Source organism: Apodemus sylvaticus, chromosome 7 (assembly GCF_947179515.1).
Source record: "Apodemus sylvaticus chromosome 7, mApoSyl1.1, whole genome shotgun sequence".
Classification (NCBI taxonomy): Eukaryota; Metazoa; Chordata; class Mammalia; order Rodentia; family Muridae; genus Apodemus; species Apodemus sylvaticus.
Genome location: NC_067478.1, coordinates 38,970,319 through 39,042,407, shown reverse-complemented (window position 1 = coordinate 39,042,407; position 72,089 = coordinate 38,970,319). Strand labels below are relative to the sequence as shown.

At 41.0% G+C, this 72,089-nt stretch overlaps 2 protein-coding genes and 1 non-coding gene across 3 annotated transcripts; 2 read left to right on the top strand and 1 right to left on the bottom strand.

Annotated features, from left to right (window-relative positions):
• Positions 1 to 26,768: 26,768 nt before the first annotated feature.
• LOC127690327 (small nucleolar RNA SNORD50) lies at positions 26,769 to 26,840 on the top strand. The gene has a single exon (XR_007979054.1). It is a non-coding gene; the product is annotated as a small nucleolar RNA SNORD50 (small nucleolar RNA).
• A 14,243-nt stretch (positions 26,841 to 41,083) lies between these two features.
• Positions 41,084 to 46,677, bottom strand: LOC127689555 (tripartite motif-containing protein 43C-like). Its single transcript, XM_052189250.1, has 6 exons — positions 46,263 to 46,677; positions 45,568 to 45,656; positions 44,614 to 44,847; positions 43,943 to 43,965; positions 43,246 to 43,337; positions 41,084 to 41,577 (listed from the first exon to the last, which is right to left on the bottom strand). The coding sequence occupies exons 1-6, from the start codon at positions 46,675 to 46,677 to the stop codon at positions 41,084 to 41,086; spliced, it is 1,347 nt and encodes a 448-aa protein (XP_052045210.1).
• An 8,645-nt stretch (positions 46,678 to 55,322) lies between these two features.
• LOC127689687 (tripartite motif-containing protein 43C-like) lies at positions 55,323 to 61,856 on the top strand. Its single transcript, XM_052189336.1, has 6 exons — positions 55,323 to 55,730; positions 56,314 to 56,409; positions 57,140 to 57,373; positions 59,204 to 59,226; positions 59,847 to 59,938; positions 61,369 to 61,856. The coding sequence occupies exons 1-6, from the start codon at positions 55,323 to 55,325 to the stop codon at positions 61,854 to 61,856; spliced, it is 1,341 nt and encodes a 446-aa protein (XP_052045296.1).
• The last annotated feature ends 10,233 nt before the right edge of the window (positions 61,857 to 72,089 follow it).

The following is a 72,089-nucleotide window of genomic DNA, read 5'->3' as shown; positions in this document are numbered from 1 at the left end:
AATGGTAACATCAGCTCCCGTATCTATTAATCCTTCAAAACTCTTTCCTTCAATAGTCAATTTAAGGTTAGGTCTTTTATTGGTGATAGATTGAACCCAAAACACTCCAGAGGAGCCAAAGCCCTCCTCTCCTCTTTTATCTTTAATGAATTTGGAAGGCAGTGGATGTAAAGGGACCAAAACGAGTTGAGCAATTCTTTGATTAGCGGGTATAGTTATGACACCATGAGGGGAAGCAGCCATAATTTTTATTTCTCCCTCATAGTCACTGTCTATGACCCCTGGATAAATCTGCAGTCCTTTTACAGTAGAACTGCTTCGTCCTAACAGCAATCCCCAAGTGCCTTCAGGTAATGGTCCAAAGACTCCTGTGGGCAAAACCTGAACTCCCATCTCTGGCGCTAGTACGGTATGGAATAAACAGCAGAGGTCCAATCCTGCACTTCCTGGTGTAGCTCTGGCGAGTTCAAAGATGGATTTCCTTGGCTCGGCAGCAGCTGTGTTGCCCCACAGACTGTTCGTCCTAGATGCATCGGGGCCTGGGGCTGGCCCCTCCCCCCGTTTCCCGACACGGGTCTGCCTTGGAAGGTAGTTTTGGACTTGCATCCCTTCACCCAATGATTTCCTTTTCTACGCTTATGGCATGTTCCTGGTGGACCACCTGATTGCCCATTTATAGTAGGCCTGTTATCAGGGCAATCACTTTTAAAATGACCCAGACTGCCACATTTAAAACACCTTCTATTTCCTCATCTCTGCAAAAGGATTCCCTGGATTGTGGTTCCCTGCAGTGCCGCAGCCATAGCTAATCCCTGATTGTAGGAGGGACCGATTTCAGAACAAAGACGAATGTAACCGGCTAGGTCCGTCTTTCCCCTATGGGGTCTAATCGCCTCCCGGCAGGCCGCATTAGCATTCTCATAGGCTAGTTGAGTAACCAGTGGATTCTCTGCCTGAGAATTTCCAAAAATTCTATTAGCCGTTTTTAGCAATCAATCTACGAAATCCTGAAAGAGTTCGTCGGGAGCCTGTTTCACAGCTGTTAGATTTCCACTAAGATCTCCCTTAGATGGTAAAAGATTCCATGCACGGCGGGCGACCACCACAATCTGTACATACACTGCGATGGGAAACCCCATCTGGTTAGTATTTCCTTCATATAGGCCTTCCCCCAGTAACATCTCAGCATTCCATTCTGGATGGCCTGCCTGAGTGTTAGTGGCGGCGGTTCTTTTGCTAGCCTCACGCCATTCAGAACTCAAAAGCAAGAAATCTCCCCCCAACAACGTGGCTTTGCACAGCGTTTTCCAATCCTGTGGAGTTAAATTCGACTCTATCACAGTATCCAATAACGCCTGTGTAAAGGGAGCTGTCGGGCCGTACTGGGCTACGGCTAGCTTTAATTCTTTTATCACTTTAAATTCTAAGGTCTGATATTGTCTAATCACATTGTCCTGGTCTTCTATCTCAAGGACTGGAAAAGCTAAGATTTCTGAAGTATCCTGCCCTTCCCCGCGGGCCTGGTTTATAACTCTTTCTAATGGCAACTGGCGGGTCTCCGAGTTATTGTTCTCTCTAGTATTAGAGACCCTTTTTAGCTCCTGTAACTCATTAGTCAATTTCTGCAACTTAATTTCAAACTCTAACTTTTGTAATTGCATGTCCTTCTGGATCTCGCCTTCTGCCATCAAGGTCATAGGCGGAGCAGATGGCGCTACAGGGGGCCATTCTTCTCCATGATATTCAGTCGCTCCTTTCTTGGGATGAGCTATTTTTTTTCCTAATAATAGACTCATCAGGGCTGTCTCTGTGTTTACGAGACTTAGGGTGTGGAGGATCTTCTCTTACAGGGATCCTCTCTATCAAGCTTTCTTCTTGAGAATACTCAATTTCTTGAATGACACCTAATTCTTCCAATCCTCCTTCATCTATGATGTCCTTAATAAGTGTCCAAAGGCAGAGGGTAATATTGTCTGCCTTGGCTGCCTTTAGTGAATTACCAATTCTTACCCAAGTTCTCTCATTTAACATTCGTTTTTCTTGGAACCAAGGACAACAAGAATATATCTGGTCCAAGAAATCCTCTAATCTTTCTTCTTCAAACCCTATCCCTTTCGCCTGAAGCAACTCTTGAATGTTGCGGGCACAGATTTCGCGCAAACTTTCCTGTCCCATTTTTCCCTATCTTTTCAACCCAAGAGGCCACTGTGCCAGGTCAACACAGTTTGCTTGAAAAACCCGTATCCCTTTGCACTCACAACAATAGAAAAATTTTTCCACTAGTGCTAGTTTTTGACCTCTATGTTGCTTACCGTGCGGATACCATTCCTTATCACCTTTTCTGCGAAGCTTCGCTCGATAGGGTTACCTCAGGAAATTCTCCTGTACCAGGTTGTCCCACGTTCTGGAGCCAATATGTAGTCTGCCAGCAGCTACATGTGAACCGGGTTACCTGCTAAGAGAATTTTGAGGTTACAGGGACAGAGGAGGCAGAAGAGACAGGAGTCAAGGCGGGAATTCTGGTCAAGACTGGTTTTAATATTTTTAAAGCGGGTTATATAGTATTTTGGGGGATCGACCACCCCTCCCAGAAGTCGGTCACTTCAAAGGCGGTCCTGTGAATTCTCCTGGCTCCAGGTCTCAGCGGGTCGCCTGCCTTCAGACTGGCGAGTCAGGTAAACACCGGCTTGGGGGCGGTGTCGGTAGTCGAGGTGCGGAGCCTATTGTTCACAGGAACAAAGGCTGGAGGTAGCCATCGGAAGAGTTGGGAGCTGCCAGCCAGCTTAGATGTGGGGGGAGGAGACACTGAATGAAAACTTTGTCACTCCTTACAAATAAGATAATAGGCTCTGACTTTGTTTTAGCTAAAGATGTTCCTGAGCACTACAAATTACGGTGGAGAAAGCTTATTTTCAGTACTTAGCATTAGCAAAGTAGTGTAGTCCAGGACATCTACCAGACTCTGAAAGAGCTGAGAAAAATAAAGAGTCACTGCTGGAGTTGCTGTTTATAGGTGGAGTATGAGCAACTTAAGCTTAACCCTGACTAGCTTACAAATAAATGAGACTCAGACTGTGATTATTTGGCTTTGACAATTACTGGGGCGGGGGTGGAGGTGTCACTGTCAATCTACTCTTCTAACTGCTAGCCTGGCTACCTCCCCAGAAGTGTACCCCAAATATTTGCTGTTTCTCCTGGCCATGTGCTCACCATTCCTCTCCCCTCATGGGGGCTTCCTCCTCCTCCCTTGTTCCTCCTCTTTTTCCCTCATCTCTCCCTGCTCCAACCAAGTCACTCCAAACTCACCTACCTCTAATCCCTCCAGTAATTGGCTGCAGCCAATTTTATTTAACGAATAGCTTTAAATCAAGAAACAAAGTTTGCACAAGGAAAGCTATAAACATAAGATGTCACTCCTAGGCCTAAACCTTCAAGTATAGAATTTGCATTATAGGGGAGCCTTCAGGTACCTGCTGTGGGATCTGAACAGCCTGGGCCGCAGCGCTCGGTCTCCAGGAGGTGCGGGGGATCTGGTGTGCGCCCAGAGGCAGTCTCGGAGCTCACAGCACAGCTCGTTCCAGCTTGGGCTTCTGTCCTGAGGCCTCTGGTGGTAGCCCTCCGACTTCTCCTCTTCTGGATCCAGATCGGCCTGAGCAGCAGTGCCACATCTCCAGGTCCTGAAGGAGGCAGGTGGTGCTTCCGGGCGGCCAGCGGGAGAGGTCAGTGTGCTCTGGTGAATCCAGCGGGCCCCAGCAGGAGCCTTCAGGCACTTGCTCTGGGATCTGAACAGCCTGGGCCTCAGCGCTCGGTCTCCAGGAGGTGCGGGGGGACCTGGTGTGCGCCCAGAGGCAGTCTGGGAGCTCACAGCACAGCTCGTTCCAGCTTGGGCTTCGGTCCTGAGGCCTCTGGCGGTAGCCCTCCGACCACTCCTCTTCCGGATCCAGATCGGCCTGAGGAGCAGTGCCACATCTCCAGGTCCTGAAGGAGGCAGGTGGTGCTTCCGGGCGGCCAGCGGGAGAGGTCAGTGTGCTCCGGTGAATCCAGCAGGCCCCAGCGGGAGCCTTCAGGCACCTGCTTTGGGATCTGAACAGCCTGGGCCGCAGCGCTCGGTCTCCAGGAGGTGCGGGGGACCAGGTGTGCGCCCAGAGGCATTCTGGGAGCTCACAGCACAGCTCGTTCCAGCTTGGGCTTGGGTCCTGAGGCCTCTGGCGATAGCTCTCCGACCACTCCTCTTCCGGATCCAGATCGGCCTGAGGAGCAGTGCCACATCTCCAGGTCCTGAAGGAGGCAGGTGGTGCTTCAGGGTGGCCAGCGGGAGAGAGCCTAGGTTTCAGTCCTGAGGCCTCTGGCAGTAGCCTCTACGCTTCTGGATCCAGATCAGCCTGAGCGGCAACACCACATCTCCTAAGTCCTGAAAGAGGCAGGTGGGGCTTCCAGGCGGCCAGCAGGGAGAAGTTGGTGTGTTCCAGTGAATCCAGCGGGCCCCAGCAGGAGCCTTCAGGTGTCTTCTTCGGGGTCTAAACAGCCTGGACAACAACACCCTGTCTCCAGGCAGTGCAGGAGGTAAGCTGTGCACCAGAGGCCACCTGGGAAGGGGCAGCTTGCACTGGTGAGTCCAGCATTGACAACACCAACTAACACCAGTAAGAACTAGATGGCAAAAGGCAGACGCAGGAACGTCACTAACAGAAATCAAGGCAATATGGCAACATCTGAACCCAATTCTCCCTTACGAGCATGTCCGGGATACCCCATCACACCAGTAAAACAAGATTTGGATTTAAAATCACTGGTCAGGATGCTGGTACAGGAACACATGAAGGACATACTTAAAGAAATTCAGGAGAAAATGGATCAAAAGTTAGAAGCCCTTGCAAGGGAAACACAAAAATCATTGAAAGAAATCCAGGAGAATACAAAAGCCAATAAGGAAGAAACACAAAAAACACTTAAAGAAATACAGGAGAACTTTGGTCAACAGGCTGCGGTCATGAAAGAGGAAACACAAAAATCTCTTAAAGAATTATAGGAAAGCACAACAAGCAAGTGAAGGAGCTAAGCAAAACAATCCAGGATCTAAAATCAGAAGTAGAAACAACTAAGAAAACTCAAAGGGAGACAACTTTGGAGATAGAAAGCCTTGGGAAGAAATCAGGGGACATAGATGCAAATATCAACAACAGAATACAAGAGATAGAAGAAAGAATCTCAGACGCTGAAGATACCATAGAAACCATGGACTCAACAGTTAAAGAAAATGCAAAAAGGAAAAAGCTTGTAACCCAAAATATCCAGGAAATCCAGGACACAATGAGAAGACCAAACCTAAGGATTATAGGCATAGATGAGAGTGAAGATTTACAGCTTAAAGGGCCAGCAAATATCTTCAATAAAATTATGGAAGAAAACTTCCCTAACCTAAAGAGAGAGATGCCCATGAATATACAAGAAGCCTACAGAACTCCAAACAGACTGGACCAGAACAGAAATACATCCCGTCACATAATAATCAAAACACCAAATGTACTAAACAAAGAAAGAATATTAAAGGCAGCAAGAGAAAAAGGCCAAGTAACATATAAAGGAAGACCTATCAGAATCACAGCAGACTTTTCACCTGAGACTATGAAGGCTAGAAGGTCCTGGGCAGATCTCATGCAGACTCTAAGAGAACACAAATGCCAACCAAAACTACTATATCCAGCAAAACTCTCAATCACCATAGATGGAGAAACTAAGATATTTCATGACAAAACCAAGTTTACCCAATATCTATCCACAAACCCAGCCCTAAAAAGGATAATAGGAGGACAACACCAATACAAGGAGGGAAACTTCACCCTGGAAAAGGCAAGATAGTAACCTTTCATCAAACCCAAAAGAAGTTAAGCAATCAAATTTAAAAAATAATGTCAAAAATGACAGGAAGTAACAATCATTATTCCTTAATATCTCTTAACATCAATGGACTCAATGCCCCAATAAAAAGACATAGACTAACTGACTGGATACGTAAACAGGACCCTACATTTTGCTGCTTACAGGAAACACACCTAAGGGTCAAAGACAAACACTACCTTAGAGTAAAAGGCTGGAAAACAATTTTACAAGCAAATGGTCTCAGGAAACAAGCTGGAGTAGCCATTTTAATATCAGATAAAATTGACTTTCAACCCAAAGTCATCAAAAGAGACCCGGAGGGACAATTCTTGCTGGTCAAAGGAAAAATACAACAAGAAGAACTCTCAATCCTGAACATCTATGCTCCAAATGCAAGGGCACCCTCATTCGTAAAAGAAACTTTATTAAAACTAAAAGCACACATTGCACCTAACACAATAATTGTGGGTGACTTCAACACTGCACTTTCCTCAATGGACCGATCAGGAAAACAGAAACTAAACAGGGACATAATGAAATTAATTGAAGCTTTGGACCAATTAGATTTAACAGATATATATAGAACATTCTATCCTAAAGCAAAAGAATATACCTTTTTCTCAGCACCTCATGGTACCTTCTCCAAAATCGACCATATAATTGGTCACAAGACAGACCTCAACAAATATAAGAAGATCGAACTAATCCCATGTTTCTTATCAGATCACTATGGAGTAAAAGTTGTCTTCAATAGCAACAAAAACAACAGAAAACCCATATACACGTGGAAACTGAATAATATTCTACTCAATGATACATTGGTCAAGGAAGAAATAAAGAAAGAAATTAAAGACTTTTTAGAACACAATGAAAATGAAGACACAACATACCCAAATCTATGGGACACAATGAAAGCAGTGCTAAGAGGAAAACTCATAGCCCTGAGTGCCTCCAAAAAGAAAATGGAGAGAGCTTACATTACCAACTTAATGACACACCTGAAATCCCTGGAACAAAAAGAAGCTACTTCACCCAGGAGGAGTAGAAGGCAGGAAATCATCAAACTCAGGGCTGAAATCAATCAAGTAGAAACAAAGAGAACCATACAATAATCAACAAAACCAGGAGCTGGTTCTTTGAGAAAATCAACAAGATAGATAAACCCTTAGCCAGACTGACCAAAGGGCACAGAGAAAGTATCCAAATTAACAAACGTAGAAATGAAAAGGGAGATATAACAACAGAAACTGAGGAAATCCAAAAAATCATCAGATCCTTCTACAAGAGCCTGTACTCAACACAACTGGAGAACCAGGAGGAAATGGACAATTTCCTTGACAGATACCAAATACCAAAATTAAATCAGGACCAGATAGATCATCTAAACAGTCCCATAATGCCTAAAGAAATTGAAGGAGTCATAGAAAGTCTTCCAACCAAAAAAAGCACAGGACCAGATGGTTTCAGTGCAGAATTCTATCAGACCTTCAAAGAAGAGTTAACACCAATACTCTTCAAATTATTCCACAAAATAGAAACAGAAGGAACACTACCCAATTCCTTCTACGAAGCCACAATTACTCTGATACCAAAACCACACAAAGATCCAACAAAGAAAGAGAACTTCAGACCAATTTCCCTTATGAACATCGATGCAAAAATACTCAATAAAATTCTTGCCAACCGAATCCAAGAACACATCAAAACGATCATCCACCATTATCAAGTAGGCTTTATCCCGGGAATGCAGGGTTGGTTCAATATACGGAAATCCATCAATGCAATCCACTACATAAACAAATTCAAAGAACAAAACCACATGGTCATTTCATTGGATGCTGAAAAAGCATTTGACAAAATTCAGCATCCTTTCATGCTTAAAGTCTTAGAGAGAACAGTAATTCAAAGCCCATACCTAAACATAGTAAAAGCAATATACAGCAAACCGGTAGCCAGCATCAAACTAAATGGAGAGAAACTTGAAGCAATCCCACTGAAATCGGGGACCAGACAAGGCTGCCCCCTTTCTCCTTATCTTTTCAATATTGTACTTGAGGTACTAGCTCGGGCAATTCGACAACATAAGGAGGTCAAAGGGATACAAATTGGAAAGGAAGAAGTCAAACTATCATTATTTGCAGACGACATGATAGTCTACCTAAGTGACCCAAAAAACTCCACTAGAGAGCTCCTACAGCTGATAAACAACTTCAGCAAAATGGCAGGTTATAAAATCAACTCAAGCAAATCAGTGGCCTTCCTATACTCAAAGGATAAGCAGGCTGAGAAAGAAATTAGGGAAATGACCCCCTTCACAATAGCCACAAATAGTATAAAGTATCTTGGGGTGACTCTTACCAAACATGTGAAAGATCTGTATGACAAGAACTTCAAGACTCTGAAGAAGGAAATGGAAGAAGACCTCAAAAATGGGAAAACCTCCCATGCTCATGGATCGGTAGAATCAATATAGTTAAAATGGCCATTTTGCCAAAAGTAATCTACAGATTCAATGCAACACCCATCAAAATCCCAACTCAATTCTTCACAGAGTTAGAAAGAGCAATTATCAAATTCATCTGGAATAACAAAAAACCCAGGATAGCTAAACCTATTCTCAGCAACAAAAGAAATTCTGGGGAAATCAGTATCCCTGACCTCAAGCAATAGTACAGAGCAGTAGTGTTAAAAACTGCATGGTATTGGTACAGTGACAGGCAGGAGGATCAATGGAACAGGATTGAAGATCCAGAAATGAACCCACACATCTATGGCCACTTGTTGCTCGACAAAGAGGCTGAAAACATCCAATGGAAAAAAGATAGCCTTTTCAACAAATGGTGCTGGTTCAACTGGAGGTCAGCATGCAGAAAAATGCGAATTGATCCATCCTTGTCTCCTTGTACTAAGCTCAAATCCAAATGGATCAAGGACCTCCACATAAAGCCAGACACTCTGAAGCTAATAGAAAAGAAACTGGGGAAGACCCTTGAGGACATTGGTACAGGGAGAAAGTTTCTGAACAGAACACCAATAGCGTATGCTCTAAGAGCAAGAATTGACAAATGGGACCTCATAAAATTACAAAGTTTCTGTAAGGCAAAGGACACCATCAAGAGGACAAATCGGCAACCAACAAATTGGGAAAAGATCTTCACCAATCCTACATCAGATAGAGGGCTAATATCCAATATATATAAAGAACTCAAGAAGTTAGATTCCAGAAAACCAAACAACCCTATTAAAAAATGGGGTACAGAGTTAAACAAAGAATTCTCACCTGAAGAACTTCGGATGGTGGAGAAGCATCTTAAAAAATGCTCAACATCATTAGTCATTAAGGAAATGCAAATCAAAACAACCCTGAGATTTCACCTTACACCGGTCAGAATGGCTAAGATTAAAAATACAGGAGATAGCAGGTGTTGGAGAGGGTGTGGAGAAAGAGGAACACTCCTCCACTGCTGGTGGGGTTGCAAATTGGTACAACCACTTTGGAAATCAGTCTGGCGGTTCCTCTGAAAACTGGCCACCTCACTTCCAGAAGATCCTGCCATACCACTCCTGGGCATATACACAGAGGATTCCCCACCATGTAATAAGGATACATGCTCTACTATGTTCATAGCAGCCCTATTTATAATTGCCAGGTGTTGGAAAGAACCCAGGTATCCCTCAACAGAAGAGTGGATGCAAAAAATGTGGTATATCTACACAATGGAGTACTATTCAGCCATTAGAAACAACGAATTCATGAAATTCTTAGGTAAATGGATGGTGCTAGAGAACATCATCCTAAGTGAGGTAACCCAGACTCAAAAGATGAATCATGGTATGCACTCACTAATAAGTGGATATTAACCTAGAAACCTAGATTACCCAAAACATAATCCACACATCAAATGAGGTACAAGAAGAAAGGAAGAGTGTCCCCTTGTTCTGGAAAGACTTAATGAAGCAGTATTCAGCAAAACCAGAACGCGGAAGTGGGAAGGGGTGGGTGGGAGGACAGGGGGAGAGAAGGGGGCTTGGGGGACTCTTTGGGAGTGGGGAAATCATTTCAAATGTAAATAAAAAATATATCAAATAAAAAAAGATTAAAAAAAATGAAAAAAAGAATTTGCATTATAATACTTAGCAATAGACCAAACCTCAACAATCAGATGGATGCCCATGGCCAGCTCAGGTTGCCAGGGCCCTGTGACCTGACAAGGAAGGTCACTGCAGGATTATGGAGTCTCATGGCCCAGGATTCAGATTACATCCTGGATACACCCGGGGACCCTGTCAGAAACCCAGACCTGGTGGGAAAGAGGAGAGGAGGAGTCCACAGAGAGGAGGAGTCAAGTATGTGTGTATTTTCACTTTTCAAAGCCTCATGTATGTGAGCAGCAAATTGTTAATTCCGAGCAACTTCACAGGGCCATGGAAAGGATTAAGCAACACCATGCCTGCAAAGTTTTATGCAGGACTGAGCCATGGAGACCAAGCCTGGTAAACAAAACACCCCCACTGTCACTCACAGACCGCTGACAGCATGAAAACCTAGAGGCTCTGGCATTTGATGGGATGTGAACCCTCTGTCTTCAGCACCCATGTCCCAGGAGCTGGGGCCAAAGCCAGAGTGTCCTACCTGAGTGAGACTCTATATGGCAGCCTAGTAGGTGCCTGGTCTACCCACCAGGCTTTAATCCACCATGGGTGAAGCATTTTAACAGAACTAGAGGCATCACCAGAACATCAACGATCTCTCTGACCACTGCAGATTTTAAGACCCAGCCAGGAACCATTAGGCTACTGAGGAAGAGTAAGTACAGTTTCATCAGCCACACCTGCTTGTAAAGTAAGGTGTGGCTGCTTGACAGAGGACGACAGAGATGTATCTTGGGTAGCCAAGGGATGCTGTCAAGTCTCACCCACTCCCTTCTGGACACCAGTCAGTGACCCCTAAGGATGTTTACTCTCCTGACTCCATTGAAAACCAACAACCAAACATTCTTCCAGCCAGGCCTTCCACACAGATCCTGGGGCTTGGCTGGTTCTCAGAAGTTGTCTAACTAACCCTAGTTTTTTAGTCAGCTTGACAGAAGCTAAAATCATCTGGGAATATTGACCTCAACTGAGAAAATGCTTCCCTTAGATTGCTCTCTCTCTCTCTCTCTCTCTCTCTCTCTCTCTCTCTCTCTCTCTCTCTCTCTCTCTCTCTCTCTCTCTCTCTCAATTTATTTTATTTATGAGTACATTGTGGTTCTCCTGGGACACACCAGAGGAAGGCATCCGATCCTATTACAGATGGCTGTGAGCCACCGTGTGGTTGCTGGAAATCGAATTTAGGACCTCTGGAAGAGCAGCCAGTGCTCTTAACCTCTGAGTCATGCCTTCAACCCCCCCCCCCAGTCTGCATTTTTCTATGCCCTCATGATTTTGTCCAGTTTTTGTGCATGGAGTATATTTTTACATCATACATTACATAGAACTGAGCAATCCTGAGCCCTTGCTAGCTCAGTGTATAAGTTCATTTTATGCTTCCTTTTCTATGGTCCTTTGTCCTGGGACTCCAACGAGGACAAATGGATACATTTTCAGTTTCCAAGCTGTTGCTACACTTTTCATTCCATAGTCTATTAGTCTTAATCATCAGCTGCATGATTAGCTCATATGTGAGACCCATATCTACAAATATTTACCAGACAGTTGCTATTGAAACTAGCCCATACACACACCGTTGTTATAGAACTTTTGGCCCATAGGACAGAATGCACAAGACTGGTTTCAGTCAGAAGTTGGTCATCCTTAGTGTTTCAGTTAGGGCTGGTGCTGCTGTGATGGAACACGATAGCAATCACAAGGTGGAGAGGGAAGGGTTTATCTGCCTTGTGTTTCCACATCACTGATGAAAGTCAAGGAAGGAACTTGGCAGGATCCTGAAGCAGAAGGTGATCCAGAGGCCACGGAAGATTGCTGCTTACTTACTTACTTAGTGAAAAATGCTTAGCTTGCTTTCTTATAGAACCCAGAATAATTAACACAGGGGTGGATACACCCACAATGGGCTGGAATATCCCTCATCAATCATCAATTAAGAAAATCCCCAACAATCTGGCCTACAGCCTAGTCTTGAGAATAATGCTTCTAAATCAAGGTTCCCTCATCCCAGATAGCTTCTATCAAGTTGCCATAAAACAAGCTAGCTCACTTAGGGAAGATAGAGCCTTAAACTCCATTACACTTGAGGTCTGAAGATCTGTCTGGAAATCAAGCCAAAACATCAGCTAAAATATCTTTGAATTGTGAGTTGCATGAAGTCAAGACAAATTAAAAAGAAAGAAGAAAGAAAGAAAAATAGAAAAAAAGAAAGAAAGAAAGAAAGAAAGAAAGAAAGAAAGAAAGAAAGAAAGAAAGAAAGAAGTGCCCCATGTAGGTTGTTAGCCCCCTTCATCAAGATAACTATTTGTTAATGAAATTGATAAACTTCTTAGGCCCTAGTCAGACTATATCTTGGAAGCAGAATTGTATGTAGTAGTGAAGATTTGCTAAGATTGTTTTATTAATACAATGAGTGAGTGCCCATATGCTAAGTGACAGCATTGGATTTAAGGTCATATGGATCTTTAAGCACAATGGTTTGGTGCTCTAGTTTTCAAAAACACCCAATAGCAGGCAGATTTTCCTTTGGTATATCTGGTATACCAAAAGATGGTATATCTCGTGGCCATCTCAGATCATTTATGTACTATTGTATTATGTACAGACATTGTGATGTATTCTCTTGCTATTAATTCAAATTCCTTTGAGTAAAAGTTTTGGTGGCTTTATAACTGAGAAAGTCAACTTAAAGAGAAGGAAAGATTTATTTGGGCTCATAGTTTCTGAGTCCAGAGTTTCTGATCCATGGTCTCTGGCTTAATTGTCTTGGGCCTAAACTGAACAGTACCCAGATAGTGTAACATGTGGTAAAAGAGACTGCTCACCTCGGGGCAGCTAGGAAACAGAGAGAAACAGAAACTGTGGGCACAGGATCTAGCCTGCAAAGGTTCACTGCTGGTGACTTCCTTCCTACTTAGATTCCACCTCTTGAAAGTCCATTCAGCTTTAAATGGGATAAGTCATCACTAAGGTTAAGATTTTCACCTCAATAGCACCAATAGCAGCGAGCCAGTACCTCAACACATGAACCTGTGTAGAGAGGTTCCATATTCAAACCCTGACAGACCTTCATCATGTGTAGCTAGCTAACCTTGAATTTGTAATCCTCTTTTGTTTGTTTTGTTTTGGGACAGGGTCTCTATGTAGTCCTGGCTCTCCTGGAACACCATATGTAGACCAGGCTGAGATCCTCCCATCTCAGCCTTCTGAGTGCTAGGATTAAAGCAGTGTGCTACCATGCTCAGCATTTGCAATCCTCTTGTCTCAGCCTTCCAAGTGCATCACACCTGGTGTCAATCTTAGTCTGACAGGCTCCATTAGCAGAGCCTGTGTTGTTCCATATTTTATGAACTTTGGTGCTTATAAAAATGGCCATGTTTGGGGCAATATTGACTAATGTGGCCAAAAGAACACCCACACAGAACACATTATCCACACTATCTAAACTGGCTTAGTAACCCGGGATCTTCTTTCTTAATTATTGATACTTCTAAGGACAAGAATTTTGTCCTTGGACAAGGAGGTACCACCCTGAAATTGGTAGACTGATAAGACTGTGTGTCTTCAATGCTTGGATAATTCTGGTTTTGTGCTAAACTGTTCATTGAGTAACACCAGGGGTAGCAGTCTCATTATGCAGTCCACTCTAAGAATTATAGATGTCAAGGTTACCAAGAAAGCAGTGGCACTCGTGGCTCACTGCTATCCCCACATAAAGAGATAAAGATGGGCTGGAGAGATGTCTGAGCGGTGTTAAGAGCCCTGACTATTCTTCCAAAGGTCCTGAGTTCAAATCCCAGCAACCACATGGTGGCTCACAGCCATCTGTAATGAGATCTGACGCCCTTTTCTGGTGTGTCTGAAGACAGCTACAAGTGAACTTACATATAATAATAAATATTTTTTTTAAAAGATGAGATCAGTTAAACAGTGAGTATTTTCCCTCGTGGCCAGCTTGTCTTGCCTTACAGTGGCCTCAGAGTTGTGGTCTACATGTGTCACTGTGAGGTTGTGGCCACGGGAGCTTTTTTCACTTGACTAGGGATGGAGGCAGTGGTGGGATTGTTCAGACACTAGAGGATGTACATTCTTTTGTCTTTATTCCTCTCTCATACATTACATCCCCATCCCTCCATTCCTTCTAGATGGCCCCCTCCATATTTCCTTCATAAAAGAGTAGGCCTTCCAGATATAACCAAATACAACATAACACCATAAATAAGGCTAGGCACAATCCCTCATATGAAGACTGGGCCAGGCAACCTCATAGGAGGAAAAGGGTCCCAAGAGAAGGCACAAGGGTCAGAGACACCTCCCCCAACTCCCACTGGTAGGAGCGCCACAAGAACACCAAGCTACCTAATATGTATGCAGAGGGCCTTGTGGAGACCTATGCAGGCTACCTGATGGCCACTCCAATTCCTGTGAGCTCCTAGGAGCCCTGCTTAGTTGATTCTGTGGACCATGTTGTCCTGATGTCCTCAACCCCTATAGCTTCTACAATCCTTCCTCTCCTTCTTCCTCAGGGACACCCTCCCAGCCCCCCACCTCCAATTGTTTGGCTGTGGGTCTCTAGAGGATGCACATTCTTGTAGCCAAATAGAGAAGTTCTCATAAACCCTGGAGGGGAAAAACAATTATTGCCAAAGACAGTGGTATTCCAAGCACAGGCTGTGCAGGAGTCGTGACTCCATGAAAAAAAGAAAATGGTCTAATCTACAACAAAGCACACTCTTTCATAGTCATGTGATGATGGTGGGCAGGCTGCATATGACTTCCTCTGTCAACATCTGCCTCCTCTCTGTTTTAGCAGATGACATGTTCTTATTCTGATCAAAGACTTCACTTCTATTCTGTGAAGGAGCTCTTGTCTTTTCAAAGATTTGGCTCCTGGAATCCTACCACTTTCCTGCATCCTAAGGCCACACAATGTCTATGTCTAATACCACCCACTTCTATCTGAAAACACTCCTTTCCTTACACTCCTCACTACCTGCTAATCGACATCTGCCTTCACATCTTCCAATGAACAGTCATTGCTGCTCTGCTACAATGGGATGCCAACAATGGCCAACCCCAATCGTTGCTTCCACTATCAAACTCAAAGTCTTAGAAGCATTCAGTCCAGTTGGCTGATTTCTCGCTGAAACACTTCAATTATGGGAAACCACATTCTCCAATTTTCCCCTCTAGGTGTTTCCTTGGTGAGCTTTTCATCCTCCACTGGAACTTTCCAGTCTCCAGTATTCCAGGGCCCCTGGGCTGCACCTTCTCCTGTTCTCTATATGATTTCCTGGTGATCTCACTCCTGTCATGCTTCAAGTTACTTTCTTATGCCAGTGGCACTCAAGCCCTAACCTCACTCCTGAGCTTCAGACTCATGGATCAATATCCACAAAGATAAGACTTTTCTTTTGAGTTCATAAATTTACTCTTTTTGTTTTTGTTTTTAATTCTCATAGGATTGGCAGCTGCATGCCTTTTTATGAAACCTCACTTTTACTAGGTAGTTCATTTCAGAGGGGGTGGGAAGTATGGGGTCACTCTAGTGACACAATAGTATTCTTGAATATTTAAGATTATTTTTCTGCTTTGAAATAAATGGATTGTGTGTATTATACTTAGCTTGGTGTATATATTTTCCTGTAGTTTTTTTGAAAGCTGCAATAGTGCCATTGATCTTACACATTTATTATGTAACCACTTCTTATAAGTACTATGTTTTCCAAGGCCAGCTACTACAAGACATCTGCACATACTGTGGCACTAATCCCAGGCCACTGTAATTGTAATAGCCCTTAAAGTCCTTAACCATCCAGTCCACTAGCCTTTCTATGGTCCAGACCTTTCTCTTGGAGTCCAGTTAACAATTCTGATCTCTTACTGGGCAGATGCAGCCAAATGTTGCATCTAAAATTTAACAAAAGGGAAGGTTGCTCAGCTGTTAAAAGCAACTAACTGGGCCTGGTGAGATAGCTCAGAAGTTACAAGCACTGACTGCTCTTCCCAAGGTATTGAGTTCAAATCGCAGCAACCACATGGTGGCTCACAACTGTCTATGATGAGATCTGACGCCCTCTCCTGGTGTGTCTGAAGACAGCTACAGTGTACTTACATATAACAATAAATAAATCTTTAAAAAAAAAACTTATTTAAAAAAAAGCAACTAGCTGCTCTTCTACAGGACTTGTATTCAGTTTCCATCCCCCACAGAGCAGCTCACAACTACCTGTTACTCCAGTCGCAGGGATTCTGACAGCCTCTTCTGGCCTCCGCAGGCACTGCACATGCATGGTACAAAAGAAAAACCACTTCATCCTCTTGGCTTGATCTCAAATTTCTGTGAGTCACTGGGCCTGACATTCTCTTCCATGCCAGGATTCACTTTGCCTCTTTACTGTTCCCACTGTTCACCATCAGTGTTTACCATGATATCACTAACAGCATGCTCTGATGACATGGTTATGAGGCTGGAGTCTCAGTAATTTTGAGATATTATGCCGGGCAGTGGTGGCATACACCTTTAATCCCAGCACTTGGGAGGCAGAGGCTGGTAGATTTCTGAGTTCGAGGCCAGACTGTCCTACAGAGTGAGTTCCAGGACAGCCAGGACTACACAGAGAAACCCTGACTCGAAAAACCAAAAATAAATTTTTTTTGAGATATTATTAGTTAACTCAGATCTCCATTCATTCTTTTCATTTTTAAAGCAAGATGCAGTAATTTGGATATTAAATGTCTTGCAAAACTCTATGTGTGAGAGGGTTGGTCTCCTGTTGGCAATACTGAAAGGTGGCTGTATTTTTCCATTTCTATGACAAAGTACCCAAGGGAAGCAACTTAAGGAAGCATTTATTTTGGCTCCTGCTTTGAGAATATAACTTACCAATTAGGAGAAAGGGTGATGGAAAAAATGGCTCCAGGACTGGCAGCAGGAGTGTGAAGCACTTTGTCACATGGCCTTCACAGTCAGGAATGAACACTGCTACCCAGTTAGCATTCCCTTTTTTCAGTTTTAAGTCTGAGTCCCCCTCTCCTCAGGGGTTGATGCCATCTATGTTCACCATGATCTTCTCTACCTGTTCAACTTCTCTGGAAACATCCGCACAGTTACACCTATATCTCTCACATATACCCATATCTATATCCCATATCTATATCATTCTATGTCCTACCAAGTTGAAAATGAACATTTGCCAGCCCATGGTAGAATCTTTAAGAAGCAGCTGACCAGGCCTTCAGGTCAGTGGAGGTGTACTCTTAGAGACTTCTGGGGCTCTGGTTTCTTTCTCTTCTATTTCATTTCCTAGCCCTGAGGTGAGTACTTTTACTCTGTTGCACATTTCTAACATAATCCCCAGCCTTACCATAGGCCCGGTAGAATGCAGCAACCAGTTATGCATTAGAGATTTCAAACCATGACCAAAAATGATTCTTTTCTCTTTACAAAGGTTGATTATCTAAATCAGTGGTTCTCACCCTTCCTAATTCTGCAGACTTTTAATACAGTTCTTCATGTTGTGGTGATCCTCCAACCATCAAATTATTTTCACTGCTAATTCATAATTTTGCTAGTTATAAGTCATAATGTAAATATTTTTGCAGATATAGGTTTGTCAGTGGGGTCTCAACTCACAAGTTGAAAACCACTGATCTAAGTTCTCTTGTTATTGTGATGAAAGCTAACACAGAATATTTAAACTACAGGGCTGGAGAGATGGCTCAGCAGGTAAGAGCACTGAATGCTTTTCCAGAGGTCCTGAATTCAATTTCCAGCAACCACAGAGTGGCTCACAACCCTCTGTAATGGCATCTAGTGTCCTATTCTGGTGTGTCTGAAGACCTCTACAGTTTACTTTATTGTTTATTTACTTACTTATTTATTTATGGTGAAATAAATAAACCCTAAAAAAAAGATTAAAAAGTGAGGCGTTGGTGGTGCATACCTGTAATTCCAGCACTCTGGAAGGCAGAGACAGGCAGATTTCTGAGTTCGAGGCCAGCCTGGTCTACAGAGTGAGTTCCAGAACAGTCAGGGCTATACAGAGAAACCCTGTCTCCAAAAAACCAAATCCAAAAAAATACCAAAAAAAAAAAAAAAAAAAAAAAAAGAAAGAAAGAAAGAAAGAAAGAAATTAAAAAGTTGTACAAAAATCATTTTGAAGATGACATTTATCTAGTAGCCTTAAAAACCTAATACTGTGGCTGTGGATATGGCTCAGTAAAGCATTTGCTTTGCAAGCCCAGGGACCTGAGGTGGATTCACTCCCAGAACCACCTAAAAAAGATGTTCGCTGTGGCACATGGTTATAGTTTCAGAGCTGGGCGCTGGAGACAGGAGGATCTCCTAGACTTGTGCTCAGCCAGTCTAGCCTCATTTGTGAGCTCCAGATCAGTAAGAGACTCTTTCTCAAAGGAAAAAAAAATGGTGTTCATGGGGACAACACTTAAGGCTGTCCTTCATCCTCCACATTCATGTGCATACATGAGCAGGGTGCTTGGTTTCACCTGCATAGTTCTGTTCTCCAAGGTCCCTTCAGAGGTTCCCCTGCCACCTGGGATAGAGTTAGGGTGGGGTCAAGGCCACTCCGAGCTGCCAACCATCTGTGCCAACCAACTAGGCTGGAAGTTGGAGGTGACCTCAACTCCAACTGCTGTTGTTCCTTTGAATTCTGGCACCACTCCGACTCTACATCAAACTGAGCGGGCCGCGGGACTCGGAATAGACAGGTAGTGTGGAACCTGCTGGAGTGCGCACAGAATTGAACAGGCACTTGGCAGGCGCTCACCACATCACAGAATGCCCTGGAGGAAAAGACCAGTGAGCACACATCCAGGCATTGCTCCAGGAAAGGCCACGCCTCATGTGTTCTTCTGTCCAATCGGTGCTAGAGGAAGGGGCAGCCTCAATTTCCCTCAACTGAAGGTATAATGGGAGCTGCAGGAGTCTCCTTGTCTGTGGAACAGAGTATCCATGGAAACTTCCTAGGGGAAATGTGCAGCAGCAAAAGAAATTTCAGGATTGGAGCCTAGACCCTGGGGAGACTGGGACTGGACAGCCTGGTTGAAGGCTGCTTGCTTTCTGGTTCCTTGGTCCCACCTTGGGTGGGTTCTTACACAGCAGGGTTTGCAGAAAAATATGCTATGCCTTTTGTGCTGTTCAGAAGGTACTGGTGACACCCAAGAGAAACCCAATTATATGCACATGGATCCTCTCACCTGAACAATGGCGACATCATTCCTCCCATGGTCAAAACAGTGGCAAAATGATGCCAAGGTAAGGGCGATATAGCTTAGTTTTCTAATTGAAGTATTAGAGCAATAGGAAGTGGTATGTGATGCTTAGAATTTGTTTCTTTTCATTAGATGGAGGGAAGCCCATAGCATCCAAGAGAATTCGTAACAGAAAGTAACTTGATCAAAACCCGAGTCTTTAAAAAGGTGTGTAAGAAGCCAAGATTTCTATTTTGTCAGCATACATTTTTACCGTTCTGAAATAGAATCAGCTTCCTTTAAATGTATTCTGAAATAGAGCTGGCAAACCAAAGCCAACCAACTACTCTTGCCTTTTTAATTTGGAATGACTGTAGTGAATGCATAGGGTGCAAATTAAAGTTGTGGGATGTACCTGGTCTGAACAGTGATGAACTATATCCAGAAGTTGATGACCTAAAAACAAATACAGCTTCTGAGAGAAGACCATTGTGCTTTAGTGAAGTGGTCTTGTTTACTCTTTCTTTTTTTTTTCCTTTTTTTTTATTCGATATAATTTATTTACATTTCAAATGATTTCCCCTCTTCTAGCCCCCCCACTCCCCGAAAGTCCCTTAAGCCCCCTTCTCTTCCCCTGTCCTCCCACCCACCCCTTCCCACTTCCCCGTTCTGGTTTTGCTGAATACTGTTTCACTGAGTCTTTCCAGAACCAGGGGCCACTCCTCCTTTCTTCTTGTACCTCATTTGATGTGTGGATTATGTTTTGGGTATTCCAGTTTTCTAGGTTAATATCCACTTATTAGTGAATGCATACCATGATTCACCTTTTGAGTCTGGGTTACCTCACTTAGTATGATATTCTCTAACTCCATCCATTTGCCTAAGAATTTCATGAATTCATTGTTTCTAATGGCTGAATAGTACTCCATTGTGTAGATATACCACATTTTTTGCATCCACTCTTCTGTTGAGGGATACCTGGGTTCTTTCCAGCATGTGGCAATTACAAATAGGGCTGCTATGAACATAGTAGAACATGTATCCTTATTACATGGTGGGGAGTCTTCTGGGTATATGCCCAGGAGTGGTATAGCAGGATCTTCTGGAAGTAAGGTGCCCAGTTTTCGGAGGAACCGCCAGACTGATTTCCAGAGTGGTTGTACCAATTTGCAACCCCACCAGCAGTGGAGGAGTGTTCCTCTTTCTCCACACCCTCTCCAACACCTGCTGTCTCCTGAATTTTTAATCTTAGCCATTCTGACTGGTGTAAGATGAAATCTTAGGGTTGTTTTGATTTGCATTTCCCTAATGACTAATGAAGTTGAGCATTTTTTAAGATGCTTCTCCGCCATCCGAAGTTCTTCAGGTGAGAATTCTTTGTTTAACTCTGTACCCCATTTTTTAATAGGGTTGTTTGGTTTTCTGGAGTCTAACTTCTTGAGTTCTTTATATATATTGGATATTAACCCTCTGTCTGATGCAGGATTGGTGAAGATCTTTTCCCAATTTGTTGGTTGCCGATTTGTCCTCTTGATGGTGTCCTTTGCCTTACAGAAACTTTGTAATTTTATGAGGTCCCATTTGTCAATTCTTGCTCTTAGAGCATACGCTATTGGTGTTCTGTTCAGAAACTTTCTCCCTGTACCAATGTCCTCAAGGGTCTTCCCCAGTTTTTTTTCTATTAGCTTCAGAGTGTCTGGCTTTATGTGGAGGTCCTTGATCCATTTGGATTTGAGCTTAGTACAAGGAGACAAGGATGAATCAATTCGCATTCTTCTGCATGCTGACCTCCAGTTGAACCAGCACCATTTGTTGAAAAGGCTATCTTTTTTCCATTGGATGTTTTCAGCCTCTTTGTCGAGGATCAAGTGGCCATAGGTGTGTGGGTTCATTTCTGGATCTTCAATCCTGTTCCATTGATCCTCCTGCCTGTCACTGTACCAATACCATGCAGTTTTTAGCACTATTGCTCTGTAGTATTGCTTGAGGTCAGGGATACTGATTCCCCCAGATTTCCTTTTGTTGCTGAGAATAGTTTTAGTTATCCTGGGTTTTTTGTTGTTCCAGATGAATTTGATAATTGCTCTTTCTAACTCTGTGAAGAATTGAGTTGGGATTTTGATGGGTATTGCATTGAATCTGTATAGTGCTTTAGGCAAAATGGCCATTTTAACTATATTGATTCTACCGATCCATGAGCATGGGAGGTTTTCCCATTTTTTGAGGTCTTCTTCCATTTCCTTCTTCAGAGTCTTGAAGTTCTTGTCATACAGATCTTTCACATGTTTGGTAACAGTCACCCCAAGATACTTTATACTGTTTGTGGCTATTGTGAAGGGGGTCATTTTCCTAATTTCTTTCTCAGCCTGCTTATCCTTTGAGTATAGAAAGGCCACTGATTTGCTTGAGTTGACTTTATAACCTGTCACTTTGCTGAAGTTGTTTATCAGCTGTACGAGCTCTCTAGTGGAGTTCTTTGGGTCACTTAGGTAGACGATCATGTCGTCTGCAAATAATGATAGTTTGACTTCTTCCTTTCCAATTTGTATCCCTTTGATCTCCTTATGTTGTCGAATTGCCCGAGCTAGTACCTCAAGTACAATATTGAAAAGATAAGGAGAAAGGGGGCAGCCTTGTCTGGTCCCTGATTTAAGTGGGATTGCTTCAAGTTTCTCTCCATTTAGTTTGATGCTGGCTACCGGTTTGCTGTATATTGCTTTTACTATGTTTAGGTATTGGCCTTGAATTCCTGTTCTCTCCAAGACTTTAAGCATGAAAGGATGCTGAATTTTGTCAAATGATTTTTCAGCATCCAATGAAATGACCATGTGGTTTTGTTCTTTGAGTTTGTTTATGTAGTGGATTGTATTGATGGATTTCCGTATATTGAACCAACCCTGCATTCCCGGGATAAAGCCTACTTGATCATGGTGGATGATCGTTTTGATGTGTTCTTTGATTCGGTTGGCAAGAATTTTATTGAGTATTTTTGCATCGATGTTCATAAGGGAAATTGGTCTGAAATTCTCTTTCTTTGTTGGATCTTTGTGTGGCTTTGGTATCAGCGTAATTGTGGCTTCGTAGAAGGAATTGGGTAGTGTTCCTTCTGTTTCTATTTTGTGGAATAGTTTGAAGAGTATTGGTGTTAACTCTTCTTTGAAGGTCTGGTAGAATTCTGCACTGAAGCCATCTGGTCCTGTGCTTTTTTTGGTTGGAAGACTTTCTATGACTCCTTCTATTTCTTTAGGCATTATAGGACTGTTTAGATGGTCAAGTTGGTCCTGATTTAATTTTGGTATTTGGTATCTGTCAAGGAAATTGTCCATTTCCTCCAGATTCTCCAGTTGTGTTGAGTATAGGCTCTTGTAGTAGGATCTGATGATTTTTTGGATTTCCTCAGTTTCCGTTATTATATCTCCCTTTTCATTTCTAAGTTTGTTAATTTGGATACTTTCTCTGTGCCCTTTGGTCATTCTGGCTAAGGGTTTATCTATCTTGTTGATTTTCTCAAAGAACCAGCTCCTGGTATTGTTGATTTTTTGTATGGTTCTCTTTGTTTCTACTTGATTGATTTCGGCCCTGAGTTTGATGATTTCCTGCCTTCTACTCCTCCTGGGCGAAATAGCTTCTTTTTGTTCCAGGGCTTTCAGGTGTGTCATTAAGCTGGTAATGTATGCTCTCTCCATTTTCTTTTTGGAGGCACTCAGGGCTATGAGTTTTCCTCTTAGCACTGCTTTCATTGTGTCCCATAGATTTGGGTATGTTGTGTTTTCATTTTCATTGTGTTCTAAAAAGTCTTTAATGTCTTTCTTTATTTCTTCCTTGACCAAGGTATCATTGAGTAGAGTATTGTTCAGTTTCCACGTGTATGTGGGCTTTCTATTGTTTCTGTTGCTATTGAAGACCACTTTTACTCCATAGTGATCAGATAGGAGGCATGGGATTAGTTTGATCTTCTTATATTTGTTGAGGTCTGTCTTGTGACCAATTATATGGTCGATTTTGGAGAAGGTACCATGAGGTGCTGAGAAAAACGTATATTCTTTTGTTTTAGGATAGAATGTTCTATATATATCTGTTAAATCTAATTGGTCCAAAGCTTCAATTAGTTTAATTGTGTCCCTGTTTGTTTCTGTTTTCCTGATCGGTCCATTGAGGAAAGTGCAGTGTTGAAGTCACCCACAATTATTGTGTTAGGTGCAATGTGTGCTTTTAGTTTTAATAAAGTTTCTTTTACGAAAGAGGGTGCCCTTGCATTTGGGGCATAGATGTTCAGGATTGACAGTTCTTCTTTTTGTATTTTTCCTTTGACCAGCAAGAAGTGTCCCTCAGGGTCTCTTTTGATGACTTTGGGTTGAAAGTCAATTTTATCTGATATTAAAATGGCTACTCCAGCTTGTTTCCTGAGACCATTTGCTTGTAAAATTGTCTTCCAGCCTTTTACTCTAAGGTAGTGTTTGTCTTTGACCCTGAGGTGTGTTTCCTGTAAGCAGCAAAATGTAGGGTCCTGTTTACGTATCCAGTCAGTTAGTCTGTGTCTTTTTATTGGGGCATTAAGTCCATTGATGTTAAGAGATATTAAGGAATAGTGATTGTTACTTCCTATCATTTTTGACGTTATTTTTTAAATTTGAATGCTTAACTTCTTTTGGGTTTCATGAAAGGTTACTATCTTGCTTTTTCCAGGGTGAAGTTTCCCTCCTTGTATTGGTGTTGTCCTCCTATTATCCTTTTTAGGGCTGGGTTTGTGGATAGATATTGGGTAAACTTGGTTTTGTCATGAAATATCTTAGTTTCTCCATCTATGGTGATTGAGAGTTTTGCTGGATATAGTAGTTTTGGTTGGCATTTGTGTTCTCTTAGAGTCTGCATGAGATCTGCCCAGGACCTTCTAGCCTTCAGAGTCTCAGGTGAAAAGTCTGCTGTGATTCTGATAGGTCTTCCTTTATATGTTACTTGGCCTTTTTCTCTTACTGCCTTTAGTATTCTTTCTTTGTTTAGAACATTTGGTGTTTTGATTATTATGTGACGGGAAGTATTTCTGTTCTGGTCCAGTCTGTTTGGAGTTCTGTAGGCTTCTTGTATATTCATGGGCATCTCTCTCTTTAGGTTAGGGAAGTTTTCTTCCATAATTTTATTGAAGATATTTGCTGGCCCTTTAAGTTGTAAATCTTCACTCTCATCTATGCCTATAATCCTTAGGTTTGGTCTTCTCATTGTGTCCTGGATTTCCTGGATATTTTGGGTTACAAGCTTTTTGCATTTTGCATTTTCTTTAACTGTTGAGTCCATGGTTTCTATGGAATCTTCAGCATTTGAGATTCTTTCTTCTATCTCTTGTATTCTGTTGTTGATATTTGTATCTCTGTCCCCTGATTTCTTCCCAAGGCTTTCTATCTCCAAAGTTGTCTCCCTTTGAGTTTTCTTAGTTGTTTCTACTTCTGATTTTAGATCCTGGATGGTTTTGCTTAGCTCCTTCACTTGCATGTTTGTGTTTTCCTGTAATTCTTTAAGAGATTTTTGTGTTTCCTCTTTCATGAGCTCAGCCTGTTGACCAAAGTTCTCCTGTATTTCTTTAAGAGATTTTTGTGTTTCATCTTTCATGACCTCAGCCTGTTGAGCAAAGTTCTCCTGTATTTCTTTAAGAGTTTTTTGCATTTCCTCCTTGTTGGCTTTTGTATTCTCCTGGATTTCTTTCAATGATTTTTGTGTTTCCCTTGCAAGGGCTTCTAACTTTTGATCCATTTTCTCCTGAATTTCTTTATGTATGACCTTCATGTGTTCCTGTACCAGCATCATGACCAGTGATTTTAAATCCAAATCTTGTTTTACTGGTGTGATGGGGTATCCAGGACATGTTGGTAGAGGAGAATTGGGTTCAGATGTTGCCATATTGCCTTGATTTCTGTTAGTGACGTTCCTGCGTTTGCCTTTTGCCATTTAGATCTCACTGGTGTTAGTTTATCTTGTCAGTGCTGGACTCACCAATGCAAGCTGCCCCTTCCCAGTTGGCCTCTGGTGCATAGCTTACCTCCTGCACTGCTTGTAGACAGTGTGCTGCTGCCCAGGCTGTTCCGATCCCAAAGCAGGCACCCAAAGGCTCCCGATGGGGCCCGCTGGATTCACTGGAGCACACTGACTTCTCCCAGCTGGCCGCCAGGAATCCCAGCTAGCCACTTGCAGGACTTGGAGATGTAATGCTGCCGCCCAGACTGATCTGGATCCAGAAGCGAAGAGAGTAGAGCTAAGGGCTTCTGCCTGAGGCCTTGCCCCAGATTGTGTCTGTGGAGCAGATGGAGCCCGTGTGCACTCCCAGGGAGTGCCGACGGTGTATGCTACTGTGACCTCCCCTGTGTTCCTCTCACTCCGCTGGGCAGCCGATCTGCCAACCGGGCTGTCGCACACAAGGTTAGCCTGGCCGCCCAGTCCCTGAGTCCAGGCAAAAGCCTGGGAGGCCAAGGTCCGAGCAAAGTTCCCCTAGGGCTATGACTGTTAATTGGGTTTGCCAGGTGACTAGGATGGCGGGCGTGCGCGCCCGCGCTCCCTGAAAGCGCTGGGAGAGTCTGCTTTGCTAACAATCACCTGGGCGGGTTGACTCACAGATTGCCCACCAAGCCGCCCAGTTCTTGGGGTCAGTCCTGTGCCTTTTGGGGCCTGGACCCCCGCTTTGTTAGCCTTAGGCTATGCCTGTTACAGGTCTGCCCGCCTGAGCTCTCTGTCGTCCTGCAGGCAAAATGGCGGTGGCGCGCTCGCAGGCCTGGGCAAAAAACCTCCTGGTTGGGTTGGCACCCCGATGGCCCCCCCGACCCGCCCAGGGCCTGGGTGCAGGCCAACGCCCGTCGGGCTCAGACCACTGCGTTGTTGGCCTCGGATTATGTTTGTGTACCTCAGTCTGTCCGATTCCTGGAGTACGGAACCAAGATGGATGCTCCTCTCCTGACTGGTGGGAGGCCGAGTTCTGAAGTGGCCTCCGTGCAGGAAAGGCGCTGCACAACTGCAGCTGCTTGCTGCCCGGCTGGTCAGCGAAGGTCAGTGGTCGTGGGCGCAGGGCCTAACTGGTCCCTGTGATGCCTTGGTTCCACTGCTGATGGCCCTTCAGCTGGAGCAGCCACTGCTGCCGCTGCCGCCGCCGCTGCCGCCGCTGATCTCTTGTTTACTCTTTCTATGCAGTTCATATTAATAGTGTATCATGGTACTTCTTTCTTTCTGCCAGCAGTGAATGCCGACCAATTGGGATGTCTGTGGCCTGTAAAGATCCTAGAGCATGAGTACATGTGAGTGCTGCTGTGTTTCGAGTTCTGCTGAACTTTTTTTGTTTTGTTTTAAAGACTTATTTATTTTTATGTGTAAGTACACTGAAGCTGTCTTCAGCCCCACCAGAAGAAGGCATCATCAGATCTGTGTAAGGATGGCTGTGAGTCACCATGTGCTTGCTGGTGTTTGAACTCAGGACCTTTGGAAGAACAGTTGGTTCTCTTCCCCTCTAAACCATCTTTCCAGCCCTGTGCTGAACTTAATGAAGTTGGTCTAGTCTATGATAATCCTATCGTGAACCTGAATTCCTTTTGAAAAACCACAACTATGGATCAGGCTTCTGAGATGGACCATTACAAAGGTCTGTTGTGTTCTGTTTTAATTTTGGCAGTAATGTAATGCCTGTGTTTTTTTTTTTTTTTTTTTTTTTTTTTTTTTTTTTTTTTTTATTTTTAGCTCCAGTGACACAAGATTTGAGAATGAAAATAGATGTGGTAAACATCCAGAAAAGACAGAAACAAGAAGAAAATGCACAATATTAGTATTGGATGTTTGAGATGGGGTCTCCATGGTCCTGGCTGTCCCTGTTAATCTGTCTAGTGATCAGGACAGCATCTGGTATGGCCTGCAGAGTTCATTCTTGTACATTTTTTGTGGGCTGTATGTAAATGGATTGCTTTGCCAATCCATTGAGGGTGCTCTTTTCTGTAAAGGTTGTGGTGAGCTGACACAGCTGTACAGACTGAGCAGAGTGAATGCAATCATGAACTTAAAGCAGCAGGTCACCATCTCAGTGACTGTAAACTTGATCGTGAGCTATTTCCTTAGGCATCCCACAGTGGATACTTGGGAGTGCTGCAATAAACATCCAGTTGTAAATATTTCTTCAATTCAGTTTGTGTCAGGAGATTAAACAGAGTGCCTTGGTACATGTTCCACTTCCATGGCTATTGAGTTTTCAGAGTTAGTGCATTAGGCGTACTAGTGTCAGTGTCCTAACTAGCACAATTGTGCACATGATGAGGTTTCCCTGTGACATTGTCAAACAGTGACTTGACCACATTTATCCAGCCCTCCCTACCCATTTCTTAATTTTGAGACAGGGTTTCTCTTTGACTGATTGGTCTTTATTCCACCTGTGTCTGCTTCCCAGGCGCTAAGACTAAATGGGCTTTAATTTCTAAATTCTTAACTGCTGCATACTTCCATTTTCCTTTGTGGTAATTGACAAGGGTTGAACTTGCTTTTTTTTATTGGCAACAGTATCTCAAAATTGTCCTAATACTTAATTATAGATATGGCCTCAGTTTAAAGAAAAAGCCACCATGCCTACCCTTAGAATACTATAAAATTGGTAGACTTCAATTGTTTGTTACCTATATAAAGTAGTGTCACTGGTTATGGATAAATTCTTCTAGTATGCTGTTGCTTTGTGATAATACTTTTCATGACAGTTCTCAGTATCCCTGGCTCTCTGAACTCTGAACTTGGCTGATCTTGAACTCAATCCTCCTGCTTCCCAAACTCTTGGATTAAAAGCATGTCAGCCGACACCTCTACCTAGTTTATCATTAAAGTCAAGGTCTTAAAATGATTTTTCACACTAAGCAGGAGGAATCTAGTATGGGTTGGGTTTTTTTTCCCTATACATGTTAAGTTTTCCTGATAGCATTGGTGAAAATGTGCTACATTTGAAAAATGAGTTGTCTGTGCATACAAAGTTCTTGTAGTCAGGTAGCTTATTTTTTAGGATGTCAGAATTCCATTTGATACTGTGCTTTTTTTTTATTTTTCCTTGTTCTTATGTTCTGTTTTGCTGTATCACATGTTATTAGTTGTGCCTCCTTTTTATTATATGAAGAAATATGAATTTCCTTTTTTTCCTCTTTATTTTGAATTTTTCGAGACAGGTTTTTTTGGTGTGGCCCTGGCTGTCCTGGAACTCACTCTGTAGACCAGGCTCAGGTATTGCATGTTGGGCAGTGGTGGCACATGCCTTTAATCCCAGCACTCTGAGAGTCAGAGTCAGGCTGATCTCTGAGTTCGAGGGAAGCCTGGTCTACAGAGTGAGATCCAGGACAGCCAGAGCACAGGGAAACCATGTCTTGAAAAAAACAAATCCAAAAAACCCATATATATATATATATATATATATATATATATATATATATATATATATATATATGTGTGTGTGTGTGTGTGTGTGTGTGTGTGTATGTGTGTGTATACAGGATGCTGAATAAAATGAAAAGCAACCTTATAGAAATAGAAAACACAAGTGAAGATTTTCTATGTTGGTTGATTACTTTGGAAGAGTGCCTCACTGTTTAGACCTGGAGCTCCCTCAGACCAAGCAGGTCTTAGGATTTTATGGCAATCCTGCCTCCCAACTGTAGATTACAGGTATGTGTCACCAAGCTAGCCAGAGAATCCTTCCTATTAAAGGATTAAACAAATGGAGGCCAAACCAGTTGAACTTTAGGAAACATACAGCTAGCCTTAAGGGACTGCATGAATAAAGCATGGTATGGTTTCAGATGTATTTGTGATACAATGGGATCTTGGTATTAATGGGATGGGAAGAAATGGAATGCAAGATAAGGCTGAATGCTAAGTACATTGTAGTTTCTGATCAGATGGGCTCAAATCGCAATGGTTTTCAGTGAGAAACTGTGATGATAATTTGATGTGTTTATTGCGCATTGAAAGAGGAACATGGTCAGTTTTTATAGGTTGGGGATTAGGAGTGTTAAGTTTATGTGTGCAATTGCCTTTTAGGCCACAAGGGGGTGGTGAATCTCATGCTAGAGTTCAGTTGCTGTGGGGGAGCCAGGTACTGAATTTGGGTCCAGAAATCAGTAAGCACATTTGACCACTGAGCCATCCTTATTATTGACCTGAACAAGAGACCAGGCCTCATTTTATTGGGAAGTAAAATTAGTTTCCATTAAATTTACTAACTCAAACCTTTTAATACACACTGGATAACATTTTTGACTAAACCTTTTAATTACAGATTCTGACTGACTAATTCTTTTTGTTAATAGAGGGCTTATACTAGTTATCATCCCTGACCTCTAGCTTGTTAAGGAACTTACCTCAGATCTCAATAGAGACTCAAGTCTTAAAAAAACTGCGGTGTGGGTCTGGGGCTGGAGACATGGCTGCAGTTCAAAGAACCTGGGCATTCACAGTGCACACCTTTAATCCAGGCACTCCTGGTTCCAGCATCGCACCGTCCCTCCCCCTAACACCACTCTCTGCCTCTTAGAGAGTGGAGATTCCCCCATCCCCAGAATCCCAGAGAAGACTCAACAGTTAACAGCACTGACAGTTCTGCAAAAAGTCATGTGATCAATTCCCAGCAACCACAAAGAGGCTCACAGCCATCTATAATGCAATCTGATGGCATGCAGGTGCACACTCTGATTGAGAAATATATTTAGTTAGTTTTCTTTTGTTTGAATCAGGGTCTCAATATGAAGCTCTCTCTGACTGTCCTGGAACTTAAGTTTGTAGGCCCGGCTGGCCTTGAACCACAGATTGCCCTGCCTCTGACTCCAGACTGCTGGTAATGAAGGTGAATGCCTCCTTTTTAATTAATGGCTTCTCGGCATCACTCCTCAGGAGGTGAGCCTGAGTAATATAAGGAAACATGCAGAGCTGGGTGCTGGTGGCAGGCAGTTCTCTGTGAGCTGAGGACAACCAGGGCTACACAGAGAAACCCTTTCTTAGGAAAGAGAAAACCTTTATATATTTATGTGCACACACATAAATATAAAAATGCAAAAGGAAAGACTCTTTGGGGACTATTTCTGTTATTACTAGAGGAAAGCAGACCCCTGCCTCTCAAGTTGAGTAGTAGAAACCCAAAAGGAATCAAAGACTTAAGTGTAAGACTTTCAAATATGAAGTCAATTTTCTGAACTAAAAGGTTACTACTTACTATTTGGCACAGGAGGAGAAAGTGTTCCTAAAAGCTTACCACAAACTGAAGGTCTGGGACTGGACAGATGACTCTGCTTTAGAGAGAGTATTACTGTTCTTGAGGACCTGTGTTCAAATCTCAACACCTATCTGTACTCTGGCTCCAACTTGAAGGGGGGGACCAACACCTCTGATTTCTATGGGCACCTGCACTCACACATTGCACAGGTGCACAGACATGCCTAAAAACAAAATCTTAAAAACAAACTGAAGCCCAGAATGGATAACTGCACTTGCTCCAATAAAGAAACATCAACTGGTAAAGGGCCTTCCTGTCAAACCTGACTGAGTGGAGTCCCACGAACCACACTGTAAAGGAGAAACCAACCTGTCCTCTTGCCTTCATGTTCATTACCTGGTACAGCTTGATAGACACACAAAACAAGTAAAAATAGTGATAGGGAAAAAAGAGGGTTTATTTAAAGAGATGGACAGATAGAAGAGAGACTCAGTGGGAGGGGAAGGCCCTAGATTCTCAGATTTGCCCCACAATAAGGGGATACCTTACTGTGAACCCCACCTGCTCAGAGGAGAAGTGGCAGGGGATGGAGAATTTGGGATGGGTTGACCAGGTGGGGAGTAGTGAGTGGGATATAAAGTGAATAATTTAAAAAAATAAATTTAAGAAAAACTGGAGAACAGACCCAAGCAGTATTCTCAACAGATGAATCTTAAATGGCTGAGAAGCACTTAAAAAATGTACATCCTTAGTTATCAGATAAGGATAAATCAACATGACTCAGATTTCATCTTTACACTCATCAAAATGACTGAGAAAAAATCTCAAGTTACAGTTCATCCTGGGAAAGATGTGGAGCAAAGGAAACACTCTTCCAGTGCTGGTGTGAGAGCAAACATGTACAGCCTTTTTGGAAATCAATTTGGTAGTATCACAGAAAACTGTAAATAGACCTATCTCAAGGCCCAGGTATACCACTCCTGGCTATACAACCATAAGATGCTCTATCATACCATAAGGACACATGCTCAACTAAGTCCTTAGTAACTTTATTCTTAATAATTAGAATTTGGAAACAACCGAGAAATGGATAAAGAAAACGTGGTACATTTACATAATGGAATATCACTCAAATATTAAAAACAATGACACTATTAAATTTGTAGGCAAATAGACTAATTTAGGAAATAGCATCCTGAGTGAGGTAACCCAGACCCAGAGAGACAAACATGGTATGTACTCAATTATAAGTGGATATAAGCCACTAAGTACAGGATAACTACTCTACAATCCACAGACAGAATGAAGCTAAGTATCAAGGAGGCCTGTGAAAAAGACTTATGGATTTAACATTGCTTGAGATTAATCATGAATGAGTCTGCCAACATCTGTCTTTGTTTTTAATTAAGATGTGTTATGGTCTACAAGTTCCTCTGCTTATGCATATGTCCTTGAGAGACTGTCCTATTCTGATGGAAACAGTCTTAGTCAAACATAGACATTGTGTACCATAAATTTGCCACATAAGGATTTATGGTCACTGTTTATCTTCCTGGAATTGGTTATGCTTTGTGTTGATTGCCTTTAAAAGACATTGAGAAAACACACTTGCTGCTGTCATGGTATTCACCAACAGCCCTCCCATACCTGTTTCTGGCATCTTCTTTCTGCCTTTCCTAAAATCATTCTCACTCCCCCAGTGGTGACTCACACACTGACTGACCTACTGGCTCTTATCAGGGCCTGAAGAGTGATGCTTGAATCTCACAGAGAAGGGGAATTAAAATAGACATAGAGGTAGTCGGAGGGAGTGACTGGGTTAGGGAGTGTTTGGGGAAGTTAACAGGAGAGACCAATTATGAGGACAACAGAACTGGGAGAGGGGACTGGAAACAGTTTTGGGGAGGCAGGAGCATCTCTGGGAAGAGGTAGAAACCAAGGACAGTGGAAACTCCAGGAATCTTTGAAGGTAACTGTACCGAAGACTCCTAGCAATTGAGGATATGGAGCCTGGAAAGGCCACCCCCTCTTACCAGAAAAGACTTACAGTGGATGATGAGAGCACCAAAACAGCCATACAACCTTCAACCCACAATTTGTCCTTCCTACAGGATGTTCAAGAGTACAAGATGCTCATTGTGGGAAGGGCCAACCAAAGACTGACTCAACTTGAGACTTATGCCATGAGAGAAAGCCCACCTTGACACTATTAATGATATTCTGCCATTCTTTCAGATAGGTGCCTAGCACAACTGGCATCTGGAAACAGATGCAGACACCTACAGTGAAACATTAGGTAGACCTTGAGGAATCCTGTGGAAGACATGGAGGAAGGATTGAAGGAACCAAGAAGTCAAGGACACCACAAGAAAACCTACAGAATCACTGAACAGAACCATCAAACAGAGAACAGGGATGTGCTGGACTCAGGTCCTCTGCACATATGTAACAGATATGGAGCTTAGTGTTCATGTGGGACCATGCAGGAGCATGGCATGTAAGTTAACTAGTTGCCTGTCCTGAGCTACCTGTCTCCTAATTGGGCTGTGTTGTCCAGCTTCAATAGAAGAAGATATGCCAAGCAGTGGCTGGTCCAGCTGAAGGGCCATCAGCAGTGGAACCAAGGCGACACAGGGTCCAGTTAGGCCCTGTGCCCACGACCACTGCCTTCGCTGACCAGCCGTGCGGCAAGCAGCTGCAGTCGTGCGGCGCCTTTCCTGCACGGAAGCCACTTCAGAACTCGGCCTCCCACCAGTCAGGAGAGGTGCATCCATCTTGGGTTCGGACTCCAGGGATCGGACAGACTGAGATCAGCCTGGGCGGCAGCACCACATCCCAAAGTCCTGCAAAAGGCTACCTGGGCTTCCGGGCGGCCAGCTGGGAGAAGTCAGTGTGCTCCAGTGAATCCAGCGGGCCCCAGCGGGAGCCTTCGGGTGCCTGCTTTGGGATCTGAACAGCCTGGGCAGCAGTACCCTGTCTACAAGCAGTGCAGGAGGTAAGCTGTGCACCAGAGACCAACTGGGAAGGGGCAGCTTGCACTGGTGAGTCCAGCAGTGACAAGACAAACTAACACCAGTGAGAACTAGATGGCAAAAGGCAAACGCAGGAACGTCACTAACAGAAATCAAGGCTATATGGCAACATCTGAACCCAATTCTCCTCTACCAACATGTCCTGGATACCCCATCACACCAGTAAAACAAGATTTGGATTTAAAATCACTGGTCATGATGCTGGTACAGGAACACATGAAGGACATACATAAAGAAATTCAGGAGAAAATGGATCAAAAGTTAGAAGCCCTTGCAAGGGAAACACAAAAATCATTGAAAGAAATCCAGGAGAATACAAAAGCCAACAAGGAGGAAATGCAAAAAACACTTAAAGAAATACAGGAGAACTTTGCTCAACAGGCTGAGGTCATGAAAGAGGAAACACAAAAATCTCTTAAAGAAATACAGGAGAACTTTGGTCAACAGGCTGAGGTCATGAAAGAGGAAACACAAAAATCTCTTAAAGAATTACAGGAAAGCACAAACAAGCAAGTGAAGGAGCTAAGCAAAACCATCCAGGATCTAAAATCAGAAGTAGAAACAACTAAGAAAACTCAAAGGGAGACAACTTTGGAGATAGGAAGCCTTGGGAAGAAATCAGGGGACAGAGATGCAAATATCAACAACAGAATACAAGAGATAGAAGAAAGAATCTCAGATGCTGAAGATTCCATAGAAACCATGGACTCAACAGTTAAAGAAAATGCAAAATGCAAAAAGCTTGTAACCCAAAATATCCAGGAAATCCAGGACACAATGAGAAGACCAAACCTAAGGATTATAGGCATAGATGAGAGTGAAGATTTACAACTTAAAGGGCCAGCAAATATCTTCAATAAAATTATGGAAGAAAACTTCCCTAATCTAAAGAGAGAGATGCCCATGAATATACAAGAAGCCTACAGAACTCCAAACAGACTGGACCAGAACAGAAATACTTCCCGTCACATAATAATCAAAACACCAAATGTTCTAAACAAAGAAAGAATACTAAAGGCAGTAAGAGAAAAAGGCCAAGTAACATATAAAGGAAGACCTATCAGAATCACAGCAGACTTTTCACCTGAGACTATGAAGGCTAGAAGGTCCTGGGCAGATCTCATGCAGACTCTAAGAGAACACAAATGCCAACCAAAACTACTATATCCAGCAAAACTCTCAATCACCATAGATGGAGAAACTAAGATATTTCATGACAAAACCAAGTTTACCCAATATCTATCCACAAACCCAGCCCTAAAAAGGATAATAGGAGGACAACACCAATACAAGGAGGGAAACTTCACCCTGGAAAAAGCAAGATAGTAACCTTTCATGAAACCCAAAAGAAGTTAAGCATTCAAATTTAAAAAATAACGTCAAAAATGATAGGAAGTAACAATCACTATTCCTTAATATCTCTTAACATCAATGGACTTAATGCCCCAATAAAAAGACACAGACTAACTGACTGGATACGTAAACAGGACCCTACATTTTGCTGCTTACAGGAAACACACCTCAGGGTCAAAGACAAACACTACCTTAGAGTAAAAGGCTGGAAGACAATTTTACAAGCAAATGGTCTCAGGAAGCAAGCTGGAGTAGCCATTTTAATATCAGATAAAATTGACTTTCAACCCAAAGTCATCAAAAGGGACCCTGAGGGACACTTCTTGCTGGTCAAAGGAAAAATACAAAAAGAAGAACTGTCAATCCTGAACATCTATGCCCCAAATGCAAGGGCACCCTCTTTCGTAAAAGAAACTTTATTAAAACTAAAAGCACACATTGCACCTAACACAATAATTGTGGGTGACTTCAACACTGCACTTTCCTCAATGGACCGATCAGGAAAACAGAAACTAAACAGGGACACAATGAAACTAATTGAAGCTTTGGACTAATTAGATTTAACAGATATATATAGAACATTCTATCCTAAAACAAAAGAATATACCTTTTTCTCAGCACCTCATGGCACCTTCTCCAAAATCGACCATATAATTGGTCACAAGACAGACCTCAACAAATATAAGAAGATCGAACTAATCCCATGCCTCCTATCTGATCACTATGGAGTAAAAGTGGTCTTCAATAGCAACAGAAAGAACAGAAAACCCACATACACGTGGAAACTGAACAATACTCTACTCAATGATACCTTGGTCAAGGAAGAAATAAAGAAAGAAATTAAAGACTTTTTAGAACACAATGAAAATGAAAACACAACATACCCAAATCTATGAGACACAATGAAAGCCGTGCTAAGAGGAAAACTCATAGCCCTGAGTGCCTCCAAAAAGAAAATGGAGAGAGCATACATTACCAGCTTAATGACACACCTGAAAGCCCTAGAACCAAAAGAAGCTATTTCGCCCAGGAGGAGTAGAAGGCAGGAAATAATCAAACTCAGGGCCGATCTCAATCAAGCAGAAACAAAGAGAACCATACAAAAAAATCAACAAAACCAGGAGCTGGTTCTTTGAGAAAATCAACAAGATAGATAAACCCTTAGCCAGACTGACCAAAGGGCACAGAGAAAGTATCCAAATTAACAAACTTAGAAATGAAAAGGGAGATATAACAACGGAAACTGAGGAAATCCAAAAAATCATCAGATCCTACTACAAGAGCCTGTACTCAACACAACTGGAGAATCTGGAGGAAATGGACAATTTCCTTGACAGATACCAAATACCAAAATTAAATCAGGACCAACTAGACAATCTAAACAGTCCCATAATGCCTAAAGAAATAGAAGGAGTCATAGAATGTCTTCCAACCAAAAAAAGCACAGGACTTCAGTGCAGAATTCTACCAGACCTTCAAAGAAGAGTTAACACCAATACTCTTCAAACTATTCCACAAAATAGAAACAGAAGGAACACTACCCAATTCCTTCTACGAAGCCACAATTTCGCTGATACCAAAGCCACAAAAAGATCCAACAAAGAAAGAGAACTTCAGACCAATTTCCCTTATGAACATCGATGCAAAAATACTCAATAAAATTCTTGCCAACCGAATCCAAGAGCACATCAAAACAATCATCCATCATGATCAAGTAGGCTTTATCCCGGGAATGCAGGGTTGGTTCAATATACGGAAATCCATCAATACAATCCACTACATAAACAAACTCAAAGAACAAAACCACATGGTCATTTCATTGGATGCTGAAAAATCATTTGACAAAATTCAGCATCCTTTCATGCTTAAAGTCTTGGAGAGAACAGGAATTCAAGGCCCATACCTAAACATAGTAAAAGCAATATACAGCAAACCGGTAGCCAGCATCAAACTAAATGGAGAGAAACTTGAAGCAATCCCACTGAAATCAGGGACCAGACAAGGCTGCCCCCTTTCTTCTTATCTTTTCAATATTGTACTTGAGGTACTAGCTCGGGCAATTCGACAACATAAGGAGGTCAAAGGGATACAAATTGGAAAGGAAGAAGTCAAACTATCATTATTTGCTGATGACATGATCGTCTACCTAAGTGACCCAAAGAACTCCACTAGAGAGCTCCTACAGCTGATAAACAACTTCAGCAAAGTGGCAGGTTATAAAATCAACTCAAGCAAATCAGTGGCCTTCCTATACTCAAAGGATAAGCAGGCTGAGAAAGAAATTAGGGAAATGACCCCCTTCACAATAGCCACAGACAGTATAAAGTATCTTGGGGTGACTCTTACCAAACATGTGAAAGATCTGTATGACAAGAACTACAAGACTCTGAAGAAGGTAATGGAAGAAGACCTCAAAAAATGGGAAAACCTCCCATGCTCATGGATCGGTAGAATCAATATAGTTGAAATGGCCATTTTGCCTAAAGCACTATACAGATTCAGTGCAATACCCATCAAAATCCCAACTCAATTCTTCACAGAGTTAGAAAGAGGAATTATCAAATTCATCTGGAACAACAAAAAACCCAGGATAGCTAAAACTATTCTCAGCAACAAAAGAAAATCTGGGGGAATCAGTATCCTTGACCTCAAGCAATACTACAGAGCAATAGTGTTAAAAACTGCATGGTATTGGTACAGTGACAGGCAGGAGGATCAATGGAACAGGATTGAAGATCCAGAAATGAACCCACACACCTATGGCCACTTGATCCTCGACAAAGAGGCTGAAAACATTCAATGGAAAAAAGATAGCCTTTTCAACAAATGGTGCTGGTTCAACTGGAGGTCAGCATGCAGAAGAATGCGAATTGATCCATCCTTGTCTCCTTGTACTAAGCTTAAATCCAAATGGATCAAGGACCTCCACATAAAGCCAGACACTCTGAAGCTAATAGAAAAGAAACTGGGGAAGACCCTTGAGGACATCGGTACAGGGAGAAAGTTTCTGAACAGAACACCAATAGCGTATGCTCTAAGAGCAAGAATTGACAAATGGGACCTCATAAAATTACAAAGTTTTTGTAAGGCAAAGGACACCATCAAGAGGACAAATCAGCAACCAACAAATTGGGAAAAGATCTTCACCAATCCTACATCAGATAGAGGGCTAATATCCAATATATATAAAGAACTCAAGAAGTTAGACTCCAGAAAACCAAACAACCCTATTAAAAAATGGGGTACAGAGTTAAACAGAGAATTCTCACCTGAAGAACTTTGGATGGCGGAGAACCATCTTAAAAAATGCTCAACTTCATTAGTCATTAGGGAAATGCAAATCAAAACAACCCTAAGATTTCATCTTACACCAGTCAGAATTGCTAAGATTAAAAATTCAGGAGACAGCAGGTGTTGGAGAGGGTGTGGAGAAAGAGGAACACTCCTCCACTGCTGGTGGGGTTGCAAATTGGTACAACCACTCTGGAAAACAGTCTGGCGGTTCCTCCGAAAACTGGGCACCTCACTTCCAGAAGATCCTGCTATACCACTCCTGGCCATATACACAGAGGATTCCCCACCATGTAATAAGGATACACTATGTTCATAGCAGCCCTATTTATAATTGCCAGATGCTGGAAAGAACCCAGGTATCCCTCAACAGAAGAGTGGATGCAAAAAATGTGGTATATCTACACAATGGAGTACTATTCAGCCATTAGAAACAATGAATTCATGAAATTCTTAGGCAAATGGATGGAGCTAGAGAATATCATACTAAGTGAGGTAACCCAGACTCAAAAGGTGAATCATGGTATGCACTCACTAATAAATGGATATTAACCTTGAATCCTGGAATACCCAAAAACATAATCCACACATCAAATGAGGTACAAGAAGAAAGGAGGAGTGGCCCCTGGTTCTGGAAAGACTCAGTGAAACAGTATTCGGCAAAACCAGAACGGGGAAGTGGGGAGGGGTGGGTGGGAGGACAGGGGAAGAGAAGGGGGCTTACGGGACTTTCGGGGAGTGGGGGGGCTAGAAAAGGGAAATCATTTGAAATGTAAATAAATTATATCGAATAAAAAAAAAAAAGAAGAAGATATGCCTATTCTTACTGCAACTTGATATGCCAATGAGGTTTGGTATCCATGGAAAGCTTCGTTTCTGACAAGGGGATGAGGGATAGTAGGAGGGTAAAAGAGGAGACACTCTGAATATAAGAGGGAGCGGGAAGCTGCAAGTGGGATGTAAAGTTAATAAATTAATGGGAAAAACACTCATGTTATTGAAATAAAAACAGATTGTTCGATGGAATCAAATCAAAGACACAGTAATAAATCCAAACACACGTGGACACCTAATTTTTGAAAAAGAAACCAGAAATTCATAATGGCGAAAAGCAAACACCTTCAACAAATAGTGCTTATGTATTTGGATCTCAAGCTGTAGAGGAATGCAAATTGATCCATATCCATTACCCTATGTAAAATTCAAGACCAAGTGGATTGAAGAACTCAACATAAAAAAAAGATATACTACAACTGATAGAAGGGAAAGTGAGGAAAATGCTTGAACTCATTGGCATAGAAGACAACTTCTTGAACACCAGTAGAGCAGGTACTAAAAACAGTGATTAGCCAGGTGGTGGTGGCACAGGCCTTTAATCCCAGCACTTTGGACACAGAGACAGTCGGATTTCTGCGTTCAAGGCCAGCCTGGTCTACAGAGTGAGTTCCAGAACAGCCAGGGCTACACAGAGAAACCTTGTCTCAAAAAACAAACAAACAAACAAACAAACAAACAAACAAACAAAAGAATTCAGTACATGACTTAAATGCAACCCCAACATTTTCTTTCTCTTTTTCTAATAGAAATGGATGCATTAGAAACATAAAATACCTCATCGTCCCCTTTGAACTTAGTTTCTATGTGTTGAGATCTTATTGAACTGCATTATTGTTGATTACTCTTCTGATACCTGGTGCAGGCCAAGGAGTCATCACTTTTGAATGTCAGAAAACAATTGTGTGTTCTCAGACTGGAAGAATACTCAATATTTAAAGCTGTTTTATGTTGGGGACAATGAACATCTTTCAAGTGTGTCCCCAACATAAACAGCTATAAAATAATGGAAAGGAAAGAAGAGGCAGAAATGCACTTTTGTTTCTTTATAGAAAAAAAATCCCTTCTATCTGAAAGATGAGAGTATGGTTCATTCACAGATGGCAAATAATTATATTTGTTTATACCAAATAGGGATTCAAGCATTTATTCATCAACAAATCTGCCTACACTACATCTCTGTACTTCTGCCTGATACCAATAAGTTAGAATCACATAGATACATAATATTTCAATAGTCCTGGAATCCCACTTTGTATACTGAGCACACTTAAAAGTTCTAATTCTAAGCCATGTGGTGGTGGCACAGCCTGTAATCCCAGCACTCTGGGTGGGCAGGTGGATATTTAAGTTCAAGGCCAACCTGGTCTACATAGTGAACTCTAGGAATGCCACGGCTATACAGAGAAAACCTGTCTGGAAAAAAAACCAACTCCAAAAACCAAAAAAAAAAAAAAAAAAAAAAAAAAAAAAAAAAAAAAAGTAAAAGTTCAAATTCTACCGTAGATTCTAGATGCTAATTAGCAATTCTTACAAATATGTAAAAACAAATGAAAAGCACTAAACATTGTGAAAATAACTGTTCTGGGAGGAACATATGGATCACAAATACAAAGCAAACAGTCACCCATCTTTTGCATTTATTATCATTGTTAATATTTGTCTTAGTTAGGGTTTTACTGCTGTCAACAGACCCCATAAACAAGGCAAGTCTTAAAAAGGACAATATTTAAATGGGGCTGGCTTACAGGTTCAGAGGTTTAATCCATTATCATCAAAGTGGGAGCATGGCAACACCTAGGCAGGCCTGGTGCAGGCAGAACTGTGGATTATTTTGTTGTTGTTGTTGGTTTATCAAGACAGAGTTTTTCTGTGTAGCCCTGGCTGTCCTGGGAGAGCTGAGGATTCTACATCTTCATCTGAAGGCTGCTAGTGGAAGACTGGCTTCCAGTCAGCTAGGATGAGGGTCTTAAAGCCCATAACCACAGTGACACACATATTCCAACATGGCCACACCTTCTAATAATGCCACTCCCTGGGCCAAACATATACAAACCATCACAATATTTAATCACAATAAAGAGAACACATTACCATAGAAAAGCACTAGCATACTGGATATAGCTTCCTATGATCATGTGTAGGCAGTACAGTAGTAAGGCCTGACAGTGCAATGGAAAGTTCCAGGGCAGTAGCTGTATATGAGGGAACTCTGGGTTACATCCAGGAAACTCACACATCCACCCTCACAATCAAGGAACACTCCAACCCGGCCAGTTGGTTTCTCTATGTGGTGATGAAATGTTGGGCAGGTGGTGAGGAGGCTGTAATGATCAGTGTCCTTCAAACACACAAGAAGAAATGCTCCTTCAGATCCAATCTCAAAGTTTCTCTTCTTTAACCAGACATTGTCACAGACTCCTACAGCCCATTCCTTATAGTTCTTCAAATCCAGCTCCCAGTAATGTTTTCCAGTGGTAAAGCTCTCTGCTCCCCAGGAAGCACGATAGGATCCAGGCACAGCCAGAACTGGACGTTCACTTCTAGGACTAGAGGTGAATCTTCTGACATCAAAAACTAAGCTTGGGTGGCAGTTGTATATGACTAAATTTTGAAAGAAAATTTTCACTGTAGGAAGAGACAGAATTTTAGTTAAACCAGGCAGTGGTGGCACATTCCTTTATTCCTAGCACTTGGGAGGCAGAAGCAGTGGATTTCTCAGTTCGAGGCCAGCCTGGTCCACACAATGAGTTCCAGGACAGCCAGGACCACACAGAGAGAAACCCTGTCTCAAAAAACCCCAGAAAGACAAACAAACAAACAAAAAACAAAACCAACATCAAAAAAGAAAGAAATTTTAGTTAAAACAAATATTTACATTTGTCAGATGAGAGAGAGAAGCCCCTAGAGATTTCCTTGGTTTTAAAAATAGAGAGTCTAACACTGAAAGGGTAGCTATAGCCCAGGTAAATCAAAGTCAAGAAGGTCCCCAAAGAAACAGAATGAGCACACAATGAAAACTGCTTTGAAAATCTGGAGAAGCTGCAGAGGTGGAAGCCACAGCACAGAACAGCACAGTTCTTTCAGGGGCTTTAGTTACACCAGGCAAACAAGCTGTAGGCAATGCAATGAGGACCCCTGAAGGCTGTGTACCTGAGTCTCCATGAAAAGTTATTGCTACCTCCTAGGTCATGATTGCTTTCATCTTTTTTTTTCATCCCACTATGCAGGTTTGTAAGATAAAGCTAAGTATGCAGTAGAAGTTGTTCCCTAGTAGCAATTGTCTGCATTTAATTAAACCCTGGTTGCTCGGATATTCTTTCCCTGTGATGTTACAATCCATATTTCGTTCTCCAAGTGTGATTCAGACTACCCCATGTCTTATCAACTTGTTTTATTTTTATTGCCTGTGATATATGACTTTGTCTGTTTGGGTTTTGTGTGTGTGTGTGTGCACGTGTGATCATTTCTGTAGATTCTTTGAGATAGGATTTCCTGATATATACACTTGATTGGCATGGAACTCACTATATCAATCTATCTGGCCTCAAACTCTTGGGAAATCCTCCTGATGCCATGTTTTTAATACTGGGATTACAAGTTGTTGCCAGTATAACTTGTGAATTTTTAATCAATGGTGTATAATACACTTTAAAAATTCAACTGATAGCTGAGCATGGTTTCACATGTCTTTAATTAAAGCATTCCGGAGCCAGAGGAAGGTGGATCTCTGTGAGTCTCAGCCCAGCCTGGTTTACAGAGCTAGTCCCAGAATGACCAGGGATACAAAGACAAATAATGTCTCTAAAATAAAAAAAAATCAATTGCTAAATATTTAATAGAAAACATACAAATATTTTAATGGCTTTATATATATTAAACTGTCTTGAATTAATCATTCTGTGTGTCTCAAGGAACAAATGATACTATATTTTCAGCCTGAATCATGTACATCATTAAATTGGTATTCATTAATCTTTGTTTGTGAAAAAACCATCTGCCTAAATATGATTACAATGTGGCTTAACTAGACATATATTTTTAGAGAATTGAAATATTTATTGGAGCTGGATAGTGGTGGCACACACCTGTAATCCCAGCACTCTGGCAGGCAGAGGCAGGCGGATTTCTGAGTTCGACGCCAGCCTGGTCTACAGAGTGAGTTCCAGGACAGCCAAGGCTATACAGAGAAACCCCGTCTCCAAAAAAAAAAAACAACAACAAAATATTCATTGTACAAAGGTCATCTTACTATTGAAGTGCACCTCTGGTCATTATATCAGTGCTGACACTCACCTTGGAAGTACTTGAACCTTGCAGTCAGCCCAGTATTGGGATGGGCACTGAGTTTTGGTTTCATTCCCTGTGTCAGCTGTACTAACTCACTCCTGCAAGGAGAAGACATTGATAGGCATGTGCTACAGATATCACCTCAGGGATGAGGGGGAAATCTTTACTGGGAGCTAAGTATTAAAACCCTTGTCACATAACCTGACAACTGAAGCTCAATCTCAGGAACCCGTGGTGTAAGGAGAGGACAGACTCCTGAGAGTGGTCCTGTGTCCTGCACACATGTGCACCCACACAGAACATTTTCTTATATTAAAGAAACTCCATGATCAGGAGACAGGGTGGCTTCCTCTTAGATGCTCTCTCTCAAGCCCTTCCTGTTACCACCCTCTTTCCCATGCTTCCAGCCCCTTTCTTCTACTACCAGGAAAGTACAGCCCATGGGCCTCAATGATTAGGGTTTGAAAACAACAAATTTTAGCTCAAGCCCATTACATACACTGCTTCACTCATAGGGAGAAAGAAAAGACACTGTCTGGCAATGCCAAACAGGCATCATATCCATGAACACAATCCCAAACCCATCATCCATAAACAACTAAGTATTTTCTATATAAAATGTATCTGTACATTGCTAAGAGAGCATTTTCAGCTTTGTACCATAATTCAGGGTATCCTGACTTACAGTGAGGATTAAACTCACCTACTCAACAAGTCATCCAAATCCTGCAAACAAACAAGAGAAGCTTAGATATCTGAAGGAACACCCTACTATGTGGTTCTATATATACAAAAAGATTTTTTTTAGAGATTTATTTATTCTATTTATGTATATGAATACACTCTTGCTCCCTTCAGAGCCACCAGATGAGGGCATCAGATCCCATTACAGATGGTTGTGAGCCACCATGTGGCTGCTGGGAGTTGCACTCAGGAGTGCTGGAAGAACAGTCAGGGCTCTTAACCACTGAGCCATCTCTACAGTCCATAAAGTTTTATATATAAAGGTAATTTCCAGTCATCACTACACTGATTCATCCTGCAAATGTATTTTCATGTCCCAGGGTAAGGCCAATGACATGGAATGATTTCTTAATGAAATCAGGCTGTGAGAATATTTGAGAAGCATATGGGTAGGAGTTATACACTCCTTTGTAACATACAGCTGTCTGCAAAGAGGACTTTCTTTGATCTTGTTCACAAAGCATATGAAACTTTCTTTAAGGGTACTTCAAAACTGAGGCCTAAGCCCTACATGGTGCCTCATATCTTTAACTCTAGAAATTTGGGTTTAGGTCTCAGGAATCCAGATGTAACAGTCATAGGTGTGGGCCTCAGATAATAAAGCTGTTTCAAGCCCTCTTCCATGCTTACCTGCAGCAGCACCACCTCATATGGCTTCTGGGACATCGCCTTCAGCTCCTGATACAATTCTATTAGTTGACTCCTATTGTGGACCATCATGGCTTCACTTTTCTTGAACTCCTCTAAAATAGTGTTGCTTTGATTTTTCATACACGCCATATATTGATTCTCTTCTTCTTCGAGGGGTGGATGCAGTTTGCTATACTCTGTCCTGATCATTTCCTCCCGTAGGGTCACAAAGTCCTGAATGAAAAGGGACACCCTAGATCACATCTGGAGAGTATTTTATCCTCTCCACTGAGTTCTTCTATGTTTAAATTACCTACAGGATCCCATCATGGTGCTGCACACACTGATTTACTGTCCCACTTTTCAGAAAATGTAAATCATTTGATTTTATACATTTCTTCATTATTATTAGAGGAAGCAAACAAATCCATCCTTTTTTCTCTTACCATTTTCATCTATTAATTGAGATTCTGAGATATCTGGGAAACAAATTTTTGATAGTTACAATATTCACTCAAAAATGCAACAGAGGCAAAAGTAGACAGATTTGTGAGTTTGAGGGCAGCCTAGTTTACAGAGTAAGTTCCAGGACTGCCAGGGATAAACAGAAAAACCCTGTCTCAAAAACCAAAAAAGAAAAAAATTCAACGTTGTACACGCATTGTAACCGAAATTCCAAGTGGAGTCATAGAGTCTAATATACTCTGCTAAACACTCAGAAAATCGCATATTAATATCAAAATTTTCCCTTTTTAAAAAAGATTTAATATCAAACTTCTCTGCCACAAGGCAAGGCCTTTCTGTGTTCAAAATTGGATTTTGCCTTTAAGAATTTAAGGTTAACATAAAAGAATTTCCTAGCATCACTTCGCATGTATGATCCTCAAATTATGAATGACCAACTTTGAAAGATATTTGCATCTGGTTGACTTTACACATCACTCTGATACCCACCAACCACTGAAAGATTGCTCTCCTCTCTGCATTTAGAGTCTCCTGCTGTTCTTGGATCTTCTTCAATAAAGATGCCATTTTCTTTTCAAGTTTCACATGTAATAAATAAATAAAAGTAAATAAGCATATAAGTAAATAAATATCATCCTTACATATATAATGAGAATAATGAGTTACCTGATGACAAACTCTAGCACTGAACAAAATTACTTTAGAGAGGGTAGAAGAAGAATCACATTGCTGTTTCTGTTTTATTTTAATAACTATGGAACTTTAGATTTCAGACTATAGAATTACAGAACACAACCACCCTGTGCTCAAGTAAAGTGATGGACTGTAATTGATGATTGTCTGGATAATTAGCATCTGACTGGTTCCCCAGATGCTTCTAACCACCTCATTCCAATGTACTTTTGGATTTTAGTCTCATGTCAGTTTTTAAATCAGTTTATAAAGATGTAAATTTATGATGATTATACTTTTCAATGACATGAACATAATGAATCATGAAACTAGAAATGCTATTTTATTTCTGCACCTGTCATGGAATGTTTATATTTTATAGTCTTTCCTCATTCTTTGTTTAAAAACTGGCAAGATTTAGAGCACAGTGGATTCCTCAGAATCAGGACAAGTCTCTCCATATGGTCTGCTAAGCCTCTCTCTCTCAAGCTCTCATTTTTTTCCTGAAATATCACTTACCATTTGTGTACAAACATGCAGTCCAATGATGCAGTGTCTCTGACCTCTGTGATTCTGGGAGATAGAACACAATAGACAGAGGAGGAACCTGCTCTCACCAGAGAATGGTGTCTTTCTCTCCTTGTGGATCATGCATTTTTGATCCTGAGAATGCAAATACTTCATGAGCCTGTTTTTTCTCACAGCAGATACCAGGTAACAAATAGTGATGTTATTTCTGAATGTCCCATTGGAGGGTTGCCCACATATAGGGCAGAGGTCAGGGATTCCAACATCTTCTGAAGAAAGGATGAGACAGGCCTTGCAGAAGGTATGGCCACACCTTAAGGAGACTGGAACCATAAAGATGCCCTGGCAAATGAAGCAGGTGATTGTTTCCTGGAGGGTTTGCAAAATGTCTGACTCCATTTTTCTGAGGGGGGAAAAGTAGAATTATTATTATTGGACCAGAGAGGAGCAAGAGACTAGACAAAATGTGATTCAAATTGTGGTAAAATTCTGATTATGGCAACAAATACAGACTTATTTTGTTTGCCCAAGAACTTTTCCCTACATATTGCCTGATGTGACACCATTCTAGATCTACCATCTACATTTGTCCTGAAGACTTCAGCCCACATTGGTAGTTTTCAAAGGCCAGAGTCATTCATCTCCATTGTTATAGAGAAAAAACCACATGGAGGAGTGATCCAAGTCCATCTGTTCCACAGGCCAGCCTTTCACTGCAGGCATGTGAGTAAACAGCTCCTTCGTTTGTTGTCTATCCAAGAAAATACACACTACTTCATGCCTTCTCTACTAAATATTTTTGTTTGGTATCTGACATTTACTTTCTTATTATTCAGATTCCACTGCCCCAACCCTTGAATCTTCACAGGAAATATCACTCACTTCTCTTCATTCTGCTACAAAATGCCTAAAAGAATTAGTATGCTGTCTTCTACTTCAAGGATATCATGGTGAGGAAGAAATGGTTGAAGGAGCTCAAGGCAGTTGCTCTCCTGACTTCCAAAATCAGGAAGCAAAGAGCAAAGGAAAGCTTGCTCCTCTCCTCCCCCTTCCCCCTTTTTCTTCATTGGAGCCCTCAACCCATGGGCTGGAGGAATGATCTCACCAACATTTAGTGTGGTTCTTCCCAACTGAATGAATCTAATCCAATAGATTTTCACAAATATATCAGGTCATTTCTTTCTTTCTTTCCCTGCCCCCCAAGACAGGGTTTCTCTGTGTAGCCTTGGCTGTCCTGGAACTCACTCTGTAGACCAGTCTGGCCTTAAACTCAGAAATCTGCCTGCCTCTGCCTCTCAAGTCCTGGGATTACAGGCGTGTGCCACCAAGCCCTGCTTATCAGCTCATTTCTAAAGCAATCCTGATCCCCTCAAGTTGAACACAAGGGGAATTCATTTTTTTAAGATTTATTTATTTTTTTATATGTTAGTGTACTGTCACTGTCTTCAGACACACCAAAAGAGGGCATTGGATCCCCATTAGAGATGGTTGTGGTTGCTGGGAATTGAACTTAGGACTTCTGGAAGACATTTGTTTACTTCCCCAAAACACAACTGCTGCCTAGAGTTTGTGGGAAGAAGTCTTAAGGTATAAATGAAGCACTCATGTCTATGGGAGACTTGGTTATCTAACCAACAGGTATGCATTTCCCATCTCTTTTAACATTTACACGTAGAAATAATCTCAGCCCAGCAGTGGTGGTGCATGCCTTAAATCCCTGGAAGCACTTTCCAGGCAAAGGAAGGCAGATTTCTGAATTCAAGGTCAGCCTGGTATACAGATTCAGTTCCAGGACAGCCAAGGATATACAGAGAAACCCTGTCTCGAGAAACCCAAAAAGAAAAAAAGAATAGAAAAGAAAGAAAAGAGAGAAGAAAACAAAAGAAAAGGAAAGAAGGAAGGAAGGAAGGAAGGAAAGAAAGAAAGAAAGAAAGAAAGAAAGAAAGAAAGAAAGAAAGAAAGAAAGAAAGAAAGAAAGAAAGAAAGAAAGAAGAAAGAAAGAAAGAAAGAAAGAAAGAAAGAAAGAAAGAAAGAAAGAAAGAATGAAAGAAAGGAAAAAATCTCAGTTTGATGCAAGCTTTTCAAAATAATTAAGCTTCTACAGCTGGACACAGATGGAATCAAATGGCTTTAACTGGTGGTTCTTGTTTTACAAATTCCAATACTAATATTGTCAACAATTAGAGTAGCAAAAACATTGGGACTTTAATGCTGCCTTCCTTAATTTAGGTAATGGTCATGTTTTCCTTTCGTTTTTTGTTGTTGTTGTTTTTTGTTTTTTGTACATAAGACATTTCACTACAAAACAAGAACACAGAGATAGCCCAGATCAAACACAAAAAAAAAAAAAAATCAGATTTTAACCAGAATGTACTCTTATGAATAAGAGTGGTTAGTTTTCCATACTTTAACTACATGTAACCTTCCAATCTAACATTCCCAACTCTAGCAGGAATAGCCAATTCCATCATGATGGTAAACTTAAGTACCCATTTATATTGTGAGATTTTCCCTCCTATAATTTACAAGAGAAGAAATATTAAAATTCTTTTGCTGAAAATTGAATTTTTGCTTCTATACTTTTCTATATATATTTAAATTCCTATGTCTTTAAACCATTCAGAGCTTTTGTTAAACACAGAATGCTCTTGAAATATTTTAGAGGCAGTTGTGGAGGCACACGCCTGTAATTACAGCACTTGGGAGGCAGAGGCGGGTGGATTCCTGAGTTTGAGGCCTACCTGGATTACAGAGTGAGTTCCAGGACAGACAGGACTACACAGACAAACCCTGTTTCGAAAAACAAAACAAAACAAAACAAAATAAAAAAAGGAAAAGAAACATTTTAGAATTTAGACAACACAAAAAATTGAAAAGTATAATGAAACTATCTCTCAATACAAAATTGAAAGGTATCATGAAACTATCTCTCAATACATCAGATCAATTAAAATGTGCATAATGATAAATTTAAAATTATCTATAACCTGAATCCACATTATATCCCAAGAAAGAAATCCAAATGCAAATTGAGTCAAGTTTTGCTAAGTGACAAAATATAACTTCTAAGCAAACACCTGTTTGTATTTAGCTAAAAATAGGGACTATGAAGGAATTTTCTCTTGTAAATTGTGCACTTACCCAAGCAATTATCCCTGAGCTCAACAATGCTTGGTAGCAAGACAATACTAGCTCAGTTCTGAGATCAAATCCTCAGAGCACAGGGGTCTAGCAGTGTCTAGACATGAAGGTTGAAAACACACTGTATCTGATCTGAAGTAGAATGAACCTGGTGGGCCTTGGACTGTGTTTAGAGTCTCTAAGGACCACGCCCAATTCCTCCCATGGTGGCTTTTACTAGTGCTTCCAATGGGTGAGCTTCTCTAAGTGGGATTATCTAAATGGATGGAAGGTTGAACTAACACATTGGCCAATCTCTACAAGCAAGTCTCTCCCAAGAAATTTCCTGAGTTACTGTTTAGCTGGGTGTGGTAGCTCACACCTTTACCCAGAGTCCAAGGAATCAGAATGCTGAATCAGGAAGATTTTTAGTTCAAGGCCTGCCTAAAATATGCAGTGAGAAATTTTCTAAGAAAAAATAGTAATTTTACAACACTGTTTTACTGTAACTACATATTGTGCTATGCGTTCCTACTTTGCTTTTCATAGCTTTACAGGTGGTGGTGGTGCCATTAATCTCTGATTCTAGCAAATATCAACATGAATATATTTTCAGTTCTTTGGGGATGTGTTACAATTTCTTTTGCCCATATTAATCTCAGCTGCTACTTCTTCTAAGTCTACCCCATTTACTAAAGAGGGGGGAAAATGCACGAATCTCCCTCTATTTACTTTTGACTGTGTATAGTGTCATTAGACTTCAAAGATACCTAGCTCCCCATCTGTTGAGTTCACATTAACCAGACACTTGCGTGTTAATGTTGTAGATGTGAAATAATTAGGAACCTTCCACATCTCAGTCACGTTTTTGCTTGCTTTACACATGGAAGGTTTATTTTTTAATATGTTCTTAGTTAAAATAAAATGCCATAATTTTCCCTCTCCCTTCCTTTCTTACAGGTCCTTCATAGAAGTGGCTACCAGATCTTTGGTTAGGATTTTAGGTAGATTCTCAAAGCTCGAAGTATCAGGGTTTGGGTAGTTTTTTTCCTCCTCAAATGATTCAGTCAAGAGGGGAAAAAATCCTCACAAGAAAAATTCCAGCCACTTGAGTTATTCTTAATTCCAGGTGTAGTCAATTTACTTCCAAGAACAGTCATCACCAGGGCTGACCACTTTGTATTGGGTGATCAGTTAGAAAGCTTATCCCTGATACAAGCTGATTCTTTGTCTAGGTGTCAGAGCTAAGGTCTTCACCTCAGCAGCCAAAGAGCAGAGAAGCAGAATGCCTGCCCTTACTCACTGTGCCTAATCTATTGGATGGATGCTCACAGGATGGCTCTTCCCTCTTGTTCTCTGAAAGGCCCTCATAGACATACCCAAGGGAATACCTTGTTGATTACCAAGGCACTTCTTTTTTATCATTGAAAATAAATTTTTCAGCTGGGCGGTGGTGGCCTATACCTGTAATCCCAGCACTCTGGGAGGCAGAGGCAAGCAGATTTCTGAGTTCTAGGCCAGCCTGGTCTACAGAGTGAGTTCCAGGACAGCCAGGACTATACAGAGAAACCCTGTAAAAAAACAAACAAACAAACAATTTTTTTTTTTCATGAAGTGGGGCTTCCCAGTCACAGCTGCCTATTATTGGGTTAGATGCACTGCAGACAACAAATTCCTTTATTTTTATTTTTTTTATTCGATATATTTTTTATTTACATTTCAAATGATTTCCCCTTTTCTTGCCCCCCACTCCCTGAAAGTCCCATGAGCCCCCCTTTCTCCCCCTGTCCTCCCACCCACCCCTTCCCACTTCCCCGTTCTGGTTTTACCCTATACTTCTTCACTGAGTCTTTCTAGAACAAGGGGCCACTCCTCCTTTCTTCTTGTACCTCATTTGATGTGTGGATTATGTTTGGGGTATTCCAGTTTTCTAGGTTAATATCCACTTATTAGTGAGTACATACCATGAGTCACCTTTTGAGTCTGGGTTACCTCATTTAGTATGATGTTTTCTAGCTCCATCCATTTGCCTAAGAATTTCATGAATTCATTGTTTCTAATGGCTGAATAGTACTCCATTGTGTAGATATACCACATTTTTTGCATCCACTCTTCTGTTGAGGGATACCTGGGTTCTTTCCAGCATCTGGCAATTATAAATATGGCTGTTATGAACATAGTAGAGCATGTATCCTTATTACATGGTGGGGAATCCTCTGTGTATATGGCCAGGAGTGGTATAGCAGGATCTTCTGGAAGTGAGGTGCCCAGTTTTTGGAGGAACCGCCAGACTGATTTCCAGAGTGGTTGTACCAATTTGCAACCCCACCAGCAGTGGAGGAGTGTTCCTCTTTCTCCACACCCTCGCCAACACCTGCTGTCTCCTGAATTTTTAATCTTAGCCATTCTGACTGGTGTAAGGTGAAATCTCAGGGTTGTTTTGATTTGCATTTCCCTAATGGCTAATGAAGTTGAGCATTTTTTAAGATGCTTCTCCGCCATCCGAAGTTCTTCAGGTGAGAATTCCCTGTTTAACTCTGTACCCCATTTTTTTAATAGGGTTGTTTGGTTTTCTGGAGTCTAACTTCTTAAGTTCTTTATATATATTGGATATTAGCCCTCTATCTGATGTAGGATTGGTGAAGATCTTTTCCCAATTTGTTGGTTGCCGATTTGTCCTTTTGATGGTGTCCTTTGCCGTACAGAAACTTTGTAATTTTATGAGGTCCCATTTGTCAATTCTTGCTCTTAGAGCATACGCTATTGGTGTTCTGTTCAGAAATTTTCTCCCTGTCCCGATGTCCTCAAGGGTCTTCCCCAGTTTCTTTTCTATTAGCTTCAGAGTGCCTGGCTTTATGTGGAGGTCCTTGATCCATTTGGATTTGAGCTTAGTACAAGGCGATAAAGATGGATCAATTCCCATTCTTCTGCATGCTGACCTCCAGTTGAACCAGCACCATTTGTTGAAAAGGCTATCTTTTTTCCATTGGATGTTTTCAGCCCCTTTGTCGAGGATCAAGTGGCCATAGGTGTGTGGGTTCATTTCTGGATCTTCAATCCTGTTCCATTTAATATATAGAGACATTCCATAATTTCTCTAACTCTCGAGAATCCTGACTGATACAGAAGTTGGTACTGGGGACTAGGGTATTACTGTGATAGGCTTTTTCATGTTTTTGGAGGAACAATCATTTGGTGACTTTGGATGTGGAAAACAGTGAAGTGCTTTAAGTTCGGTTTAGTGAAACATTCTAGTAGGAATATGAAGACATTGGTGCTGAGGGTGATTTGAACTGTGGGAGAAAGATCTCAGTATGAATGGTAGAGGCTACTCATGTGATGTTTAGTGAAAAAAAATGTGCCTACCTTTTGCCCTAGGGCTTTTCTGTTGCTTTGTTTTGCTTTTGTTTTTTGAGTTTTTTTTTTTTTTTTTTTTTTTTTTTTTTTTTTTTTTTTTTTTTTTTTTGCCCTAGTTTTAAGAGTTTGCCTGAGGGTAGGTTGAAGAGACTCAGATTAATTGCATTGACAAAGGAATGCTCACAGGGCAGTGGTGCCACAGGCCTTTAATCCCAGCACTTGGGAGGGCGAGGCAGGAGGATTTGTGTGTTCTCAGCCAGCCTGGTCTATAGAGTAAGTACCAAGTACAGCCAGGACTATACAGAGAAATCCTGTATAAACAAACAATCCCCCCAGGGGCATCTGGGTTCTTTCCAGCTTCTGGCTATTATAAATAAGGCTGCTATGAAAATAATGGAGCATGTGTCTTTATTGCATGCCAGGGAATCCTTTCGGTAAATGCCCTGGAGAGGTATAGCAGGGTCCTCCAGAAGTGTCATGTCCAGTTTTCTGAGGAACCGCCAGACTGATTTCCAAAGTGGTTGTAACATCTTACAGCCCCACCAGCAGTGGAGGAGTGTTCCTCTTTCTCCACATCCTCGCCAACACCTGCTGTCTCCTGAGTTTTTGACCTTAGCCATTCTGACTGGTGTAAGGTGAAATCTCAGGGTTGTTTTTATTTGCATTTCCCTAATGACTAATGATGTTGAGCACTTCTTAAGGTGCCTCTCAGCCATCCGAATTTCTTCAGGTGAAAATTCTTTGTTTAGATCTGTACCCCATTTTTTAATAGGGTTATTTGGTCCCTGGGGTCTAACTTCTTGAGTTCTTTGTATATATTGGATTTTAGCCCTCTGTCAGATGTAGGGTTGGTGAATATCCTTTCCCAATTTGATGGTTGCCATTTTGTCCTTTTAACAGTGTCCTTTGCCTTACAGAAACTTTGTAATTTTATGAGGTCCTATTTGTCAATTCTTGATCTTAGAGCATAAGTTATTGGTGATCTGTTCAGGAACTTTTCCCCTGTGCCCATGTCCTCAAGGGTCTTCCCCAGTTTCATTTCTATTAGTTTCAGTGTCTTTGGGTTTACGTGGAGGTCCTTGATCCACTTGGAGTGAAGTTTAGTACATGGAGATAAGAATGGATCAATTCGCATTCTTCTGCATGCCGACCTCCAATTGAACCCCCACCATTTGTTGAAAAGGCTATTTTTTTCCAGTGGATGTTTTTGGCTCCTTTGTTGAAGATCAAGTGACCATAGGTGTGTGGATTCATTTTTGGATCTTCAATTCTATTCCATTGGTCCACTTGTCTGTCACTGTGCCAATACCATGCAGTTTTTTACACTATTGCTCTGCAGTATTGCTTGAAGTCAGGGATACTGATTCCCCCAGAATTTCTTTTGTTGGTGAGAATAGTTTTAGCTATCCTGGGTTTTTTGTTATTCCAGATGAATTTGAGAATTGCTTTGTCTAACTCTGTGAAGAACTGAGTTGGGATTTTGATGGGGATTGCATTGAATCTGTAGATCGTTTTTGGCAAGATGGCCATTTTAACTATATTAATTCTGCTGATCCATGAGCATGGAAGATTTTTCAATTTTCTGAGGTCTTCTTCGATTTCCTTCTTTAGAGACCTGAAGTTATTGTCATATAGACCTTTCACTTGTTTGGTTAGAGTCATACCATGATACTTGACTATATCTGGAATGAAATACAGTCTAGAATTGGAAGGCTCACCTATGATCCTAATTTGGAGGCTCAGAGATATAAGTTTCTCACCTGGACCTCGGTATGGAGATCTTGAAGCATAGTTGCTAAAACAAGGAGATCTCTGAGTTCGAGGTCATTTGGGATTAAAGGCATGGAGTACACACCTTTAATCTGGGCCACACCCTCTGATGGAGAACTACAGCCTTTAATCTGGGCCACACCCACTGGACTATACACTGCCTGGAGATATATAAGGACTTTGGAAGAAGGAAGATTTACTCACTCTTCCTTGCCTGCTTGTCTCATGGGACTGAGAAACTGCTAGATCCTTGAAATTCATCCACAGTTGCTGCTGACAATTGTGGGGGAGTTGGACTATAGACTGTAAGTCATTGACAAATTCCCTAACTATATAAAGACTATCCATATGTTCTGTGACTCTAGAGAACCCAAACTAATACAGATACCAAACAAAAGTATTTAGTAGAGAAGGCATGAAGTAGTGTGTATTTTATTGAATAGACAACAAATGAAGGAGCTGTTTACTCACATGCCTGCAGTGAAAGGCTGGCCTATGGAGCAGAAGGACTTGGATCACTCCTCAGTATGGTATTTCTTTCTCTATAACAATGAAGAGGAATGTCTCTTTCCTTTAAAAATATACCAATTTGGCTGAAGTCTTCAGTAGGAATGTAGATGGTAGATCGAGAATGGTGTCAGGCAATATGTAGGGAAAAGTTCTTGGGCAAAGATAAAAAATAAAAAGGTTTTTATTGCCATAATAAGAATTTAATCACAAGTTGAATCAAATATTGTCTAGTCTCTTACTCCTCTCTGGTCCAATAATAATAATTCTACTTTTTTCCCCTCAGAAAAATGGAGTCAGACATTTTGCAAACCTCCCAGGAAGCACTCACCTGCTTGATTTGCCGAGGCATCTTTATGGATCCAGTCTTGTTAAGGTGTGACCATAATTTCTGCAAGGCCTGTCTCATCCTTTCTTCAGAAGATATCAGAATCCCAGACCTCTGCCCTGAATGTAGGGAACCATCCCCGCAGATGTTCATAAATTATATCACTATGAAGACTCTGGAATCTACTGCGAGAGAACACAGGATCATGAAGTATTTGAGTTCTGAGGATCACAAGTGTGTGATCCACAAGGAGAGAAAGACAAAATTCTGTGGTGAGAGCAGTGCCCTCCTCTGTCAATTGTGTTCTGACTCCCAGGATCACAGAGGTCACAGACACTGCACCATTGAACTGCGTGTTACAAAGCAAATGGTAAGCGATGCTTCTAGGAAAAAAAAAAAGATGAGAGCTTGAGAGAGGGAGGCTTAACACACCACAGGGAGAGGCTTGTCCTGGTTCTTAGGAATCCATTGTACTCCAAATCTTGGCACTTTTTAAAGAGGGAATGAGGGATGACTATAAAATGTAAACATTCCTTGAGAGGTGCATAAGTATAAATTTCATTTTTAGTTTCATGATTAATTATATTCATGTCACTGAAAAGTATAATCGTTATAAATTTACATCTTTAAAAAGTCCTTGTGACATGAGACTAAAATCCCAAAAGTACATTAGAATGAGCTTGTTAGAAGGATGTGGGGATCCCAATCAAATGCTAATTATCCAGACAGTCCATGACTTTACTTGAGCCCAGGGTGGTTGTGTTTTGTTATTTTATGTTCTGAAAACTAAAGTCCAATATTTACTAAAAATAAAAAGAAACAGCACTGTGATCCTTCTTCTACCATCTCTATAGTAATTGTGTTCAGTGCTAGAGTTTCTCTGTCAGATAACTCATTATTTATCTATGGATGATATTTATTTACTAATTAATGAATTAATTTATATATTACAGCTGAAACTTGAAAAGCAAATGGCATCTTTATTGCAGAAGATCCAAGCTCAGCAGAAGAATGTAAATGCAGAGAGGAGAACAATTCGTGGATGGTTGGTAGGTATGAGCCTGATGTGTAAAGTCAACCAGACGCAGATAGCTTGCAAACTTGGTCATTCAAAATTGGAGGATCAGACATGGGAGATGACGCTAGGAAATCTTTTTTTGTTAACCCTACATTCTTAAAGGCAAAATCCAATTTTGAACACACAGAGAAAGGCTTGGCCAAGTGGCAGAAAAGTTTGATATTAATGGGTGATTTTCTGAGTGTTTAGCAGAGTACATCAGACTCAATGACTCCACTTAGAATTCCAGTTACTATGTATGTGCAAAGGTGCATTTTTTCCTTTCTTTTTTTTTTCTTTTTTGTTTTTTTGAGACAGGGTTTCTCTGTGTATCCTTGGCAGTCCTGAAATTTAGCCTGTAGTCCAGGCTGGCCTCAAAGTCAGAAATCTACCTGCTGGGATTGAAGATGTGTACTACCCCTGCCCGGCCCAAAGTTGCGTTTTTGACTGAACATATTATGAATCAAAACCTTTTTTCCTAGATATCTCAGAAACTCATTTAATAGAAGAAAATGGTAAGGTTAAAGGATGGATTGTTTGCTCCTGCTATTAATAACAAATGTATAATATCATATAATTGACATTTTCTGAAAAGTGGGGACAGTAAATCAGTGTGTGCAGCACCCTGACAGGATCCTGTAGGTGAATTTAAACATAGAAGAACTCAGTGGAGAGGACCAAATACTCTCCAGATGTGATCTAGGATGTTCTTTTTCCTTCAGGACTTTTTGACCCTACGGGAGGAAATGATCAGGTCAGAGTATAGCAAACTATATCCACCCAACGATGAAGAAGAGAATCAACAAATGGAGTTTATGAAAAATCAAAGCAATACTATTTTAGATGAGCTCAAGAAAAGTGAAGCCATGATGGTCCACAAGAGGAGTCAACTAATAGAATTGTATCAGGAGCTGAAGGCGATGTCCCAGAAGCCATATGAGGTGTTGCTGCTGCAGGTAAGCATGGAAGAATGCTTGAAACAGATTGATTATTTGAGGCCCACACCTATGACTTTTACATTTGAGATCCCTTTCTATATCCCCTGTACTTATTATCAGGTTATAAGAAAAATCTGGAGAGATAATATCTGTAATAACCTAAAAGAGCAAGTTTGTTGACATTGTGTCAGCAGATTCCATATGGAATATCTCATTTATTTATGTTTGTAGCTTGTGTCTTTGAAACACCAAATTAAGTGATTCTTGGTACCAAACACTCCATTTTACCTCTACTTGGATGTTAGTGCAGTTTTAAGGTAGTCTACTATAAGTTTGTTCTGTTTGAAAGCTGTGTTTTTGAGCTTTCTTTGGGAGGTGGGGATTTGATATATGTTCTTCTTTTGTGGTGCACAATGGCCTGGGATTCACAGGATTCCTGAGACCTAAACCCAAAATTCTAAAATTACAGAAATGAGGCCCCATGTAGGGGTTAGGCCTCAGTTTTGTAGTACCCTTAATGAAAGTTTCCTATGCTCTGTGTACCAGATCAACGAAAGTCCTATTTGCAGAGAGCTGCTTGTTACAAAGCAGTGTATAACTCCTACCCATATGCTTCTCAAATATTCTCACAGCCTGATTTCATTAAAAATTCATCCCAGTGTGCTAATCCACTTCATTGGCATTATCCTGGGACTTGAAAATACATTTGCAGGGTGAATCAGTGTAGTGATGACTGAATTTTCTTTATATATGGTTCTTCTTGTTAAGCATCAATTTCCCTGTGTGCAAAATGTAGAAGACAATGATTCAGAATTGCCAGTTAAATTAACTTCAGTAAATATTACTTACTGGATAAGTAATTAAGAAAGGGTGAACAAGGCCAGTGGTTAACTTTAAAGGACTATGGTTAAATGGTGAAGACAACACACAATGAATTAAAATTACTATGGTCCAAATAATATGAAGGTCATATATATATATATATATATATATATATATATATATATATATATATATGATTGTGAAAAGACATGAATGGGGACTTTCCAGCTCTAAAATTATGACAATAACAGTACCTGAGGAATTCTAAACTCTAAGTAAACAACCTGCATTTCATTAAGATATTTAAAACAATGTACACAGAATACCATTAAGCCCCTGAATTAAATTCCATTTTCTTTATTTCCAAAGCCTATATTATTATGTCTTCATTTTTTTTACAATAAAAAATGGTATTGCTTGTTGACAATAAGTCAGTTATTGTTGATGTCAAGAGGGGTGTGTAAGACTCCAGAATAAAACCCTCAAGACCTCATTTCATGCTTTAAGCATTGTGTTATCTGTATCGTACTAATAAGCTTGGTCCTGAGATTGTCCAGTTCTTGCCAAATAAGGAAGTGGGACGTTTTCTAAAGACAAAATAAACTCTTATATTGTTCTTATTCTGTCTCCATTGCTCCACTGCTGACTGCAGTAACTAACAATATAAACCAGTAGGTGTTTGTTGAATTTATTTTAATTTTTATGTGGAATGTTGAAGGGAACAAATAAATTTATAAACAGAGAAAGAAAAGAAAGAAAAAAAAACTTTATGGGCTGGGGAGATGACTCAGCAGTTAAGAGCACTGACTGCTCTTCCAGCAGTCCTGAGTTCAATTCCCAGCAACCACATGGTAGCTCACAACTGTCTGTAATGGGATCTAATGCCCTCTTCTGGTGGGTCTGAAGGGAGCAAGCTTAAACTCGTACATAAAATGAATAAATAAGTCTCTAAAATAAATCTTTATGTATATATAGAAATACATTGTAGGCTGTTTCTTCAGATATCTTCCCTTGTTTTGTTTGCAGGATTTGGACGACTTGTTCAGAAGGTGAGTTTAATCCTTAGTGTAAACCAGGATACTTTGAGCTATCATTCAAAGCTGGACAAGCCTTCTTAGCAATTTACAGATATTTCTTACATAGAAAATATATAATTATTTATGGATGATGACTTTGGGATTGTTTTCATGGATATGAAGCCTGTTTGCCTTCACCAGACAGTGTCTTTTCTTTTTCCCTAAGAATGAAGGAGTGTATGTAATAGGCTTGAGCTAAAATTTGTTGTTTTCAAATCCTAATCATTGAGGCCCATGGGCTGTACTTTCCTGGTAGTAGAAGAAAGGGAAAGAGCATCTAAGAGGAAGCCACCCTGTCTCCTGACCATGGGGTTTCTTTAATATCAGAAAACGTTCTGTGTGAAAAAATGTTCAGGCAAGTGTTTCCTTTTATCAATTTGGTTTGTTAGGAATCCCTAAGTGAGTGCACATGTGTGCGGGACACAGGAGCACTCTCAGGAGCCTGTCCTCTCCCTTCACCATTGGTTCTTGAGATTGAACTTCACTTGTCAGGTTGTATGACAAGGGTTTAATACTTGGCTCCTAGTGAAGATTTCTCCTCATCACTGGGGTGATATCTGTAGTACATGCCGATCAAAGTCTTCTCCTTGCAGGAGTGAGTTAGTGCAGCTGACACAGTGTATGAAACCAAAACTCAGTGTCCTTCCCAATACTGGGCTGGCTGCAAGGTTCAACCACTTCCAAGGTGAGTGTCAGCACTGATATAGTGTCCAGAGGTGCCCTTGAACTGTGAGATAACATTTGTACAATGAATATTTTAATTCCCTAAAAAGATTGGTCTAGTTAAGCCACATTGTAATCATATGTAGGCAGAAGGTCATTTTACAAGCAAAGATTAATGAATACCAATTTAATGATGTACATGATTCAGGCTGAAAAATATAGTTTCATTTGTTCTTTGAGATACACAGAATGATTAATTCCGGACAGTTTAATATGTATTAAATTGATTTTTTTTTTATTTTTGAGACATTATTTCTCTTTGTATCCCTGGCTATCATGGGACCAGTTCTATAAACCAGACTGGGCTTGGACTCACAGAGATCCACCTGCATCTGGCTCTGGAATGCTTCAATTAATGACATGTGAAACCATGCTCAGCTATCAGTTGAATTTTTAAAGTTTATTATACTCCATAGATTAAAAATTCACAAGATATCGTGGCACCCACTTGTAACCCCAATATTAAAAACATGGCATCAGGAGGATTGCCCAAGAGTTTGAGGCCAGATAGATTGACATAGTGAGTTCCAGGCTAGTCAAGAGTATATAGCAAGAAATCCTATCTCAAAGAAACTACAGAAATGATCACAAAAAAAGTCATCTATCATATGCAATAAAAAATAGAACGAAGCCTGGGGGTAGTGGCACACACCTACAATCCCAGCACTCTGGGAGGCAGAGGCAGGCAGATTTCTGAGTTCAAGGCCAGCCTGGTCTATAAAGTGAGTTCCAGGACTGCCAGGGCTATACAGAGAAACCCTGTTTCGAAAAATCCAAAATCCAAAATACCAATAATAATAATAATAATAATAGTAATAATAATAGTAATTGATGGTGATGATGATGATGATGATAAAAAACCAAGTTGAAAAGACATGGGGCAGTCTGAATCACACTGGGAGACCAAAATATGGATTGTAACATCACAGGGAAAGAATATCAGAGCAACCAGGATTTAGTTAAATGCGGACAATTGCTACTAGAGAGCAACTTCTAAGGCATGCTTAGATTTATCGTACAAATCTGCATAGTGGGATGAAAATCAAAACTATAAGATGAAAGCAATCATGACCTAGGACTTAGGAATAACTTTTCATGGAGACTCAGGGGTACAGCCTTCAGGGGTCGTAACTAAAGCCCCTGACAGAACTGTGCTGTTCTGTGCGGTGGCATCCACCTCTGCAGCTTCTCCAGATTTTCAAAAAAGTTTTCATTGTGTGCTCATTCTCTTTCTTTGGGAAACCTCTTGACTTTGATTTACCTGGGCTATACCCACCCTTCCAGTCTTAGGCTTTCTATTTTTAAAACCCAGAAAATGTCTAGGGACCCCTCTCTCTGTCAACTGACAAATGTAAATATTTGTTTTAACGAAAATGTTGTCTCTTCCCACAGTGAAAATTTTCTTTCAAAATTTAGTCCTGTTCAACTGCCAGCCAAGACGTTTTTTTAATTTCAGAAGACTCAGCTTTAGACCCCGCAATGACATTCCATTTCTGGATGTACCTGGATCTTATCGTACTTCCTGGGGAGCAGAGAGCTTTACCACTGGAAAATATTACTGGGAGCTGGATTTGAAGGACCATGAGCAATGGGCTGTAGGGGTCTGTTACAATTTCTGGTTGAGAAACTTTGATATTGGATCTGAAGGTGCATTTCTTCTTGTGTGTTTGAAGGACGGTGATGTTTACAGTCTTCTCACCACCTGCCCATCATTGCACCACTATATAGAGAAGCCAGCTGGCCGGGTTGGCGTGTTCCTTGATTGTGAGGGTGGATATGTGAGTTTCCTGGATGTAGCCAAGAGTTCCCTCATATACAGCTACTGCCCTGGAACTTTCTATTACACTGTCAGGCCTTACTACTGTACTGTCTGCACATGATCATAGGAAGCCGTATCTAGCATGCTAGTGCCTTCCTATGGTAATGGGTCCTCTCTTTATTGTGATTAAATGTTGTGATGGTTTTTATATGCTTGGCCCAGGGAGTGTCACTATTAGAAGGTGTGACCATGTTGGAGTATGAGTGTCACTGAGTGTGTGGGCTTTAAGACCATCATCCTAGCTTTATGGAAGCCAGTCTTCTACTAGCAGCCTTCAGATGAAGATGCAGAATCCTCATCTCTGTCTGTATCATGACTGCCTAGATGTTTCCATGCTCCCATTTTGATGATTATGGATTGAAGCTCTGAACCTGTAAGCCAGCCCCAATTAAATATTGTCCTTTTTAAGACTTGCCTTGGCCATGGGGTGTGTTGACAGCAGTCAAAACCTAACTAAAACAAATATCACATTGATCTTAAATGTGAAAGATGGGTGACTGCTTTCTTCTTCTCTGTGGTCCACATGTTCCTCCCAGAATACTTAATTTCACAGTGGGTACTGCTTTCCTTTGTTTTTACATATTGTAAGAATTATTAATTAGAATCTAAGGTCTACTGTAGAATTAGAAATTTATGTGTGTTCAGGATACAAAGGAGGATTCCAGGACTATTAATATATTATGTATCTGTGTGACTCTAACTTAATGGTGTCAAACAGAGAAACAGAATTATACTGTAGGCAGTTTTGTTGATCAATAAAAGCTTGAATCACTATTTGATCTAAACAAATATAATTATGTGCCATCTGTGATTGATAAAGCCATGCTTTCATCCTTCAGAGAGAAGGGATTTTTTTTCTAGAAAAAAAAAAAACAAGTTTCCCTCTCTTCTTTCACTTTCATTATTTTACAGCTGTTTTATTTTGGGGACACCTTGAAAAATGTTAATTAATGGTCCCCAACATAAAACAGCTTTAAATATCAAATATTCTTCCAGTGTCTGAGAGCACACAAATCTTTTCTGACATTCAAAAGCTGGAATCCTCTTCTAGAAACCTCTCATTGGTGTTTGCTAGAGTGTCCTGTGCACCTGAGAACACTAAGAGAAGCCGATTGTAATGTCCTTCCAAGGCTACTTTCTTTCATCATCCTAGACTTTCAGAAATGAATTCTCAAATTTTTACCTTCCATTTGATTAGCCAGTATGGTTCCCTCTGTCTTTCTCATGTTGTTTCTAAAGGCTGAATCTAAGTTACACTTCTTAATTCCCAACATCTGGATAATTTACTGCATTGACCATTTCTTTGTTCACATATCGTTTGACTTATGTGATGACAATGCTCTGACCAGAATATTACACCAAGGACTATACAGAGACCTGAAAAATTAGGGTGTCCCTTTAGGAATCTTATTGCAAATATTATTTTAGAAAAGACTAGACTAATTAATAACACAGTAGACATAAGAAATGCCACGTGTTGACTACTTGGCCAGCACCAGGTATTTGAGAAGAATAATCAACAATAGTGCAGTTCAATAAGATCTCAAAATATAGAGACATTAAGCTCAAAGAGGATGAGTTGTTTCCTGTGGAATTTTTCTGGAGGGAGGTTTACGAGACAGGGTTTCTCTGTATAGCCCTGGCCCTGGAACTTACTCTGTAGATCAGTCTGGCCTGGAACTCAAAGAACCACGTGCCTCTGCCTCCAGAGCACTGGGATTAAAGGCCAGTGACACCACTGCCTGGCTGTGTTTTGTGTTTCTAATATGCTCATTTCTATTAGAAAAAGCAGAAGCAAATGTTAGTGTTGCATTTATATAATGTACAGAATTCTGGAGAATCTCTAAATTCCCAAATTTCCTGAAAGTTTTTTCCAGTCATAAAGCATCACTTTTGATATATCAACTATGCATCATCTCCATATCTAGCACTCTTCTAACACTCAGGAAATTTTGCAGAAGAGGCAGATACATCATAACAGCCAAATTACCAGAACATCTCAAAATATTCACACAAATGAAGAGGGAGTAGAAGGAGAGTTCATGGGTGAATAATCAATATATGAAGTTGCCTTAAATTAATAAAAGAGAGGGAAAATAAAAATCACAATAGAACAGTCACAGCTACTCAGTGACTTATCCCCTGTTCCAAGCTCCATAAATGTAATTTTGGTGCAGGCAAAAGGCATTCATTTTGGCCACATTTAGAGCATTATAGAGTATAGATCTTTTCTTATTTAATTATTGTGGTCTTTTGAATTTATATGTAATAAGGTAAAACACAAAACATATATATATATACACACATATATATATACACACACACACACACACACACACACACACACACACACACACACACACATATATATATATATATATATATATATATATATATATATATATATATATATATATGCATTTTAAAATTTATTCTTAAATCAATTCAGCCATATCATATTCTTTCCTTCCATTTTTCCCACACCAAGGCTGGGCAAGGGCGACCTGTAGGAGGAAATGGATCTTAAGAGCAGACAAAAAAGTCAGACCTCTATCCATTGTTAGGAGTCCTACAAAGCCACAAGCTAAAAGCCATAACATGCAGAGGACCTAAGCACAGACCAATGCTCCAGGATTGCTGCTTCTGTCTCTGTGAACCCCCAGAATCTTTACTTGGTTGATTCTGTGGGCTGTATTATCCTAACGTCCTTGACTCCTCTGGCTCTTATAATTCTTCCTCCCCAACTTGCATGGGATTCCTTGAGCTCCAACTTGAAAGACCTCATAGAGTACTTCAATTTGGGCTCTCTCTCTACCTACTGTATGGCTGTGAGTCTTTACCTTGACTCTCATCAGCTTCTGGGGAATGTGTCTCTGATGATTATTGAACTAGGCCCCAATCTATGAATATAGCAGAATACCACTAGGAATCATTTCATTGACTTATTTTTCCTACCCTAGGTCCTTGGCTATCCAGACCCCAGTTCTTGATTTTCCACATAGTGTCAGGCATGGCTCCCACTCTTGTTGTGGGCTTAGAGTTAGACCAGTTACTATTTGGCCACTCCCAAAAGTTCTTCTCCATTGCCCCAAAACATCTTTCTGGCCAGATACATTATAGGTATAAGGACTGTATCTGGGTTCATGTTGCAGTCCCACCACTGTATGGTTATGGAATATGCCTGGTCCAGGCTCTATATCCTCCATTGATGAAAATGGTCTTTAGGGTCAGCTATGTAGATTCCAGTGAATTTCAATTTCACTAGATGTCTACATCAGCTCCAAATGTCATCCATTTCCAGTTGTCTCTCCCATAATCTCCCTTCAGTCCTCCTTGAGAACTTGATCACTCCTGTTCCCATCCTTACCTGCCCTATTCTCCCCTCAAATGTATCATAATTCCCCCTTGTAAGTGACATACATTTGTCCCTGGTAGAGCCCTCTTTGTTAATTGGCCTCTCTGGGTTGGTGGGCTTCAGCACGATCAGCATGATTATCAATTACTTAAGAGCTAATATTCATTTATAATTGAGTGTATACCATGCTAGTTTTTCTGGATCTGTGTTACCTCATTCAGGGTGTTTTTCTCTAATTCCATCTATTTTCCTGCAAATTTCCTGATATTTTTAAAAATAGGTGTGTAATATTCCATATTATTAAAGTACCACATTTATGGAGGGAAGTGTCCGTGCTTCTTGTTTGTGTGTTACTCATGGTGAGCAGTGGTGTTTCTCAAGTAAAGCATGGGTAAAGGTGTCAGAGTAAGTGGAAATGAAGATGCTTGCTGAGAAGAGAAAGAAAAATGTGCCAAGAGAGCTCAACAGATTTAAAAGTATTCTCAGAGTTGATAGTGATGCTTTAATGAAAGTCGTTGAAGAAATTTAAACTGTGGTGGTACCCAAATATTGCCAGGAGAAAGTGCAGTGTGACATGGATGATGGAAAGGATGATATGAAAATGGAAACTGAAATTAAGAGGAACAGAAAGACTCTGGACCTGCATGGAGAGTACCCAGTGTGAATGAACCAGAGACAAACAAAAAGACTGAAGGCCAAGAGAGCATAGAAACAGGGGAAATGCAGACCCTTAAAGACTGGAAAAGTTGCCAGGCATGGTGGTGCACCCCTTTAATCCCAGAACTTGAGGCAGAGGCAGGTGGATCTCTGAGTTCAAGGACAACCTGGTCTATAGAGCAATTTCAAGACACCAATGACTCTTTTATACAGAGAAACCCTGTCTCCAAAAAAAAAAAACAAAAACAAACAACAACAACAACAACAACAACAACAACAACAACAAAAACAAAAAAAAACCAACCAAACCAAAAAAAAAAAAAAAAAACTACAATCAAACAAAGAAACAAACAAAAAGAAGCTATTTGTTTTCAGTTTGGATTTAGTTATGTAAGTCACAACCAAAATAACTCATTTGTGTTAGAAATGTGAATAAAATATCTTTGGTGAGAAAAGAATATTATGCTGAGCTTGTGATTGGATACAGCCAAGATACTGAGTATCTTGAGTATTAGTGTGGTTATACTTATTTGATCTTACAAAATGGCCATTATACTCAGTGCCCAAACATGCTCATGTCAACAATGTTTGGGCAGAAAGCTATTTTGCTGTCACATTCAAAAACAGGGTATCAAGGGCCTGAGGAAGACTCAACTTCTGTTTCTTGTTGGATGGCTCAAAACCAGCTCCCTCCCAAGAGGGGATACGCCCACTTGTGTCCTTCACTGGCATCTACATTAATATATACAAGCTTCCACTAATAACTGAATAACTAAGAAATAACTAATACCTAAAATATTCTTTAAAAGGACATCAGTAATTGTACAAGTAGTACTTATTTGAAGTGTTTATTTTTCAGTAATTCATGATAAATGATATTTTGCATGGGAATAAAAGTACCACATTTAATTTATCCATTCTTCATTTGAGGGAAATTTAATGTTGCTTCCAGTTTTGGGCTATTATGAATAAAGCCATTTTGAACATACGTGAGCAAATGTTTTTGTGATAGTATATTGTACCCTTTGGGTAAATGCCCATTAGTGGTATAGCTGGGTCTTGAGAGATCAGTTTCCAATTTTCTGAGGAACTATATTGATTTCCATAATGCTTGTACGAGTTATTACAGCTGCCAGAGATTGTTGTCTCGACCAGCAGGACAGTCAGCAGGGTCCTGGAACCACCTAGGGAAAGGCGAGAGACAAGACAGACACAAAAAAACCGGACAGCAAGTCTGAATCCCAATCAAGCTGTCAATCTTGAGTTTTCACACAAGGCCTTATAAAGGCAAGCAAGCACATTTAAGGAGGGATGAAGGGGGAAAATCATTGTATTCGGGGAACAATCTCAGGGGGTTAGCATCATATCTCAGGAACAGTTTCTCATAATTGTCTCTCAGGGTCTCAGCTAAGGTTTGGCAGGTGCAGTAGGAATTTGGCATCATATTTCAATCATGAGGAGGTGAAACGGAAAGGAGTTGCTATGGTAAGCTAACCACAGGTGAGCTTCCTTTGTTCAAGCCCACTCTGGTAAGCTCTGTACTTACTGACCATCTAGCTTACTTGGCTAACCTTTAAACTAGCACATTTCCTTCTAAAGGCAGCCTAGAGAAAGCAAACTGGAAATGGCTGAGAGGAGGGGGTTTTTGAGATCTCTGTGAGAATGGCTCCTGGCAGATAGTGGTTTGTTCCCCTAATCACTAGCATGAGCTGTCATTCATGTTATTGATCTCAACCACTGACAGGTATAGGATGGAACCTCAAAGGTGTTTTGATTTGTATTTCCCTAATAGATGAGGATGTTGAGCATTTAAGTGTTTCTCAGATATTTGTAATTCCTCCATTGAGAATTCTCTGGTTACACGTGTATTCCATTTTATAATTGGACTATGTAGTTTGTTGATGACTAGTTTCTTGAGTTTTTCATATATTTTAGATATTAGCCCTCTACTGAATGTTGAGTTGGTGAAAATCTTTTTCTATTCTAAAGGCTGCCATTTTATCCTATTGATGGTGTACTTTTTTATACATAAGCTTTTCAGTTTCATGAGGGGCCATTAGGTAATCATTGTTTGTAGTACCTGTTCTACTGGTTTTATGTTTAAGAAGTTGTTTTCTGTGCCAATGAGTTCAAGCCTTTCCCCCACTTTCTCTTCTATCAGGTACAGTGTATTTTGTTTTATATTGAGGTCTTCAATCCACTTGGTCTTGAGTTTTACATAGGGTCATGGATATGGATCAATTTGCATTCCTCTACAGCTTCAGATCCAAATAGATCAGCACTATTTGTTGAAGGTGTTTTCTTTTCACCATTATGAATTTCTGCCCTTTGTATCAATAATCAGGATTCAATGTGTGTATGGATTTCTTATTGTGTCTTTGATTTGATTCCACTGATCAATCTGTTTTTAATGTCAATACCATGAGTGTTTTTCCCATTCATTAATTAATTGATCAATTAACTTTGTGTCCCAACTGCATCTTCCCCTCCCTCTTATCCTCCCATTCTCTCCTTACTTCCCCTTCTACTATCCTTCATCCCCTTCTTCTCAGAAAAGAAGACTCCCATGGATATTAACCCTCATTGGCATATCACAATGAAGTAAGACTAGTCACATCTTCTTCTATTGAGGCTAGACAAGGCAGCCCAATTAGGAGGCAGGTAGCTTAGGACAGCAACAAAGTCACTAACATCCCATGCCCTGGCATGGTCCCTATGAACAACAAGCTGCATATCTGTTACATATATGCAGAGGGCCTAAGTTCCATTGATGTTCTCTGTTCAGTGGTTCTGGCCAGTGATTCTGTAGGTTTTTCTGCAGTGTCCTTGACTTGTTGGCTCCCTCAGTCTTTCCTCCCTGCCTTACAAAGAATTCCTCAAGGTCTACCTAATGTTTCACTGTGGGTCTCTGCATCTGTTTCCAGATGAGAGTTATGCTAGGCACTTATCTGCATGTATGGCCATATATGATTAATAGTGTCAGTGGGCTTTCCCTCATGTCATGAGTCTTTCTTCCTTTCCTTTCTTCCTTTCCTTTCTTCCTTCCTTTCTTCCTTCCTTTCTTTCTACCTTCCTTTCTTCCTTCCTTCCTTCCTTCCTTCCTTCCTTCCTTCCTTCCTTCCTTCCTTCCTTCCTTCCTTCCTTCCTGCCTGCCTTCCTTCCTTCCTTCCTCTCTTTCTTTGTTTTGGTTTTTTGGCTTTGGTTTTTTGAGACATGGTTTCTCTGTATAGCTCTGGCTGTCCTGGAACTCAATTTACAGATCAGGCTGGCCTCAAACTCAGAAATCCACCTGTCCCTGCCTCCCAGAGTGCTGGGATTACAGGTGTGTGCCACCACCACCCGTCAGGATGATCTTTTCTATATTCATTGATTTGTCTACATATTTAATGGTGTCATTGTTTTTAATATTTGAGTAATATTCCTTTATGATAAGGTACCACATTTTCTTTATCCATTTTTTGGTTTTTTTCAGTCTCTGCTTATTGTGAATAAAGCTATTAAGAACATATATGAGCATGTGTCCTTATGGTTTGATAGAGCATCTTTTTGTTTGTTTGTTGGTTTTTTGAGACAAGGTTTTTCTGTGTGGCCCTGGCTGTCCTGGAACTCACTCTGTAGACCAGGCTGGCCTCGAACTCAGAAATATGCCTGCCTCTGCCTCCCAAGTGCTGGGATTAAATGTTAGAGCATCTTATTTTTGTATATCCAGGAGTGGTATACCTGGGCCTTGAGATAGTTCTATTTCCACTTTTCTGAGAAACTACCAAATTGATTTTCAAATCATCTACACAAGTTTTCATTCCCACCAGCAATGGAGGGGTATTCTCTTTGCTCCACATCTTTTCCAGGATGAACTGCAACTTAACATTTTTTTCTCATCCATTTTGATGAATGTGGAGGTGAAATCTGAGTCCATTTGATTTATCCTTACCTGATAACTAAGGATGTTCATTTCTGTAAGTGCTTCTCAGACATTTAAGATTCATCTGTTGAGAATTCTGTTTGGGTCTGAACACCAATTTTTTGTAAATTTAATTTTATTTCTTTGATTATTCCCTTTACATCCCACTTACTACTACCCTCCTAGTGACCCCATCTCAAATCCTGCCTCCATCCCCTGTCACTTTTTCTCTGAGCAGGGGAGGGCGATCTCTAAAGGTATCCCTTTACACTGGCACAAGTCTGAGAGGCTAGGGGCTTCCTCTCCCACTGAGGTCTCTTTTCTATCCTTCCTTTCCTTTAAATCAACCTTCTATTTTCTCCAAAATATTTTTGTTTGGTGTGTCTATCGAGCTGTGCCATGTTATACACATCAAGGACAGAGAACAGGTTGGTTTCTCCCTTACAGGATGGTCCGTGGGGTGTCCAGTCAGGCTTGACAGCAAGGCCCTTTACCAGTTGATATTTCTTATTTTGGAATAAGTCAAGTTATCCAATTGGGGCTTCAGTTTGTTTTTAAGATTTTGTTTTTATGTATGTCTGAGCACCTGTACACTGTGTGAATGCAGGCACCACAGAAGTCAGAGGTGTAGGATTACCTTTTGAGGTGGAGTTACAGGTAGATGTGACCTGTCTGACTAAACAGGTGTTGAGATTTTAACTCAGGTCCTCAAGAAGAGTAATTCTCTCTCTAAATCAGAGTCATCTGTCCAGTCCCAGACCTTCAGTTTGTGATAAGCTTTTAAGAACACTTTTCCTGCTGTGTCCAATGCTAAGTAGCATCTTTTTTAGTTCAGATGAGTGGCTTCATGAAAGTCTTATACGTTAGTCTTTCATTCTTTTGGAGCTTCTATTACTCAACCTCAGAGCCAAGAATCTGCTTCCTCTAATGATACCAGAAAAAGCCCCCAAAAGTTTTTCTTTTTGTGTTTTTATATTTATTTGTGAGCACATGCTGATACCATGCTGGGAATATGGAGGTGTTGGCTTGGGGAAGCAGGTCCTCAGGTTTTGTGGTAAGTGTCCTTACCCGATGAGCTATCTTCCTAGACCAGGAATGTACAGCCCTGTTTTTTGTTTGTTTTGTTTTGTTTTTGTTTTTGTTTTTGTTTGTTGGTTTGTTGGGGTTTTTTTGTTTTTTGTTTTTGTTTTTTTTTTGTTTTTTTGTTTTGTTTTTTCAAGACATTGTTTCTGTGTATTGCCCTGGCTGTCCTGGAACTCACTCTGTAGACCAAGCTCATCTCAAGTTCAGAAATCCACCTGCCTCTGCCTCCCAAGTGGTGGGATTAAAGGGTGTGTACCAGCACTGCCCAATGTAATGCACAGTCTTAATGTTAAGATTTTAAAATAATTATTTTAAAAGCTCTTTCTCAAGGGGGTTATTTTTTTCCCTAAGGCTTCCCTTCTTAGTTAGGGTTTCCATCGCTGTAATAAATAGCAAGACCAAAAGTAACTTGGGGAGGAAAGGGTTTATTTCAGCTCACAGCACTCAGCTTACACTCCATCACACCAGAAAGTCAGGGAAGAACTCAAGGAAAGATCTGAAGCAGAAGCCATGGAGGAATGGCTCCATGGGGTAAAGGTGCCCACTAGCTTGCTCAGTTTTCTGTTTTCCTAAGAAAGTGTTTCTCTGGGCTTGCAGAAAACCGCCTGACACCAGCACACAGCACAGCTTGTTTCCTTATACTACTCAGGCATACCTCCACAGGAGTGATGCTAAGCAACCATTAATTAAGAACTCGCCCTAGACTTGCCCATAGGATAGGCCAATCCTATGCATGCATTTTCTCAATTGGGAATCTTTCTTCTAAGCTGGGTGTGGAGGCACTCACCTTCAACCCCAGCACTCTGGAGTCAGCGGCTGGGCAATCTGTGGTTCAAGGCCAGCCTGGCCTACAAACTTCAGCTCCAGGAAAGCCAGAGCTACATAGTGAGACCATGACTCATATAAAACAAAACAAACTAAACATATGTCTCAATCAGCATGTGTACCTGCCTGACAGAAGAGGCCATCAGATCACTTTACAGATGCTGGGAATTAAACTCATGACCTCTTGAAGAACAGCCTGTGCTATTAACTGCTGAACAATCAGTGGGATACTGGGGATGGGGGAATCTCCACTCTCTCAGAGGAGGTGAGTGGTGTTAGGGGGAGGGACAGTGTGAGCCTGGAACCAGGAGTGCCTGGATTAAAGGTGTGCACTTTCAACACCCAGGTTCTTTGAATTGCAGCCATTTCTCAAGCCCCAGACCTCAGCTTTATTTTAAGACTTGAGTCTCTACTGAGATCTCAGGTAAGTTCCTTAAGAAGCTTCAGGTCCCAGGTGAGAAAAAATTTAGCCC

Bases quoted from the DNA above. Each gene is read 5' to 3' on its own strand.
- LOC127689687 (XM_052189336.1), top strand. From the start codon at position 55,323: ATGGAGTCAGACATTTTGCAAACCTCCCAGGAAGCACTCACCTGCTTG. The intron at 55,731-56,313 runs GTAAGCGATGCT...TATATATTACAG, and splicing joins TGCGTGTTACAAAGCAAATG to CTGAAACTTGAAAAGCAAAT. The intron at 59,939-61,368 runs GTGAGTGTCAGC...CTCTTCCCACAG, and splicing joins AAGGTTCAACCACTTCCAAG to TGAAAATTTTCTTTCAAAAT.
- LOC127689555 (XM_052189250.1), bottom strand. From the start codon at position 46,677: ATGGAGTCAGACATTTTGCAAACCCTCCAGGAAACAATCACCTGCTTC. The intron at 45,657-46,262 runs ATATTTCAGGAA...TACATGTGAAAC, and splicing joins TTGTACACAAATGGTAAGTG to TTGAAAAGAAAATGGCATCT. The intron at 43,966-44,613 runs GTAAGCATGGAA...GTTTGTTTGCAG, and splicing joins ATGAGGTGGTGCTGCTGCAG to GATTTGGATGACTTGTTGAG.